The following is a 72,089-nucleotide window of genomic DNA, read 5'->3' as shown; positions in this document are numbered from 1 at the left end:
TGCCGGCTTTTGTTGGCAGCCGGCAGGCGAAACTTCGATTTCTTCGTTATCCTCATCTTTGGGCTGGTGGCGATCGGTTCTTGCCGGCTGCCGCCAGGCTTTTCCTTTGGTTTAGGACTTCGAAAATTTGCATTTTTCAGCTTATTTCGGCTTTGATGGTTTCTGACTTGCTTCTTCTTCTTGCAGCGGCCTTCCCGGAGACGCAGGAGGCGGCTTTGGCAGCCGTTGGCGTCGCGCGCGATTCCAGGAGGCGGGAAACCGGCGAGGGCAGCTCGGAGTACTTCTCCATGGAGGACCATCTGGCGTCCATGGCTACCCGCATCGAGCCCGTCACCAAGCTCGGCTGGGAGCTGCGGAAGGCGGCCGAAGAGCTGGTGCCCATGCTGTGGCCTGGGGAGGCGGCGCCGCAAGACATCTCCGGCCTCATCTCCTCGATGGAGCAGGCGCCGGACCGCTTCCTCGACTGGAAGGAGTCGGCCACGCGCGCCGGTGCCGATATGGCGCTGTCCTTCGTCCTCTCCTGGTACAACGAGGTGGACCTGGGGCAGCTTGAGTTCCGGCGAGCCGGCGTGGAGGACAAGCTCCCAGCCGACTTCAAGGCCGCCCGCCTTGCTCGAGCCAGCACCATCGCCGACTTCGTCGACAAGACGCTCTTCGTCGCGGACCCGAACCCTCCTCCATCCGATGGAGAATACATGGATGATGAGGAGGCGGAAGATGTGCCTGAGGACGACCCGGCCGCCGGCTCCACTGATGCCCCTCCGGCTTAGATTTCCTGCTTTTCAGTTGTTCCTTTGCAAGACAGTTTATTAAATCCCCGGGATGCCGGGTGCAGATGTAAGACAATATTATTGCCTTTTAATTATGCCACACTTTAATGTGTTTGTTAACCAATTATGTGCCGAGTTGCTTTCTTTCGACTCGTTCGCTTTTTCCCATCCGCCCCACTCTTTGGCTGTGCCCTTGCCGGTCGTACGTCCGACTTGCGGTCCGTCGCCGGATCAAGAGCGGGCCGCTGGGTGAGGCCGACAGTATTTCAGTCGAACGAGCTGAATTCGGCAATCCGGCACTTTTGTGAAAAGTTGCAAGTCAACTCGCTTTTACTCTTTCTCTTAGTCGTTTTTCGCGTGCCGGCTCCCTAGGCCTTACTCCCGCCAGCCGGACAGCCGGGTTGCGGTCTCGTAGGCTGGATCGGAAGCCGGCTGTCGGAAACCGGATCACGTTACTGAGCCGGCCGCGTGAGAGGGTTCAAGCCAATTGGCGAAACAAGGTAAAATACGCGAAAAACTTGTCGGGAACGGCGCTCTTGGCGCAAGCTTTTTCATAACTCACAAAAGGGATACAAGGGATACATACATTCCTCCTCTCATGTGTAAAATGGGCGGAGTAACCTGACATTCCAGGGACGTTTAGTCTCCTCGTCAGCCTTGTCCGGCTTGTTTTTCTTAGCCTCTTGGGCATCTATGAGATAGTAGGAATCATTGCCTACTGCCTTGCTCACGATGAAGGGACCCTCCCATGGGGATGACAGTTTATGCTGTCCGGCTGTCCGCTGGATCAGCCGGAGCACTAGGTCTCCTTCTCGGAATGCTAAGGGCTGGACCTTCCGGCTGTGATAGCGTCGGAGGCTTTGCTGGTAGATGGTAGATCTAGACTCGGCCAGCAGCCGGGCCTCTTCGACCAGGTCAACTCCATCTTCGCGAGCTTCTTTGGCTTCGGCTTCTGTGTAGAGCTTGATCCTTGGCGCGTCGTGCTCGATATCGGTCGGCGGGACGGCTTCGGCCCCGTATACGAGGAAAAATGGTGTGAAGCCGACCGAGCGATTTGTCGTTGTGCGCAGGCTCCACACACATTGGGCAATTCTTCAATCCAGCAGCCGGCTGCTCGCTCGAGCGGCTCCACCAGCCGGGGCCGGATGCCGGCTAGGACTAAGCCGTTAGCCTTTTCCACTTGTCCGTTGGACTACGGGTGTGCCACGAAGATAGGGCCATCCGGATCCCCATTTCCCGCAATAGCGAGAGAAGATGCCTTGGGAGAAGTTGGTGCCGTTGTCGGTGATGATGGTGTGGGGGTAGCCGAATCTCACAATGATTTCCTTGAGGAATGTGACTACTGTGGACCCGTCCGGTTTCTTGATTGGCTTGGCTTCGATCCACTTGGTGAATTTATCAATCATCACCAAGAGATGTGTCATGCCACCTCGCGCTGTTCTGAATGGGCCCACCATATCCAAGCCCCATACGGCAAATGGCCATGTGATGGGGATGGTTTTCAAGGCGGAAGCCGGCTGGTGTCTTTGCTTTGCGAAGCGCTGACAGCCGTTGCACTTCTTCACCAAATCTTCTGCGTCTACGAGCGCGATCGGCGAAAAGCCGTGCCGGAAGGCTTTGGCCACTATGGCTCTGGATGAGGCGTGATGTCCGCACGCTCCGTGATGGCTTCCCCGTAGGAGTTCCATCCCGTCAGCCCGCTCGACGCCCCTCTGGAACACCCCACTTAAGCTGCGTTGGTACCGGTGGTGGTGGATGCTGGTATCGGCCTGGGCCCGTCTCTCAATCTGCCTGGCCCGGACTCTATCATCAGCGAAAGCACACCGTCGGTGAGGTAGGAGAGGAATTCTTGTGCCCATGAAGGTACGCATCTTATTTCGAATACGCTGACCAACAGGGCCTCCTGCGTGGGAGCTTCGGATTCGATCGCATGGTCGCCGGGTCCGGCTTGCTAGCCGGCGGGTTCGGCTTGCTAGCCCCCGAGTTTGGCGATGAAGCCCCGGGTTGGACTGAGAAGTCCCCGGGTTCGGCATGCTAGCCGGCGGGTTTGGCTTGTTAGCCCCCGACTTGGGCGATGAAGCCCCCGGGTTGGACTGAGCAGCCCCCGGGTCAGCCGGCACGAATATTGAATCCGAGTCCGGTGACGGTATGATGGACGGCTTCTTGAGAACCGCCAAGGCGACACCCGGCGGAATGGCTTGCCGGGTTGAGCCAATCTTGGATAAGGTATCAGCCGCCGTTGTTTGCTCGTGGCACATGGTGGAATTCGCAGCCGTCGAAGAAGCCGGATAGCTGCTGGACATGGAAGCGGTACGAGGCCATATTGGCGTCCTTCGCGTCCCGCCGCGGATGCTTGCTGTATGACCAAGTCGGAGTCGCCGAAGCAAAGTATGCGACGCACGCCAATCTCCTTGGCCAGCTTCAGCCCATGAATGAGCGCTTCATATTCCGCCACATTGTTGGATGCGGCGAAGTGGATCTGCAGGACGTAGTCCAGCCGGTCTCCCTTGGGAGAGGTGATGACGATGCCGGCTCCCAAGCCGTTGCGCATCTTCGAGCCGTCGAAGTGCATCTTCCAATGTGTGGAATCCGGCACAGGCGGCAGTGCGCATCTCAGCCCGCCGACGAAGAAGTCCGCGAGGATCTGCGACTTGATGGCTGTGCGTGGCTCGTAGAGGATAGTGTGGGCGGCTAGCTCCAGGGCCCACTTGGCAACCCCGCCGTTGGCATCCTTGCTGCCGATGATTTCCGCCAAAGGCGCTGTGGCAACCACCCTGATGGGATGTTCTTGAAAGTAATGCTTGAGCTTCTTGGCCGCCATGTAGACGCCGTAGGTGACCTTCTGGTAGTGGGGGTAGTTTTGCTTCGACTGGGAGAGCACTTCGCTGAGGTAATAGACTGGGCGCTGGACCAGCTTCTCTGTTTTCGGCTTCTTTGCGCTCCACCACCAGGACAACGCTAACCACTCGGTTGGTGGCTGCGATGTACAACAGCATCGGCTCCATTGAAGCCGGCGTTGCAAGGATTGGCGCGGTTGAGAGCACGCGCTTTAAGTCACGGAAGGCTTCGTCCGCCTGCGGTGACCAGACGAACTTGTCCGCCTTCTTCATTAGTTGATACAGGGGCAGTGCCTTCTCTCCCAGCCGGCTGACTAAGCGACTCAAGGAGGCCAGGCAGCCAGCAAACTTCTGGACGTCCTTGAGGCACTGCGGCAGTTCCATCTTCTCCAGGGCACTGATCTTGTCCGGGTTGGCTTCAATCCCTCGCTGAGAGACGAGGTAGCCGAGGAGCTGGCCAGACGGCACGCCGAATGTGCACTTGGCCGGGTTGAGCTTCATCCGGAATTTTCTCAGATTGGTGAAGGTTTCTCTCAGGTCGTCAAGGAGGGTAGGCATCTCCTTGGTTTTTACAACGACATCATCCACATATGCGTGGACATTTCTGCCGATTTGATCCTGCAAACACTATTGCATGCCCCTTTGGGAGGTGGCGCCTGCATTTTTCAAGCCGAATGGCATAGTCGTGTAGCAGTAAGCCCCGTACGGGGTAATGAACGAAGTCTTTATTTGATCAGCCGGATTCAAAGGAATCTGGTGGTAGCCTGAATAGGCATCTAGAAAAGACAACAATTCACAGCCGACAGTCGAGTCTATAACTTGATCTATGCGCGGCAGGGGAAAGGGATCCTTTGGGCACGCCTTGTTCAGGCTGGTGTAGTCGATACACATGCGCCAGGAGCCGTTCTTCTTCAACACCAGGACCGGGTTCGCCAACCAGTCCGGGTGCAGCACTTCCATGATGAAGCCGGCAGCTAGGAGCCGGCGATTTCTTCACCGATGGCCTTCCTTCGTTCTTCGGCGAAGCGCCCGAGAGGCTGCTTCACCGGCTTGGCTTCGTGCCGGACGTGGAGGTGGTGCTCAGCCAACTCCTCGGCACACCCGGCATGTCTCTTGGAGTCCATGCGAAGATGTCCCGATTCTCACGGAGGAAGCTGGTGAGCTCGCTTTCCTATTTCTTGTTCAAGCCGGCACCGATGGTGACGAACTTGTCCGGCTGCGCAGGTCCAGCAGATCTTCTTGGTGTGGTCGGCCGGCTGGAAGTGAGTCGTCCCAGCCGGGTTGCCCGCAGCCGGCATGTCCGTCTCTGCGCGGCTTTGGCGAGGGCAACGGCGTCGTGGATGAGCTGCTTCTCGGTGGCGATGACCAGCGTACGGGCCATCTTGGAGCTCTGCGTGGCGCAGTCCATGGAGCGGCGATAGTCGCCGGCTACGGTGATGACCCCCTTGGGGCCAGGCAGCTTCATCTTCAGGTACCCATAGTGGGGCACCGCCATGAACTTGGTCAGGGCCGGCCTGCCCAGGAGCGCGTGGTAGGGACTCACGAGGTCCACCACCTCGAACTCGATTCTTTCGGTGCGGAAGTGATCCGGCTGCCCGAACATCACCTCCAGCGTGATCCGACCGATCGGCTGGCAGCAATGGCCTCGGCACGATGCCGTGGAAGACGGTGGGGGTGGGGCGCAACTCGGCCTCCTGGATGCCCAGGCTTGCGGGCGGTGTCGCGGTAGAGGATGTTGATGCCGCTGCCGCCGTCGATGAGGACGCGCGAAAAACGCACGCTGCGCCGGGTTGTGCCGATGGTGGGGTCGAGGACCATGGCGTAGCTGCCCGGCTTCGGCAGGACAGCCGGTGTGTCGCGGCGATCAAAAGTGATGGCCTGCTCTGACCAGTTTAGGTACTGGGGGACCGGCGGTATGACCGCGTTGACCTCGAGGGAACGGCGCTCTTGGCTCGTCCTGTCCTCGGGCTCGGAGGTGAAGATGATGTAGGTGGCGTCTTCGGCCAGATATCGGCCGCCATGGTGCACTTGGTTAGCCTCGTGGTGCTCGAGGTTGGCGTTCTCTGCGCCGGCTTGGCCACCCGGCCCGCCGCTGGTGTAGGCGGGGGTGGAGGCGGTAGAGGTTCACCGCTTGTCGGCCGCTTCATGAAGTGGCGATCGCGGGTGGTGTGGTTGGAGGGGTTCTTGCCGCTGTGGTACTTGCACGGCGAGTCGAGCATTTGCTCAAAGGTGTACTTCGGCTTCCTTGCCGGTCTTGCTTCTCGGCGGCGGCTGCCGCCTGCCGCGTTGTTCGCCACGGCGGCTACGTGGGCGGAGCCGCACCGGCGGTCCGGCTGGTCGCCGTGGACGCTTGCCGCGGTAGTTGTCCCGCCGGCTGCCATGCGAGCCGCCCTCGGCCGGCTTGTGCTCAGCCGGCCCGTTGTTGTCCCGCCTTGCCGGAGCCGGTGAAATATCAGCCGGCGCCTTGCCGGCTTCCTCTGCCGAGCGCGTACTTGTCGGCGATGGCCATCAAGGCGGCCATCGACTTGGGGTCAACTGCGGCGCAACTTGTGCCACAGCATGGTGTTGGGCCGACAGCCTCCCATGAAGAAGCTGATGGCCCGGATCTCGTGCACGCCCTCGCAGGAGTTGCGCATCTCGCACCAACGCGTCGGAGTGCACGCGCGATCCGTCTCGTCGGGGCCCCGCTTGCACATCTCGAGCTGTCGGGGCGACCCGGCCGGCGATAGGTGCCGGTGAAGTTGCTGATGAAGGCCGCTTCGAAGTCGAGCCAGCCGTTTATGCTGCCGGCTGGCAGGTTGTTGAGCCATGTGCGGGCGGAGCCGACCAGCATCGTGGGGAGTAGCGCACGGCCCGGCCGCTTGTTGCCTTTGGCGATGCCGACTGCGGTGGAGTAGTCCCGCAGCCAGTCCTCCGGCTTAGCGGTGCCGTCGTACTTGGGGGTGTCGCGGGGAGCGTGAAGCCTTCGATTGTGGGCTCGTTGGCGATGCGGGGCCCGAAGCACTTTGTGCCGGATGGAGCTTCTTCTTCCGCAATGCGGGATTCGACCAGCCGGTCGAGGCGATCTCGGGCGTCGGCGGGCTCGATGCGCGGGCCCAGCCCGGGAGTGTGCCGGCTGGCGCGCGCCGCTTGTTTCTCGGAGCCGGCCGGTGATGACGGCGGGGCCCGGAGTCTTGCTCCTGGTTCCGGCTTGAGGGGGCCGGCTGCGGCCCGCGCCGCTCGTGGTGGCTTGGCCGGCCCGAGCTGTGCGTGGCCCGGGAGTCATGGCGTCGGCTTGGTCCTGGGGAGGCGGACTCGGCCGTGTCCCCGGCGCCTTCCCTCTCGTTGCTCGCAGCTCCACGAGCGTGAGAAGCTCGGGGGGCGTTGACATACCCGGGGTCGGCGATCGCCCGTTGGCTGCGTTAAGCGGCTCGAGTCACCCGCCCGGTCCGGCGGCGTAACTCTTCGCCTTCAAGGCGGTTCAGCTCTTCCGCGGCGGCTTCGCCGCGCGCACGTTCTTGTCGGGCGTGTTGTAGACGGGGAGCTCCATGGACGGAGCCGGCGAAGGAGCGCCGTCGCGGCGATCTCAGCGCCAAGGTCGCGGCCCTCGCGGCGGATATGGCCGGCTCGGCTTGGCTCGTCGCCGCCCGGAGTGAGGCCGTGGGCGCGGTTGTACTCGCGCCGGGTGATCTCCATCCGGCGCTTAGCGGCAGCCGCTTCTTCGGTTTGCTTGAGGAGGAGCTGGCGGTGCGCCTCCAAGTCCGCCTCGACGGCGGTGGGATCTCCGCCAGGCGTGAGCGGGTGCTCAGCTTTTGCCGGACCGCATCCGGCCGGACGGTGGTGGTGGCGCTCGGGCCCGAGCCGGAGGCGTTGGGGTCGATGTTGCGCTCCAGCCGGGGCCGCGGGTGCGCGGGTTCTTCTCGGGAGCTCCTCGCCAGCCATCATGACTTGCACGACGGCGGGGCTGGCGGGAGCGCTGCTGCCGGCTCGCGGAGGAGGGCTAGCGCAGCGCAGCACCCGCCGCGGGTAGCGCGACGGTGCGACGGTGGCGACGTAAACGTCGAAGCCGCCGAAGGAGATGACGCCGCCGCCGGCTGGGAAGGGCCGGTCAGCGAAGCAGCGGCGTTATCGCCGACGCAGCTTGAGGGAGCCAAATCTCCAGATCAAGCCCGAAGCGACTCGCTCGCCGGTGGTGATGGTGAGGCCCGTCCGGATGAAGACACCGGCCGAGGATGCCGAAGGCCCCACGTGGGCGCCAAATGTCGTGGTATCGTCACGGCATATGCCATAGGGTGGCTAATCGAAGTGGTTCCTGAGGGATCTCACGGCGGTATCCGGAAGCGGGTATGGGCACGAGCGACACGGCGACGCACCCAAAGTTCGAGGCCCTCCGATGGAGGTAAAACCTCTACTCCTCGCTATGAGTGTATATGATGATCACACAAGTGCGGTGGTGCTCCTAGAGCTGTGTCCGGCTGGCCCTGAGAGGCTAAGGGAGACGATGGTCTCTCTCACAGGGCAGCTCTGCAGGTAGGTGAAAGCAATAAATGATCGATCCTCCCCGCACTAGAGGGGTAGTGCGGCTTATATAGGCACCGGCACTTTACACATAAGACCCTATAGTCCATCGTCGGCTTGGCCGGCTCGGCTTCCGCTCCTTCCCGAGGTGGTGACGTCGGGAGTGGTTGAGCATCGTGGCCTGTCCCATCCGGCTGCCACGGTCGGCGGTATGGAGGAGGTGTCCACTCGCCGCCGTCACCGTAGCGCACGGATCGTCGTAAGCTCGACGGCCGTCCGGCGCGTGGCACTATTGCTCCACGGTGCCCCGCGCTTTACGGAAGATGGAGTCAGCGTGGACTTTGGGAACCGGATCACCAACCCGGTTCCTTCCAGTGCAAGACTCGCCAGCCTCGAGTCGGTCTGAGGTACAAACCCCAGTCGGATATGGCTTGTAGAAGCCGGCCCAGCTACAGCATTGGTGGCCGCAGCCAGGCTGACTAGGACCTAGAGCCAACCGGCTTCCGGACCAGCCGGCCACGGCGCCAGCCGGCTGCTCCTCAGCCGGCCTGCCGCGAGCCGGCCAGTGGCCAGCCGGCTGCTCCGCGTCCATTGCCCTATCCGGGGTCTTCCCCCCGACAGAGGGCATGACCATGCACATACATGTTATGATGAGTATTGTGAGATTTAATTGGGCATTACGACAAAGTACATAGACTGCTATCCAGCATGCATCTATGTCTAAAAAGTCCACCTTCAGGTTATCATCCGAACCCCTTCCAGTATTAAGTTGCAAACAACAGACAATTGCATTAAGTATGGTGCGTAATGTAATCAAAACTACATCCTTAGACATAGCATCGATGTTTTATCCCTAGTGGCAACAGCACATCCACAACCTTAGAACTTTCTGTCACTGTCCCAGATTTAATGGAGGCATGAACCCACTATCGAGCATAAATACTCCCTCTTGGAGTTACAAGCAAAAACTTGGCCAGAGCCTCTACTAGTAACGGAGAGCATGCAAGATCATAAACAACACATAGATAATAGATTGATAATCAACATAGCATAGTATTCTCTATTCATCGGATCCCAACAAACACAACATATAGCATTACAGATAGATGATCTTGATCATGTTAGGCAGCTCACAAGATCCAACAATGAAGCACAATTAGGAGAAGACGACCATCTAGCTACTGCTATGGACCCATAGTCCAGGGGTGAACTACTCACTCATCACTCCGGAGGCGACCATGGCGGTGAAGAGTCCTCCGGGAGATGATTCCACTCTCCGGCAGGGTGCCGGAGGCGATCTCCTGAATCCCCCGAGATGCGATTGGCGGCGGCAGCGTCTCTGGAAGGTTTTCCGTATCGTGGCTCTCGGTACTGGAGTTATTATCGATGAAGGCTTCTTATAGTCGGAGAGGTAGGTTTAGGGGCGACGCGAGGGGCCCACACACTAGGCCGGCGCGGCCAGGGCCTGGGCTGCGCCGCCCTAGCGTCTGGCCGCCTCGTCGCCCCACTTCGTATCTCCCCCGGTGTTCTGGAAGCTTCGTGGAAAAATAAGATCCTGGGCGTTGATTTCGTCCAATTCCGAGAATATTTCCTTACTAGGATTTCTGAAACCAAAAACAGCAGAAAACAAAGAATCGGCTCTTCGGCATCTTGTTAATAGGTTAGTGCCGGAAAATGCATAAATATGACATAAAGTATGCATAAAACATGTAGGTATCATCAATAAAGTGGCATGGAACATAAGAAATTATCGATACGTTGGAGACGTATCAGCATCCCCAAGCTTAGTTCCTGCTCGTCCCGAGTAGGTAAACGATAAAAAAGATAATTTCTGGAGTGACATGCCATCATAATCTTGATCATACTATTGTAAGCACATGTAATGAATGCAGAGACCCAAGCAATGGTAAATGCAATGAGTAAACAAATGAATCATATAGCAAAGACTTTTCATGAATAGTACTTTCAAGACAAGCATCAATAAGTCTTGCATAAGAGTGAACTCATAAAGCAATAAATTCAAAGTAAAGGCATTGAAGCAACACAAAGGAAGATTAAGTTTCAGCGGTTGCTTTCGACTTGTAACATGTATATCTCATGGATATTGTCAACATAAAGTAATATAATAAGTGCAATATGCAAGTATGTAGGAATCAATGCACAGTTTACACAAGTGTTTGTTTCTTGAGATGGGAGAGAAATAGGTGAACTGACTCAACATAAAAGTAGAAGAAAGGCCCTTCGCAGAGGGAAGCATCGATTGCTATATTTGTGCTAGAGCTTTGGTTTTGAAAACATAAAGAGAGTATAATAGTAAAGTTTTGAGATGTGTTTGTTGTTGTCAACGAATGGTAGTGGGCACTCTAACCCCCTTGCCAGACAAACCTTCAAAGAGCGGCTCCCATTTTTTTTTTGGTGGCACTCCTTCCAACCTTTGCTTTCACAAACCATGGCTAACCGAATTCTCGGGTGCCTGCCAACAATCTCATACCATGAAGGAGTGCCTTTTTATTTTAGTTTTATTTAGATGACACTCCTCCCCACCTTTGCTTTCTCAAGTCATGGCTAACCGAATCCTCGGGTGCCGTCCAACAATCACATACCATGGAGGAGTGTCTATTTTTGTAACATTATGAAGGTTAATTAATTTGGGACTGGGAATCCCATTGCCAGCTCTTTTTGCAAAATTATTGGATAAGCGGATGAAGCCACTAGTCCATTGGTGAAAGTTGCCCAACAAGATTGAAAGATAAACACCACATACTTTCTCATGAGCTATTAAACATTGACACAAATGAGAGGTGATAAATTTTGAATTGTTTAAAGGTAGCACTCAAGCAATTTACTTTGGAATGGCGGAGAAATACCATGTAGTAGGTAGGTATGGTGGACACAAATGGCATAGTGTTTGGCTCAAGGATTTTGGATGCATGAGAAGTATTCCCTCTCGATACAAGGCTTAGGCTAGCAAGGCTATTTGAAACAAACACAAGTATGAAGCGGTACAGCAAAACTTACATAAAAGACATATTGTAAACATTATAAGACTCTATACCATCTTCCTTGTTGTTCGACCCATACTAGAAATTATCTAGACCTTAGAGAGACCAATTATGCAAACCAAATTTTAGCAAGCTCTATGTATTTATTCATTAATAGGTGCAAAGCATATGATGCAAGAGCTTAATCATGAGCACAACAATTGCCAAGTATCAAATTATTCAAGACATTCTACCAATTACTACATGTAGCATTTCCCGTTTCCAACCATATAATAATTTAACGAAGAAGATTCAACCTTCGCCATGAATATTATGAGTAAAGCCTAAGGACATATTTGTCCATATGCAACAGCGGAGCGTGTCTCTCTCCCACACAATGAATGCTAGGATCCATCTTATTCAAACAAAACAAAAACAAACCGACGCTCCAAGCAAAATACATAAGATGTGATGGAATAAAAATATAGTTTCACTAGAGGAACCTGATAATGTTGTCGATGAAGAAGGGGATGCCTTGGGCATCCCCAAGCTTAGACGCTTGAGTCTTCTTGAAATATGCAGGGGTGAACCACCGGGGCATCCCCAAGCTTAGAGCTTTCACTCTTGATACGTCCCCGACGTATCCATAATTTCTGTCGTTCCATGCTTGTTTTATGACAACACTTACATGTTTTGCTTGCACTTTATGATGATTTCATGCATTTTCCGGAACTAACCTATTAACAAGATGCCACAGTGCCAGTTCCTGTTTTCTGCTGTTTTTGGTTCCAGAAAGGCTGTTCGGGCAATATTCTCGGAATTGGACGAAATCAACGCCAAACCTCCTATTTTTCCCGGAAGGCTCCAGAACACCGAAGAAGAGTCGGAGAGGGGCCAGGGGGCCACCACACCACAAGGCGGCGCGGGCCAGACCCTGGCCGCGCCGGCCTAGGGTGAGGCGCCCCCAGGTGCCCCCCTGCGCCGCCTCTTCGCCTATAAAACCCCTTTCGACCTAAAAACACCGTACCAATTGACGAAACTCCAGAAAGACTCCAGGGGCGCCGCCGCCATCGTGAAACTCCAATTCGGGGGACAGAAGTCTCTGTTCCGGCACCCTGCCGGGACGGGGAAGTGCCCCCGGAAGCCATCTCCATCAACGCCACCGCCTCCACCATGCTCCGTGAGTAGTTCCCCCATGGACTACGGGTTCTAGCAGTAGCTATGTCGGTATACTCTCCCCCATGTACTTCAATACAATGGTCTCATGAGCTGCCTTACATGATTGAGATTCATCTGATGTAATCGGTGTTGTGTTTGTTGGGATCCGATGGATGATACATTATGATTAGTCTATCTATAAAGTTTGTGAAGTTATTGTTGCTGCAATCTTGTTATGCTTAATGCTTGTCACTAGGGCCCGAGTGGCATGATCTTAGATTTGAGCTCTATACTTATTGCTTAGATTGTATCTACAAGTTGTATGCACATGTCACTGTCCGGAACCAATGGCCCCGAAGTGACAGAAATCGGGACAACCGGAGGGGATGGTAGTGATGTGAGGATCACATGTTTTCACGGTGTGTTAATGCTTTGCTCCGGTACTCTATTAAAAGGAGTACCTTAATATCCAGTAGTTTCCCTTGAGGCCCGGCTGCCACCGGCTGGTAGGACAAAAGATGTTGTGCAAGTTTCTCATTGCGAGCACGTACGACTATATACAGAAAACATGCCTACATAATTAATAAGCCTAATGTTCTATCTTAATGCTTTGATTCCTATCAATTGCCCAACTGTAATTTGTTCACCCAACACTTATCACTTATTGGAGAGTTACCACTAGTGTAGATCGCTGGGAACCCTGGTCCATCTCTCATCATTATATACTCGTTCTATATGTCATTGGAAGTAGAATCAACTATCTTCTGGTGCCATCGCTCTCATATTGCTATTACTGCTGCTGTGTTACTGTTACTATTGCTCTCATATTACTGCTACTTTCACATCACCCCTGTTGCTAGTGCTTTTCCAGGTGCAGCTGAATTGACAACTCAGTTGTTAAGGCTTATAAGTATTCTTTACCTCCCCTTGTGTCGAATCAATAAATTTGGGTTTTACTTCCCTCGAAGACTATCGCGATCCCCTATACTTGTGGGTCATCAAGACTGTTTTCTGGCGCCGTTGCCGGGGAGGCATAGCTCTACTCATAAGTTCACCTGGGGAGTACACTCTACCTCTCTCTCTGTTTTATTTTATTTTGTTTTGCTTAGTTTACTTTTGTCTAGTTTATTTGTGCTTAGTTTATTTCTGTCTAGTATTATTTTGCTTAGTTTACTTTTGCTTAGTTTCTTTTTGTCTTGTTTTACTTTTCCTATATACCCAAAAATCCATAAAAATTTGAAAAATCAAAAAATTAAAAACTACTGTTATGGGAGAACCAACAACCTACTTGGAGCTTATGGAATGTTATAATTGTTATAGAGAATCAAGAACTGGTAAAATAATGAGTGCTATGATAGAAAAATTAAATACAATTGCTAGAATCTTGCTTAGACGCCATGATATAAACTGTTGCTCTCAACAGGATACTAAACATCTTAAATTTCAATGTGGCTTTAGTGAGGAATATTTTATTAAGAGCTATAATCGGAATTGCTATATTCATTATGGGTTCGAAGAGGTAGAACAATTTGTCTTATTTATGGGAGCCTCCGAGATAGAATCCTTCATGGTTGAGAATTATGAAACTTGTGCTATTTGTAAGGACCTTAAAGATTATGTCTCTACTATCCTTAATTCTTGCATAGAATGCTACAGTAGGAATCCTTATATCCTTGATTATAAAGAGAGACACATTAATGCACAAGAATGCACTCACAATTTGCAGGAACCGGTGGAAGAAGAAATTGATGAACCTGAAAGCGCATTGGATGAAAAAGAGGAGGAAATTGATGAACTTGAAAGCTCATTGGATGAAAAAGAAGAGGAGAGTGATGAACAAAAGGAGGAAGAATGGATTAGCTACCCATGCCAACCTTCTAATGAGAGTAACTCTTTATCTCTTACACTATTTGATTGTCCTCCATGCTTACCGAAAGAGGTTGAATGTTATGTTCTTGTGGATTCTCTTGAAATTTTCCCTATGAGTAAAACTTGTGAGAATAATTACGCTACTGTTATCTATGATAATCCATGCTACTTTGATAAATCTTATGATAATGCTTTGTTTGTGCCTGATGTCGAAATGCATGGTACTAAAGAATTTTGCTTAGCAAATGTTTATGATAAAGCTCTAGATGATGGTCCTATGTTACTTGATAATATTAATTGTACTACTAATGAAAATGGGATTGGAGAGTTCTTGACTTATTCTATGAGTCCCATATCTCTTGAGATTTATCAACTACCTTGTTATATTATTAATAAAAGTAAGTTTGAAAGTTTTAATTCCACTATTCTTGAACTTGATAAAAAATTATGTGTTTGGAAATCATGAAAAGTATGCTGCATGTGATAGTTATATTGTTGAGTTTGTTCATGAAGCTACTGAAAATTATTATGAGAGAGGAAAATATGGTAGTAGAAATTTTCATGGTACTAATACACCTCTCTATATGCTGAAATTGTTGAAGTTACACTTGTTCTATCTTCTTATGCTTGTCACTTTGTTCTTCATGAATTTATTTGTGTACAAGATTCCTTTGCATAGGAAGCATGTTAGGCTTAAATGTGTTTTGGATTTGCCTCTTGATGCTCTCTTTTGCTTCAAATACTATTTCTTGCGAGTGCATCATTAAAACTGCTGAGCCCATCTTAATGGCTATAAAGAAAGCAACTTCTTGGGAGATAACCCATGTGTTATTTTGCTACAGTACTTTATTTTATATTTGTGTCTTGGAAGTTGTTTACTACTGTAGCAACCTCTCCTTATCTTAGTTTTGTGTTTTGTTGTGCCAAGTGAAGCCTCTAATCGAAGGTTGATACTAGATTTGGATTTCTGCGCAGAAACAGATTTCTATCTGTCACGAATCTAGGCTGTTTTCTCTGTAGGAAAATCAGAAAAATATGCCAATTTACATGCGTGTTCCTCAGATATGTACGCAACTTTCATTAGTTTTGAGTTTTCTGATTTGAGCAACGGAAGTATTTTATTAAAATTCGTCTTTACTGGCTGTTCTGTTTTGGCAGATTCTGTCTCCGTTTTTTGCAACGTCTCTTGTGGACTTTAAGCGAGCTTTTCTAGACATAGAGAGCTGTAGCTAATGTTTTATTGAGTTCTTGCAATGTGCCACTACAGGACCAAGGTGGATTCAAAAAAAAAATTTGAGTACTAACCCCTCTAATGAAGTTTATGAGAAGTTTGTTGCGAAGGAAGTTTTCAAGGGTCAAGAGAGGAGGATGATATATGATCAAGAAGAGTGAAAAGTCTAAGCTTGGGGATGCCCCCGTGGTTCATCCCTGCATATTTCAAGAAGACTCAAGCGTCTAAGCTTGGGGATGCCCAAGGCATCCCCTTCTTCATCAACTTATCAGGTTCCTCCCCTGAAACTATATTTTTATTCGGTCACATCATATGTGCTTTACTTGGAGCGTCTGTGTGCTTTTATTTTTGTTTTTGTTTGAGTAAATATGGATCCTAGCAATCCTTGATTGGGAGAGAGACACGCTCCGCTTTTTCATATGAACACTTGTTCTTCGTTTTACTTTTAATGTTCAATGATAAAAGTTGGAAGCTACAATACTTATCTTTATTTGGTTGGAAAAGGAAAATGCCTCATATGTCTTGGATAATTTGACACTTGGCAATTGTTTTGAGCTCTCAAGTAGATCATAAGTTTTTTCATGTGGTTTAAACCTATTAGTGGAGAACTACCGTAAAGCTTGTTGAAATTGGTTTGCATAATTGATCTCTCTTAAGGTCTAGATATTTTCTGGTAAAAGTGTTTGAGCAACAAGGAAGATAGTGTAGAGTATTATAATGCTTGCAATATGTTCTTATGTAAGTTTTGCTGTACCGGTTCATACTTGTGTTTGCTTCAAACAACCTTGCTAGCCAAAGCCTTGTACTGAGAGGGAATACTTCTCGTGCATCCAAAAATCTTGAGCCAAAACCTATGCCATTTGTGTCCACCATACCTACCTACTATGTGGTATTTCCTGCCATTCCAAAGTAAATTGCTTGAGTGCTACCTTTAAATAATTCAAAATGCTTCTCAATTTGTGTTAATGTTTCATAGCTCATGAGGAAGTATGTGGTGTTTAGCTTTCAACCTTGTCATTTACTTTTGACGGACTCTCACATGGACTAGTGGCACATCCGCTTATCCAATAATTTTGCAAAAAGAGCTGGCAATGGGATTCCCAGTCCCAAATTAATTAACTTAAATAGACACTCCTCCATGGTTTGTGATTGATGGACGGCACCCGAAGGATTCGGTTAGCCATGGCTTGTGTAAGCAAAGGTTGGGGGGAGTGTCATCATCATAATAAAACTAAAATAAAAAGGCACTCCTTCATGGTATGAGATTGTTGGCAGGCACCCGAGGATTCGGTTAGCCATGGTTTGTGTAAGAAAGGTTGGAAGGAGTGCCACATAAATATGCAAATAATTCATGGGAGCCGCTCTTGAAAGTCCGGTTGGCGAGGTAGTTGGTGTACCCACTACCATTCGTTGACAACAACAAACACCTCTCAAAATTTTACTTTTTATGCTCTCTTTATGTTTTCAAAACCAAAGGTCTAGCACAAATATAGCAATCAATGCTTCCCTCTGCGAAGGGCCATTCTTTTACTTTATGTTGAGTCAGTTACCTACTTCCTTCCACCTTAGAAGCAAACACTTGTGTCAACTGTGCATTGATTCTTACATACTTGCATATTTGCATTCATCATATTACTCTATGTTGACAATATCCATGAGATATACATGTTGAAAGTTGAAAGCAACCGCTGAAACTTATATCTTCCTTTGTGTTGCTTTGATGCCTTTACTTTGAATTTATTGCTTTATGAGTTAAATCTTGTGCAAGACTTTTGATGCTTGTCTTGAAAGTACTATTCATGAAAAGTTTTGCTATATGTTATCTACTTATTAGCAACTATAGATCATTGCCTTGAGTCACTTCATTCATTTCATATGCTTTGTAATAGTATGATCAAGGTTATGTAAGTAGCATGTCACTACAGAAATTATTCTTTTTATCGTTTACCTGCTCGGGACGAGCAGGAACTAAGCTTGGGGATGCTGATACGTCCCCGACGTATCCATAATTTCTGTCGTTCCATGCTTGTTTTATGACAATACTTACATGTTTTGCTTGCACTTTATGATGATTTCATGCATTTTCCGGAACTAACCTATTAACAAGATGCCACAGGTGCCTTCTGTTTCTGCTGTTTTTGGTTCCAGAAAGGCTGTTCGGGCAATATTCTCGGAATTGGACGAAATCAACGCCAAACCTCCTATTTTTCCCGGAAGGCTCCAGAACACCGAAGAAGAGTCGGAGAGGGGCCAGGGGGCCACCACACCACAAGGCGGCGCGGGCCAGACCCTGGCCGCGCCGGCCTAGGGTGAGGCGCCCTGTGTGCCCCCTGCGCCGCCTCTTCGCCTATAAAACCCTTTCGACCTAAAAACACCGTACCAATTGATGAAACTCCGAAAGACTCTGTGGGCGCCGCCGCCATCGCGAAACTCCAATTCGGGGACGAAGTCTCGCTCCGGCACCTGCCGGGACGGGGAAGTGCCCCCGGAAGCCATCTCCATCAACGCCACCGCCTCCACCATGCTCCGTGAGTAGTTCCCCCATGGACTACGGGTTCTAGCAGTAGCTATGTCGGTATACTCTCCCCCATGTACTTCAATACAATGGTCTCATGAGCTGCCTTACATGATTGAGATTCATCTGATGTAATCGGTGTTGTGTTTGTTGGGATCCGATGGATGATACATTATAATTAGTCTATCTATAAAGTTTGTGAAATTATTGTTGCTGCAATCTTGTTATGCTTAATGCTTGTCACTAGGGCCCGAGTGGCATGATCTTAGATTTGAGCTCTATACTTATTGCTTAGATTGTATCTATAAGTTGTATGCACATGTCACTGTCCGGAACCAATGGCCCCGAAGTGACAGAAATCGGGACAACCGGAGGGGATGGTAGTGATGTGAGGATCACATGTTTTCACGGTGTGTTAATGCTTTGCTCCGGTACTCTATTAAAAGGAGTACCTTAATATCCAGTAGTTTCCCTTGAGGCCCGGCTGCCACCGGCTGGTAGGACAAAAGATGTTGTGCAAGTTTCTCATTGCGAGCACGTACGACTATATACGGAAAACATGCCTACATAATTAATAAGCCTGATGTTCTATCTTAATGCTTTAATTCCTATCAATTGCCCAACTGTAATTTGTTCACCCAACACTTGTCACTTATTGGAGAGTTACCACTAGTGTAGATCGCTGGGAACCCCGGTCCATCTCTCATCATTATATACTCGTTCTATATGTCATTGGAAGTAGAATCAACTATCTTCTGGTGCCATCGCTCTCATATTGCTATTACTGCTGCTGTGTTACTGTTACTATTGCTCTCATATTACTGCTACTTTCACATCACCCCTGTTGCTAGTGCTTTTCCAGGTGCAGCTGAATTGACAACTCAGTTGTTAAGGCTTATAAGTACTCTTTACCTCCCCTTGTGTCGAATCAATAAATTTGGGTTTTACTTCCCTCGAAGACTATCGTGATCCCCTATACTTGTGGGTCATCAACTCTCCTTGATCATATTGTATCATCTCCCTCTCTTGTTCCTTGAAAACTTCCTCCACACCAAACTTAAAACAACTCATTAGAGGGTTAGTGCACAATCAAAATTCACATGTTCAGAGGTGACATAATCATTCTTAACACTTCTGGACATTGCACAAAGCTACTGAAAGTTAATGGAATCGAAAAATCCATCAAGCATAGCAAAACAGGCAATGCGAAATAAAAGGCAGAATCTGTCAAAACAGAACAGTCCGTAAAGATGAATTTCTAAGAGGCACCAGACTTGCTCAAATGAAAATGCTCAAATTTAATGAAAGTTGCGTACATATATGAGGATCACTCACGTAAATTTTCATAATTTTCTGAGTTACCTACAGAGAATTAGGCCCAGATTCGTGACAGCAAGAAATCTGTTTCTGCGCAGTAATCCAAATCTAGTATGAACCTTACTATCAAAGACTTTACTTGGCACAACAATGCAACAAAACTAAGATAAGGAGAGGTTGCTACAGTAGTAACAACTTCCAAGACTCAAATATAAAATAAAAGTGCAGTAGTAAAATCATGGGTTGTCTCCATAAGCGCTTTTCTTTAACGCCTTTCAACTAGGCGCAGAAAGTGTATATCAAGTATTATCAAGAGATGATGCATCTACAGCGGGGTTTGGAGTTTTCTCAACCATGCATTGTATTTTGGATACATAAGTTTCAGAGGCTCCCTTTTCATTAGTCTTAGGCTTGCTACTCTCATCAAACAAATTTTCAGGAACAAGCCAAGCATAATTATCATCTAGAGCTTCATGCATTGCTAGGAGCTTACAAGGTATTGGTGCTTTAATCTCCCCACCATCATTAACATTATTAGTGTACTTAATTCTATCCATATCCATCTTTTCAAGTGTTCTTTTAAAATCGCTGATACATACCAAGCCTCTTATGCTTAATAAAAACTTTTCTAGCTTCTTTGGCTATATCCTCAAATTCTCGCACTAGGACTTTTAAAACAAAATCTCTCTTCTCTCCCCTCTCCATATCAGAAAGTGTAAGAAACATGTGTTGTATCATGGGGTTGAGACTAATAAATATAGCTTCCATCATGCGTACCAAACAAACAGAGGCATCTTCATAAGTAGGGACAACTTTTGCCAGGGGTATATCTTTAAGATCTTCATGCATACTAACATGGGTGAAAAATTCTTCTATATTATCTCTTCCAATTATAGACCCTTGTCCCACCGGTATATATTTTAAAGTAAAATTAGGAGGAAACATGATGAAATAAGTAAAGTAAATGCAAGTAACTAATTTTTTTGTGTTTTTGATATAGCAAACAAGATAGCAAATAAAGTAAAACTAGCAACTAATTTTTTTTGTGTTTTGTTTTAGTGCAGCAAACAAAGTAGTAAATAAAGTAAAGCAAGACAAAAACAAAATAAAGAGATTGGAAGTGGAGACTCCCCTTGCAGCGTGTCTTGATCTCCCCGGCAACGGCGCCAGAAAAAGAGCTGTTGCCGTGGGAGTTGGCAATCTCTGGGGTGTAACTTTTCTTCAGATCCCCGGCAACGGCGCCAGAAAAAGAGCTTGATATGCGTACAACACGCATCCGTTGGGAACCCCAAGAGGAAGGTGTGATGCGTACAACGGCAAGTTTTCCCTCAGTAAGAAACCAAGGTTTATCGAACCAGTAGGAGCCAAGAAGCACGTTGAAGGTTGATGGCGGCGGAGTGTAGTGCGGCGCAACACCAGGGATTCCAGCGCCAACGTGGAACCTGCACAACACAACCAAATTACTTTGCCCCAACGTGACAGTGAGGTTGTCAATCTCACCGGCTTGCTGTAACAAAGGATTAGATGTATAGTGTGGATGATGATTGTTTGCAGAAAACAGTAGAACAAGTATTGCAGTAGATTGTATTCGATTAAAAGAATGGACCGGGGTCCATAGTTCACTAGTGGTGTCTCTCCCATAAGATAATTAGCATGTTGGGTGAACAAATTACAGTTGGGCAATTGACAAATAAAGAGGGCATGACCATGCACATACATGTTATGATGAGTATTGTGAGATTTAATTGGGCATTACGACAAAGTACATAGACCGCTATCCAGCATGCATCTATGCCTAAAAAGTCCACCTTCAGGTTATCATCCGAACCCCTTCCAGTATTAAGTTGCAAACAACAGACAATTGCATTAGGGATCCCATTGCATTAAGTATGGTGCGTAATGTAATCAACAACTACATCCTTAGACATAGCATCGATGTTTTATCCCTAGTGGCAACAGCACATCCACAACCTTAGAACTTTCTCGCTTTGTCCTGCATTTAATGGAGGCATGAACCCACTATCGAGCATAAATACTCCCTCTTGGAGTTACAAGCAAAAACTTGGCCAGAGCCTCTACTAGTAACGGAGAGCATGCAAGATCATAAAACAACACATAGATAATAGATTGATAATCAACATAGCATAGTATTCTCTATTCATCGGATCCCAACAAACACAACATATAGCATTACAGATAGATGATCTTGATCATGTTAGGCAGCTCACAAGATCCAACAATGAAGCACAATTAGGAGAAGACGACCATCTAGCTACTGCTATGGACCCATAGTCCAGGGGTGAACTACTCACACATCACTCCGGAGGTGACCATGGCGGTGAAGAGTCCTCCGGGAGATGATTCCCCTCCCCGGCAGGGTGCCGGAGGCGATCTCCTGAATCCCCCGAGATGGGATTGGCGGCGGCGGCGTCTCTGGAAGGTTTTCCGTATCGTGGCTCTCGGTACTGGAGTTATTATCGACGAAGGCTTCTTATAGTCGGAGAGGTAGGTTTAGGGGCGACGCGAGGGGCCCACACACTAGGCCGGCACGGCCAGGGCCTGGGCCGCGCCGCCCTAGCGTCTGGCCATCTCGTCGCCCCACTTCGTATCTCCCCCGGTGTTCTGGAAGCTTCGTGGAAAAATAAGATCCTGGGCGTTGATTTCGTCCAATTCCGAGAATATTTCCTTACTAGGATTTCTGAAACCAAAAACAACAGAAAACAGCAACTGGCTCTTCGGCATCTTGTTAATAGGTTAGTGCCGGAAAATTCATAAAGTATGACATAAAGTATGCATAAGACATGTAGGTATCATCAATAAAGTGGCATGGAACATAAGAAATTATCGATACGTTGGAGACGTATCATACATGCTCATGGGGCGTTTCGAGTTTGTTTTTTGTCTTTACCTAGGATGCAATGGAAGTAATTTCCTAGGGAAATATTTTTATACAAGTAAAATACCCGATCGTCTTTGATTTTAAAAAAGTTTGATTTTTTTAACCTTTTTATTTTGATTTTTTCCGAGTATGGGGGGTGTGGCACCCGAGAGCCACTCTGCATTTCTCGCCCGTTAGCCCCTAACTCTAGCTACTGACTCTTGAGCATTCTATTGATTAAATTGTGCTATTGAAAGAATCGTAGGCCGCACCTAGAGGGGAGGGTGAATAGGTGCTACCAAATTTTTAGTTTCCTTTTCAATTATGCTTGACACAAAGGTCAATTCACTAGATATGCAATTACGTGAATTTACCTAAATGACAAGCTACACGACTAAGCAAGATATAATAATGTAATAAAGGATATAGGTAACCGAGAGTGGAGCACGTGAAGACACAAGGGATGATTCCCGTATTTTTTTCCTTTTGAGGGGAAGTACATTTACGTTAGAGGGGTGTGGTTGAGGGAGGAGATCTAGTGATTTTTGGTGGCTCGGCCTGGGGAGGTGTTCTTGAGAAAAATGAGCAACCTTCTTCACTGGGTGACGAGGGATCACCTCGTCAATGCCTACATATTGTAGACTTGGGTTTCGGGAGAGAGCGACGATGGAGATTCCGGGAACGAGATTGGGCACACGATATACCCAGCTTCGGGTCCCCTCGGTGGAGGATCCCTACGTGCTGCTAGCAATCCAGTATATGAACATAAGTATGTTTATAAGGTGCCGCCATAGGCGGAGCTATGCTTTCTATTTGTTGTCTATCTGTTAGCCTCCCCTCTATCGGGTGCCCTGGCTAGCTTTATATATGCAACCAGCCTAGGATTTTACAAGAATCCTAGTCGACTGATAACCCACAAGTATAGGGGATCGCGGCAGTCTTCGAGGGAAGTAAAACCCAATTTATTGATTCGACACAAGGGGAGGTAAAGAATACTTATAAGCCTTAACAACTGAGTTGTCAATTCAGCTGCACCTGGAAAAGCACTAGTAACAGGGGTGATGTGAAAGCAGCAGTAATATGAGAGCAATAGTAACAGTAACACAGCAGCAGTAGGAGTAACACAGAGGCAATGGCACCAAAAAATAGTTGATACTACTTCCAATGACATATAGAACGAATGTATGATGATGAAAGATGGACCGGGGTTCCCAGCGATCTACACTAGTGGCAACTCTCCAATAACAAATAACAAGTGTTGGGTGAACAAACTACAGTTGGGCAATTGATAGGATTCAAAGCATTAAGAAAGAACATCAATTCATTAATCATGTAGGCATGTTTTCCATATATAGTCGTACGTGCTCGCAATGAGAAACTTGCACAACATCTTTTGTCCTACCAGCCGGTGGCAGCCGGGCCTCAAGGGAATCTACTGGATATTAAGGTACTCCTTTTAATAGAGTACCGGAGCAAAGCATTAACACTTGGTGAAAACATGTGATCCTCACATCACCGCCATCCCCTCCGGTTGTCCCGATTTCTGTCACTTCGGGGCCTTTGGTTCCGGACAGTGACATGTACATACAACTTGTAGATACAATCTAAGCAATAAGTATAGAGCTCAAATCTAAGATCATGCCACTCGGGCCCTAGTGACAAGCATTAAGCATAACAAGATTGCAGCAACAATAACTTCACAAACTTTATAGATAGACTAATCATAATGTATCATCCATCGGATCCCAACAAACACAACACCGATTACATCAGATGAATCTCAATCATGTAAGGCAGCTCATGAGATCATTGTATTGAAGTACATGGGATAGAGAGTACCAACTAGCTACTGCTAGAACCCGTAGTCCATGGGGGAACTACTCACGGAGCATGATGGAGGCGGTGGCGTTGATGGAGATGGCTTCCGGGGGCACTTCCCCGTCCCGGCAGGGTGCCGGAACAGAGACTTCTGTCCCCCGAATTGGAGTTTCGCGATGGCGGCGGCGCCCCTGGAGTCTTTCTGGAGTTTCGTCAATTGGTATCGCATTTTTAGGTCGAAAGGGCTTATATAGGCGAAGAGGCGGCGCAGGAGGGGCAACAGGGTGCCCTCCCCATAGGCCGGCGCGGCCAGGGGCTGGCCCGCGCGGCCCTATGGTGTGGGGGCCCCAGGCCTCCCCTCTGACTCCCCTTCGGTGTCCTGGTCCGTCTCGGTGAATTATGATGTTTGGTCTTTGTTTCGTCGAATTCCGAGAATATTGCCCGAACAGCCTTTCTGGAACCAAAAACAGCAGAAAACAGGAACTGGCACTGTGGCATCTTGTTAATAGGTTAGTTCCAGAAAACGCATAAAAACATTATAAAGTGCAAGCAAAACATGTAAGTATTGTCATAAAACAAGCATGGAACGTCAGAAATTATGGATATGTTGGAGACGTATCAGCATCCCCAAGCTTAGTTCCTACTCATCCTCGAGTAGGTAAATGATAAAAAGAATAATTTCTGTAGTGACATGCTACTTACATAACCTTGATCATACTATTACAAAGCATATGAAATGAATGAAGTGACTCAAGTCAATGATTTATAGTTGCTAACAAATAGATAACATATAGCAAAACTTTTCATGAATAGTACTTTCAAGACAAGTATCAAAAGTCTTGCATAAGAGTTAACTCATAAAGCAATAAATTCAGAGTAAAGGCATCGAAGCAACACAAAGGAAGATTTAAGTTTCAGCAGTTGCTTTCAACTTTCAACATGCATATCTCATGGATAATTGTCAATGCAAAGTAATATGATGAGTGCAAATATGCAAGTATGTAAGAATCAATGCACAGTTAACATAAGTGTTTGCTTCTAAGATGGAAGGAAGTAGGTAAACTGACTCAACATAAAGTAAAAGATTGGCCCTTCGCAGAGGGAAGCAAGGATTGCTATATTTGTGCTAGAGCTTTGGTTTTGAAAACATAAAGAGAGCATAAAAGTAAAGTTTTGAGAGGTGTTTTTGTTGTCAACGAATGGTAGTGGGCACTCTAACCCCCTTGCCATACAAACCTTCAAAGAGCGGCTCCCATTTTATTTTTATTTTTGTGTGGCACTCCTTCCAACCTTTCTTTCACAAACCATGGCTAACCGAATTCTCGGGTGCCTGCCAACAATCTCATACCATGAAGGAGTGCTCTTTTATTTTAGTTTTATTATGATGACACTCCTCCCCACCTTTGCTTTCTCAAGCCATGGCTAACCGAATCCTTCGGGTGCCGTCCAACAATCACATACCATGGAGGAGTGTCTATTTTTGGTTAATTAATTTGGGACTGGGAACCCCATTGCCAGCTCTTTTTGCAAAATTATTGGATAAGCGGATGAAGCCACTAGTCCATTGGTGAAAGTTGCCCAACAAGATTGAAAGATAAACACCACATACTTCCCCATGAGCTATAAAACATTGACACAAATCAGAGGTAATAAATTTTGAATTGTTTAAAGGTAGCACTCAAGCAATTTACTTTGGAATGGCGGGAAATGCCACATAGTAGGTAGGTATGGTGGACACAAATGGCATAGGTTTTGGCTCAAGGTTTTGGATGCACGAGAAGCATTCCCTCTCAGTACAAGGCTTAGGCTAGCAAGGTTGTTTGAAGCAAACACAAGTATGAACCGGTACAGCAAAACTTACATAAGAACATATTGCAAGCATTATAATACTCTACACTGTCTTCCTTGTTGCTCAAACACTTTTACCAAAAAATATCTAGACCTTAAGAGAGACCAATCATGCAAACCAATTTTAACAAGATCTACGGTAGTTCTCCACTAATAGGTTTAAACTACATGAAAAAACTTAATCATAATCTACTTGAGAGCTCAAAACAATTTCCAAGTGTCAAATTATCCAAGACAATATGAGGCATTTTCTGTTTCCAACCAAATAACCATAAGTATTGTAGCTTCCAACTTTTATCATTGAACATTAAAAGTAAAACGAAGAACAAGTGTTCATATGAAAAAGCGGAGCGTGTCTCTCTCCCAAACAAGGATTGCTAGGATCTGATCTTATTCAAACAAAAACAAAATAAAAGCACACAGACGCTCCAAGTAAAGCACATATGATGTGACCGAATAAAAATATAGTTTCAATAGAAGAAACCTGATAAGTTGGTGAAGAAGGGGATGCCTTGGGCATCCCCAAGCTTAGACGCTTGAGTCTTCTTGAAATATGCAGGGATGAACCACGGGTGAATCCCCAAGCTTAGACTTTTCACTCTTCTTGATCATATATCATCCTCCTCTCTTGACCCTTGAAAACTTCCTTCACACCAAACTTCTTATAAACTTCATTAGAGGGGTTAGTACTCAAAAAAACTTGAATCCACCTTGGTCCTGTAGTGACACATTGCAAGAACTCAATAAAACATTAGCTAAAGATCTCCATGTCTAGAAAGCCTTGCTTAAAGTCCACAAGAGACAATGCAAAAAAACAGAGACAGAATCTGCCAAAACAGAACAGCCAGTAAAGACAAATTTTAAAGAGGTACTTACGTTGCTCAAATCAGAAAACTCAAAACTAATGAAAGTTGCGTACATATCTGAGGAACACGCACGTAAATTGGCATATTTTTCTGAGTTACCTACAGAGAAAATAGCCCAGATTCGTGACAGATAGAAATCTGTTTCTGCGCAGAAATCCAAATCTAGTATCAACCTTCGATTAGAGGCTTCACTTGGCACAACATTGCAATAAAATAAAGATAAGAAGAGGTTGCTACAGTAGTAACAACTTCCAAAACACAACAAAACAGTAGCAAAATGAACACATGGGTTATCTCCCAAGAAGTTCTTTCTTTATAGCCATTAAGATGGGCTCATCAATTTTGATGATGCACTCGCAAGAAATAAGAGTTGAAGCAAAAGAGAGCATCAAAAAGCAAATTCAAAACACATTTAAGTCTAACCCACTTCCTATGCATAGGAATCTTGTACACAAATAAATTCATGAAGAACAAAGTGACAAGCATAAGAAGATAAAACAAGAGTAACTTCAAAATTTTACGCATATAGAGAGGTGTTTTAGTACCATGCAAATTTCTACAACCATATTTTCCTCTCTCATAATAATTTTCAGTAGCTTCATGAACAAACTCAACAATATAACTATCACATGAAGCATGTTTCTCATGATCCATAAACATATAATTTTTATCAAGCTCACAAATAGGTGGATTAAAACTTTCAAACCCACTTTTATCAGTAATATAACAAGGTGATTGATCAATCTCAAAAGATATGGGACTCATAGATAAAGTCAAGAACTCTCCAATCCCATTTTCATTAGTAGTACAATTAATATTATCAAGAAACATAGGACCATCATCTAGAGCTTTATCATAAACATTTGCCAAGCAAAATTCTTTAGTACCATGCATTTCGACATCAGGCACAAACAAAGCATTATCATAAGATTTATCAAAGTAGCATGGATTATCATAAATAACAGTTGCATAATTATTCTCACAAGTTTTACTCATAGGGAATATTTCAAGAGAATCCACAGGAACATAACATTCAACATCTTTCGGTAAGCATGGAGGACAATCAAATAGTGTAAGAGATAAAGAATTACTCTCATTAGAAGGTTGGCATGGGTAGCTAATCCATTCTTCCTCCTTTTGTTCATCACTCTCCTCTTCTTTTTCATCCAATGAGCTTTCAGGTTCATCAATTTCCTCCTCTTTTTCATCCAATGAGCTTTCAGGTTCATCAATTTCTTCTTCCACAGGTTCCTGCAAATTGTGAGTGCATTCTTGTGCATTAATGAGTCTCTCTTTATAATCAATGATATAAGGATTATCACTGTAACTTTATACGCAAAAAATAAGGATAGAAGAGACATAATCTTTAAGGTCCTTACAAACAACACAAGTTTCATAATTTTTAGCTATGAAGGATTCGATCTCAGAAGGTCCCATAAACAAAACAAATTGTTCTACCTCTTCGAACCCAAGATGAATATAGTTATTCCAATTATAGTTCTTAATTAAAACTTCTTCACTAAAGCCACATTGAAATTTAAGATGTTTAGTATCCTGTTGAGAGCAACAGTTTATATCATGGCGTTTAAGCAAGATTTTAGCAATTATATTCAATTTTTCTATCACAGGACTCATTACTTTACCCGTTCTTGATTCTCTATAATTATTATAAAATTCTATAAGCTCCAACATAGTTATGCGTTCTTCCATAACAACAGTTTTTAATTTTTCGATTTTTCAATTTTTTATGGATTTTTGGGTATATGAGAAAAATAAAACTAGACAAAAAGAAACTAGACAAAAGTAAACTAAGCAAAATAATACTAGACAGAAATAAACTAAGCACAACAAAACTATACAAAATTAAACTAAGCAAAACTAAATAAAACAAAATAAAAACAGAGAGAGAGGTAGAGTGTACTCCCCAGGTGAACTTATGAGTAGAGCTATGCCTCCCCGGCAACGGCGCCAGAAAACAGTCTTGATAACCCACAAGTATAGGGGATCGCGGCAGTCTTCGAGGGAAGTAAAACCCAATTTATTGATTCGACACAAGGGGAGGTAATGAATACTTATAAGCCTTAACAACTGGGTTGTCAATTCAGCTGCACCTGGAAAAGCACTAGTAACAGGGGTGATGTGAAAGCAGCCGTAATATGAGAGCAATAGTAACAAAGAATACAGAAATAAAGAGGAGTAACACAGAGGCAATGGCACCAGAAAATAGTTGATACTACTTCCAATGACATATAGAACGAATGTATGATGATGAAAGATGGACCGGGGTTCCCAGCGATCTACACTAGTGGCAACTCTCCAATAACAAGTAACAAGTGTTGGGTGAACAAATTACAGTTGGGCAATTGATAGGATTCAAAGAATGAAGAAAGAACATCAATTCATTAATCATGTAGGCATGTTTTCCATATATAGTCGTACGTGCTCGCAATGAGAAACTTGCACAACATCTTTTGTCCTACCAGCCGGTGGCAGCCGGGCCTCAAGGGAATCTACTGGATATTAAGGTACTCCTTTTAATAGAGTACCGGAGCAAAGCATTAACACTTGGTGAAAACATGTGATCCTCACATCACCGCCATCCCCTCCGGTTGTCCCGATTTCTGTCACTTCGGGGCCTTTGGTTCCGGACAGTGACATGTACATACAACTTGTAGATACAATCTAAGCAATAAGTATAGAGCTCAAATCTAAGATCATGCCACTCGGGCCCTAGTGACAAGCATTAAGCATAACAAGATTGCAGCAACAATAACTTCACAAACTTTATAGATAGACTAATCATAATGTATCATCCATCGGATCCCAACAAACACAACACCGATTACATCAGATGAATCTCAATCATGTAAGGCAGCTCATGAGATCATTGTATTGAAGTACATGGGATAGAGAGTACCAACTAGCTACTGCTAGAACCCGTAGTCCATGGGGGAACTACTCACGGAGCATGATGGAGGCGGTGGCGTTGATGGAGATGGCTTCCGGGGGCACTTCCCCGTCCCGGCAGGGTGCCGGAATAGAGACTTCTATCCCCCGAATTGGAGTTTTGCGATGGCGGCGGCGCCCCTGGAGTCTTTCTGGAGTTTCGTCAATTGGTATCGCGTTTTTAGGTCGAAAGGGCTTATATAGGCGAAGAGGTGGCGCAGGAGGGGCAACAGGGTGCCCTCCCCATAGGCCGGCGCGGCCAGGGGCTGGCCCGCGCGGCCCTATGGTGTGGGGGCCCCAGGCCTCCCCTCTGACTCCCCTTCGGTGTCATGGTCCGTCTCGGTGAATTATGATGTTTGGTCTTCGTTTCGTTGAATTCCGAGAATATTGCCCGAACAGCCTTTCTGGAACCAAAAACAGCAGAAAACAGGAACTGGCACTGTGGCATCTTGTTAATAGGTTAGTTCCGGAAAACGCATAAAAACATTATAAAGTGCAAGCAAAACATGTAAGTATTGTCATAAAACAAGCATGGAACGTCAGAAATTATGGATACGTTGGAGACGTATCATCGACTACTTCTTCGGGTTGCCTTGTTGGGCCTTCTCCATATTGGGCCGAGCTAGGTATACTAATAATGGGTACCCGAAGGGTATGCCCATGTCAGTAGCCCCCCGAGTGTCTAGGGAAGTCGAAGACTTGCGTAGAGACTCCAAGCACAATCATCTCTGAAGTCGAAGAAATACAAAGCGAGGCCATTGATCTGAAAAATACATCAGGTCAATGTCGTAGATCATGTGTAGCGTAGATAATGTCGACGATTCTCGAAATTATTTGTCTATCGGGTGCGCGGCAGCGCTCCCGATGGGAGTAGCCCCCGAGTCTATGGGTAAGTGCTTGCACTTAGGCATAGACTCAAGTTGTAGTACTCGATTAAGAACTTGACTATATTTCTGGGCGCATCCCCTTTTTTATCGACTCCTGTTAGAGGACTTAATAAAATCCAGCGCTCCCGATGGTAGTAGTCTGCACTCGAGTCGCAGAGTCGAGTTGAGTCTACAAACCTTTATATATTTACCTGCAAGACAAAAACACGAAAACTCAGGTCGAGTAAACTATTTTGCTATCTTTTCTTATTTTGATATACATTTTTCTTCATGAAGCCGAAGCTTTGGGTAAACAACTTTACTTGGGTAAACAACTTTACTATATTTATTTGAGTCGCAAAATAAGATGAAATCGGATGAAATCTCCAGACTTCATTTCTTTGTTTTTCATATATTTCGAGTGCACGGAAACACTATATTTTTCCCGACTTCTATATTGCACAGGGATATTGGTAAATAGGGTTGGTTCATCCGAAAGCTCGGGTACCAGTTAATGCACTTGTGGCAATCCGTATAAACCTACTTCAAACTCACGTCCCGGGATACGAATTCGGGATACTGGCGTAATTCAGACCGTGCCGCTTTAGGACTTATCGAAACTGAATTCCAGCAAAATTATCGGATCCACAGCACATCCGCTGGGTTTATTTCTTCACATCTGTTGATGTGGATAGAGTGATAGAGCGCATTATGTGTGCGATGCCACGCCACGCAGGACGGATCCTGGGGTCTTACCTTCGTGACATTTTTACGAGTCACGACATTCGGAGTTTTTACCGCGGCGGACGCGCTCCGAGAATATATTGTCGAGTACCTTTTGTTCGGCTGATGGAATGCTCCATTCCTTCGGGTTGCTATCTTTTGTCGAATAGGATCTTGATGCTCCTCCTATATTGACTTGCTATATTGGATTTTATTTCTTCGGGTGCGCGACCAGCGCTCCCGATGGGAGTAGCCCCCGAGGCTACAGCCGAGTGTTTGCACTTGGGTATAGGCTCATGTTTATTTATCGACTTCCTTGAAATATGTTTTTTAGTTCCTCCTTGAAGAAAAATTTCTTCGGGTCCTCCTTGAAGAAGATTTCGTCGGGTCCTTGATACGTCTCCGACGTATCGATAATTTCTTATGTTCCATGCCACATTATTGATGATATCTACATGTTTTAGGCATACTTTATGTCATATTTATGCATTTTCCGGCACTAACCTATTAAAGAGATGCCGAAGAGCCAGTTGCTGTTTTCTGCTATTTTTGGTTTCAGAAATCCTAGTAAGGAAATATTCTCGGAATTGGACGAAATCAACGCCCAGGGGCCTATTTTGCCAGGAAGCTTCCAAAGACCGAAGAGAAGACGAAGTGGGGCCACGAGGCGGCGCCACACTAGGGCGGCGCGGCCCAGGTGCTGGCCGCGCGGCCCTAGCGTGTGGGCCCCTCGTGACTCTCCCGACTCTGCCCTTCCGCCTACAAATAGCCTTCGTCGCGAAACCCCCAGTACCGAGAGCCACGATACGGAAAACCTTCCAGAGACGCCGCCGCCGCCAATCCCATCTCGGGGGATTCAGGAGATCGCCTCCGGCACCCTGCCGGAGAGGGGATTCATCTCCCGGAGGACTCTACACCGCCATGGTCGCCTCCGGAGTGATGAGTGAGTAGTTCACCCCTGGACTATGGGTCCATAGCAGTAGCTAGATGGTTGTCTTCTCCTCATTATGCTTCATTGTCGGATCTTGTGAGCTGCCTAACATGATCAAGATCATCTATCTGTAATGCTATATGTTGTGTTTGTTGGGATCCGATGGATAGAGAATACTATGTTATGTTGATTATCAATCTATGTGTTGTTTATGATCTTGCATGCTCTCCGTTACTAGTAGATGCTTTGGCCAAGTTGATGCTTGTAACTCCAAGAGGGAGTATTTATGCTCGATAGTGGGTTCATGTCTCCGTGAATCTGGGGGAGTGACAGAAGCCCCTAAGGTTATGGATGTGCTGTTGCCACTAGGGATAAAACATTGATGCTATGTCTGAGGATGTAGTTATTGATTACATTACGCACCATACTTAATGCAATTGTCTGTTGTTTGCAACTTAATACTGGAAGGGGTTCGGATGATAACCTGAAGGTGGACTTTTTAGGCATAGATGCATGCTGGATAGCGGTCTATGTACTTTGTCATAATGCCCAATTAAATCTCATAATACTCATCATATCATGTATGTGCATGGTCATGCCCTCTCTATTTGTCAATTGCCCAACTGTAATTTGTTCACCCAACATGCTATTTATCTTATGGGAGAGACACCTCTAGTGAACTGTGGACCCCGGTCCATTCTTTACATCGAATACAATCTACTGCAATACTTGTTCTACTGTTCTCTGCAAACAATCATCATCCACACTATACATCTAATCCTTTGTTATAGCAAGCCGGTGAGATTGACAACCTCACTGTTTCGTTGGGGCAAAGTACTTTGGTTGTGTTGTGCAGGTTCCACGTTGGCGCCGGAATCCCTGGTGTTGCGCCGCACTACATCTCGCCGCCATCAACCTTCAACGTGCTTCTTGGCTCCTACTGGTTCGATAAACCTTGGTTTCTTACCGAGGGAAAACTTGCCGCTGTACGCATCACACCTTCCTCTTGGGGTTCCCAACGGACACGTGTTGTACGCGTATCAAGCTCTTTTTCTGGCGCCGTTGCCGGGGAGATCAAGACACGCTGCAAGGGGAGTCTCCACATCCCAATCTCTTTACTTTGTTTTTGTCTTGCATTATTTTATTTACTACTTTGTTTGCTGCACTAAATCAAAATACAAAAAAATTAGTTGCTAGTTTTGAAGGAGATATGCCCTAGAGGCAATAATAAAGTGGTTATTATTTATATCTCGATGTTTATGATAAATGTTTATATGTCATGCTATAATTGTATTAACCGAAACATTAGTACATGTGTGATATATAGACAAACAAAGAGTCCCTAGTATGCCTCTTAACTAGCTTGTCGATTAATGGATGATTAGTTTCATAATCATGAACATTGGATGTTATTAATAACAAGGTTATATCATTGTATGAATGATGTAATGGACACACCCAATTAAGCATAGCATAAGATCTCGTCATTAAGTTATTTGCTATAAGCTTTCGATACATAGTTACCTAGTCCTTATGACCATGAGATCATGTAAATCACTTATACCGGAAAGGTACTTGATTACATCAAACGCCACTGCGTAAATGGGTGGTTATAAAGGTGGGATTAAGTATCCGGAAAGTATGAGTTGAGGCATATGGATCAACAGTGGGATTTGTCCATCCCGATGACGGATAGATATACTCTGGGCCCTCTCGGTGGAATGTCGTCTAATGTCTTGCAAGCATATGAATAAGTTCATAAGAGACCACATACCACGGTACGAGTAAAGGGTACTTGTCAGGAGACGAGGTTGAACAAGGTATAGAGTGATACCGAAGATCAAACCTCGGACAAGTAAAATATCGCGTGACAAAGGGAATTGGTATCGTATGTGAATGGTTCATTCGATCACTAAAGTCATCGTTGAATATGTGGGAGCCATTATGGATCTCCAGATCCCGCTATTGGTTATTGGTCGGAGTGAGTACTCAACCATGTCCGCATAGTTCACGAACCGTAGGGTGACACACTTAAAGTTGGATGTTGAAATGGTAGAACTTGAATATGGAATGGAGTTCGAATATTTGTTCGGAGTCCCGGATGAGATCCCGGACATCACGAGGAGTTCCGGAATGGTCTGGAGAATAAGATTCATATATAGGATGTCATTTTATGTGAATTAAAATGATGCGGAAGGTTCTATGGAAGGTTCTAGAAGGTTCTAGAAAAGTCTGGAAGAAACCACCAAGGAAGGTGGAGTCCCGGAGGGACTCCACCTCCATGGCCGGCCAACCCTAGTGGGGGAGGAGTCCCAAGTGGACTCCCCCAAGGGGGGCCGGCCACCCCCTCCATGGAAGGTGGAACTCCCACCTCTAGTGGGAGTCCTAGCTTGGGTAGGTTTCCCTATCATACGGAAGGTTTTGGGTTCGGGTCTTATTCGGAGACTTGTAGTCCAACCCTTCCACCTATATAATGAGGGACAAGGGGAGGGGGGCGGCCACCTCAAGACCACAGCCTGGCCGCCCCCCTTAAGTGGCCGGCCACCCCCTCCCAAACCCTAGCCGCCCCTCTCCTCCATAAGCTCCCGCACGCTTAGCGAAGCTCCGCCGGAGTTCTCCACCACCACCGACACCACGCCGTCGTGCTGTCGGATTCAAGAGGAGCTACTACTTCCGCTGCCCGCTGGAACGGGAGGTGGACGTCGTCTTCATCAACAACCGAACGTGTGACCGAGTACGGAGGTGCTGCCCGTTCGTGGCGCCGGAGGGATCGTGATCAAGATCTTCTACGCGCTTTTGCAAGCGGCAAGTGAACGTCTACCGCAGCAACAAGAGCCTCATCTTGTAGGCTTTGGAATCTCTTCAAGGGTGAGACTCGATAATCCTCTCGTTGCTCCCATCTTCTAGATTGCATCTTGGCTTGGATTGCGTTCTCGCGGTAGAATTTTTTTTTGTTTTCTATGCAACGAATCCCTACAGTGGTATCAGAGCCGTGTCTATGCATAGATGGTTGCACGAGTAGAACACAATGGTTTTGTGGGCGTTGATGCTCTTGTTATCTTTAGTTTGAGTACTTTGCATCTTTGTGGCATAGTGGGATGAAGCGGCTCGGACTAACTTTACATGACCGCGTTCATGAGCATTGTTCCTCGTTCGACATGCAACTTGTATTGCATAAGAGGCTTTGTGGGTGTCTGTCTCTCCTACTATAGTGAAGATTCAATTTACTCTTCTATTGACAACACTAGTATCACCGTTGTGGTTCATGTTCGTAGCTAGATTAGATCTTACTCAAAAACCCTAAACCACGTAAAATATGCAAACCAAATTAGAGACGTCTAACTTGTTTTTGCAGGGTTTGGTGATGTGATATGGCCATAATGTGATGATGAATATGTATGAGATGATCATTATTGTATTGTGGCAACCGGCAGGAGCCTTATGGTTGTCTTTAAATTTCATGTTGAGTAGTATTTCAAAGTAGTTGTAATAGTTGCTACATGAGGTGAATAACCATGAAGACGGCGCCATGAACCTTGACGCTACGCCGACGATGATGGAGATCATGCCCGTTGATGATGGAGATCATGTCCATGCTTTGGAGATGAAGATCAAAGGCGCAAAGACAAAAGGGCCATATCATATCACATATGAACTGCATGTGATGTTAATCCTTTATGCATCTTATTTTGCTTAGATTGCGACGGTAGCATTATAAGATGATCCCTCACGTTAATATCAAGATAATAAAGTGTTCTCCCCTCGTATGCACCGTTGCATTGTTCGTCGTTTTGAAGCATCTCGTGATGATCGGGTGTGATAAACTCAACATACAATGGGTATAAGCCATGTTGCACACGCGGAATACTTGGGTTTGCTTGACGAGCCTAGCATGTACAGACATGGCCTCGGGACAATGGAAACCGAAAGGTTGAACATGAGTCATATGGATGATATGATCAACATGTTGATGTTCACCATTGAAGCTACATCATCTCATGTGATGATCGGTTTTGGTGTAGTGAATTTGGATCGTGTACCACTTAAAAACTATGAGGGATGTTGTATTAAGTGGGAGTTCATTAGTAATTAGATTAAAACATGAACTAATTATCATAAACATAGTCTGAGTAGTATTTTGAATTAATTTTGTAGTATTGGCATCCGTTTTTCTACCATGCGCTAGTCTTGTTATTGAGATGGAAATACTGTTAAAATCTGACAAGAAACTTTACGGATTGGTACCGTATTGTTAAAGAATCAAGAATTGATTAAGTCCTATTGCAAACTTTTAGTAAATCTCACATTGTTGATTCAAAGAGCTATGGTTTCAATTAGTACCTAAAGTTATCTTGTCTCCGTGAAACTTGAAGTTCAAATCTGTTTGAAAAGTAAGGAGCTGAAAATTTAGTTTTCAGAAATAATCAAGGTATGAGATATATGTGATATCTAAGACCTTATTGCAAGATGATAGAATATAATTTGGTGAGACTACATAAACTCATAAGATTTATGGGAATGTACGAAGGTTGAAGACGCAAGGCGTCCCAATCCTCCAACTATTGGGGCACTAACGATATTCGCATATCCATGAAGTGATCGTCCTTAGTATGCACCGTTGCTATGACTCGTCGTTTCGAAGCATCACGTGATGATCGGATGTTATAGATTCTACGTGTGCATACAACGGGTGCAAGCCGGATTTGCACATGCGAATACCAAGGTTAAAACTTTATGAGCCTAGCATGTACAGACATGGTCTCAGAAAGTCATCATGATACAATGGATAAAATTATGAGTGAAATTGTTCATCATATTACAAGGTTACTAATAGTGAAATCCGGAACACTTGTCATATGATGATCAACTTCAAAGTAAGAACCTCAAGGTTATTGGTATTTGACCAACAAACCGAGAAGTTATTGAAGTTGATGTGCTTTTCTGAATAATGAGGAAAGCTAAAAGAGAAACTACAAAAGATTATTGGCAGAAAGAAAGAAAAGACTAGAATGTCTAGCTCAGGTGTATATAAATGATATACATGTTATGGTTAAATTCCTAGTTAGGTCACAATATAAAATTCTTGGGTATTAGTACTATATTGGTTGGTATGAAGTATCATACAAAACAACGCAATACAAGAATACAATGGCCTAAGTGACTGACAAGGAATATGATAGGAATGCACGTCTGGAACAAAAATAAAGTGTTATTATGTTCGTCGTTGGCATTCTATCTAGCCCTTAGAATTTATAATAAAGAACTTAATAATTGTTATTTTGCTCTGGTCAAATGAAAACAATGAGTTGTTCAAATTATGACATTACTCCATGTACTATGGATAAGTTATTATAAATCTTAATGGTGAAACACACATACATAACACTAACGCTAAAATGCCATAAGGCAAATGATTTGAATTCCACTTATTTGTGGAACCGCCATTTAGGTCATGTTAGAAAGGAACGCATGAAGGAACTCCATGCAAATGGATTTTTGGAGTCATTTGATTTTTGAATCATTTGGCGCTTGCAAATCTTTTCTAAAGAGAATGATTAAAATACCGTTCATAGGCCAAGAGTTGAACGGGCAACTAACTTAGTAGAAATATACATGATGATGTATGTGGTTCACTGAACATAGTTGTGTGCGGGAGATTCTTCTACTTCATGAAAACTTTCAACAATGAATTGAGTATATGTGGATATATTCGATAAAGAAGAAGTTTAAAACATTTGAATGGATTCAAATAAATTTCAGCATAAAGTGGAAATCATCGTAATAGAAAAGTCAAATATCTATGATTGGATCATGGTGGAAATATTTGAATTACGAGTTTTAGCGAACATCTAAGAGAGTTATGAAATTGTTCTACAACTCACGTTTCTTGGAGTATCATAGTGATGATGAAGTATCCAAGAGATGTATCCAAACTTTGTTGGATTAATGATGAGATAAAATAAAATAAAGCCATTATATTTTTGTGGATTATGCTTTAGAGACTACCGCTTTTACACTGAATTGAGCATCATCATGATCCGTAGAAATGACACCATACGAGTTATGGCATGGGTATGAACCCTAATAGTTCTTTCTTAAATTTTGGTATGCATAGCATAAGTAAATAAGTTTACAACCAAAATCGGATGAATGTCTTTGTTGGTTATCCCAGAGAATTGATTGGGAATTCTTCCCACTATGTAGACAAAGACAAAAGTGTTTGTCAATGTTTCTTATTTCCAAGAAATTGTTTCTAGCGAAGTTTTTGAGTGGGAGGACAATAGAACTTGATAAAGTTTATGAACCTGAGCATAATGATCAGAGTAGCGCAGCATCGGAATTGGTTTCGGAAGCGGCCACGATGATCATGGCTCCCATGACTACAAAGTGTGTTAGCCATGGAGATCGAAGTACATATTGAACCTTGTAGGTATGGTTTACTTTGTGATCAAATAAATGATTTGTGGACAAAGGATTGATTTTGAACAATGATAAACCAACTACAAACAAAGAAGTTATGATGGGCCCTGACTCCGTTAAAATGGCTATATGCCATGAAATCCAATATAGATGAATACTTTTTGAAAGTAAATGGATCTATGAAATTGATTGACTTGGATGAAATATCCTTGAAAACGCTTGACTTGTCGAAAAATTGTTTACGACAAAGTTCAAAGAGTTGACTACGATAAGATTAGATCTTCCGTAGCAATGCTTATAGTCTATGTGGATTATTCTAGTAATCACTACATATTTCTTTTATGAGATATGTTAGTAGGATGGCAAAATACATTACTTATTAGAAGTGTGTATTAAAGGTGTATACAAGATACAACCATGAGTTTTGCTGGTCCGTGGAATACTAGATAGGTATACGAACTTCAATTGGATGAAGTAAGTATCGCGGAGTTGGAATCTTCACCAGATGAAATAGTCAAAGAGTTTTTGATTTCATCAGAGACGATGAAAAGACTTGCATTTGCAAGAAATTAAGTGGGAGCGCTGAGACATATTTATAATACTTTATGTAGATGACATATAGTTGGTTATAAATAATGTAATTATATACTTGATTAAAAAGGTTTCATTGAGAAATTAACTTCAATGAAAGGATATGGACTGAAACAAATTTAGTGACAAGATCTATGAAGATAGATTTAAACACATAATAAGTTTAAGTCAAAGTACATAGAATGGATATTGAAATAGTTCAATATAGAAATATTAAGAAAATGTTCTTGTCATGTGAAGTTTTAACAAGACTTGAGTGTATCTGACACTCAATGAGTAAAAACACATGAGTGATTTTAGATCACGAAGAATATGTACAAAATCAGATGTCCTGTGCTCTAAAGAGTTAGGAGCACATACCAGAATGATTCATGTGATGATCATTGGACAAACAGTAAGAATATCCTTGTGTGCTTTAGAAGAACCAAGGATATATATATAGTTTTATATGGGGTAATAACAAACAAATCGCTGTAAGGTGTTGCACCGATATTTGTTTAATCATATTCAAATCTCAATTAGGCTAAGAGTTGTTTAAAAGGTAGCACAATGCTAGATTTAGAAAAGTTCTAAATATTGTGACGGATTCTACAAATGAAGGCAGAATATGTCATTGTTTTGACAATGACTGAGGATGTTAAGTCAAGAGGTTCTTTGAGAACTTGGTGTAGTTCCGATAGTGTCAGAACTTTGAAGCTATATTGTGTGTGACAATATTAGTGACATATTTCAGACCGCGGAATTAAGGTTCCACCAGAAGACCAAACATATTTAATGCCGACTCATTTGGAAATGAGTGATGCGTTGAGACGCAAATGAATTACAAAATACATACGATTCTGAGCATATCAGATCCGTTGACTAAAACCTCTCCCGTAAGCAAAACATGATAAAGCACCAGAAGGCCAAGGTGTTATATCTTTACAAATGTAAACTAGATTATTGACTCTAGTGCAAGTGGGAGACTGAAGGAGATATGCCCTAGAGGCAATAATAAAGTGGTTATTATTTATATCTCTATGTTTATGATAAATGTTTATATGTCATGCTATAATTGTATTAACGGAAACATTAGTACATGTGTGATATATAGACAAACAAAGAGTCCCTAGTATGCCTCTTAACTAGCTTGTTGATTAATGGATGATTAGTTTCATAATCATGAACATTGGATGTTATTAATAACAAGGTTATATCATTGTATGAATGATGTAATGGACACACCCAATTAAGCATAGCATAAGATCTCGTCATTAAGTTATTTGCTATAAGCTTTCGATACATAGTTACCTAGTCCTTATGACCATGAGATCATGTAAATCACTTATACCGGAAAGGTACTTTGATTACATCAAACGCCACTGCGTAAATGGGTGGTTATAAAGGTGGGATTAAGTATCCGGAAAGTATGAGTTGAGGCATATGGATCAACAGTGGGATTTGTCCATCCCGATGACGGATAGATATACTCTGGGCCCTCTCGGTGGAATGTCGTCTAATGTCTTGCAAGCATATGAATAAGTTCATAAGAGACCACATACCACGGTACGAGTAAAGAGTACTTGTCAGGAGACGAGGTTGAACAAGGTATAGAGTGATACCGAAGATCAAACCTCGGACAAGTAAAATATCGCGTGACAAAGGGAATTGGTATCGTATGTGAATGGTTCATTCGATCACTAAAGTCATCGTTGAATATGTGGGAGCCATTATGGATCTCCAGATCCCGCTGTTGGTTATTGGTCGGAGTGAGTACTCAACCATGTCCGCATAGTTGACGAACCGTAGGGTGACACACTTAAAGTTGGATGTTGAAATGGTAGAACTTGAATATGGAATGGAGTTCGAATATTTGTTCGGAGTCCCGGATGAGATCCCGGACATCACGAGGAGTTCCGGAATGGTCCGGAGAATAAGATTCATATATAGGATGTCATTTTATGTGAATTAAAATGATGCGGAAGGTTCTATGGAAGGTTCTAGAAGGTTCAAGAAAAGTCCGGAAGAAACCACCAAGGAAGGTGGAGTCCCGGAGGGACTCCACCTCCATGGCCGGCCAACCCTAGTGGGGGAGGAGTCCCAAGTGGACTCCCCCAAGGGGGGCCGACCACCCACTCCATGGAAGGTGGAACTCCCACCTCTAGTGGGAGTCCTAGCTTGGGTAGGTTTCCCTATCATATGGAAGGTTTTGGGTTCGGGTCTTATTCGGAGACTTGTAGTTCAACCCTTGGGGCTTCCACCTATATAATGAGGGACAAGGGGAGGGGGCCGGCCACCTCAAGACCACAGCCTGGCCGCCCCCCTCAAGTGGCCGGCCACCCCCTCCCAAACCCTAGCCGCCCCCTCTCCTCCATAAGCTCCCGCACGCTTAGCGAAGCTCTGCCGGAGTTCTCCACCACCACCGACACCACGCCGTCGTGCTGTCGGATTCAAGAGGAGCTACTACTTCCGCTGCCCGCTGGAACGGGAGGTGGACGTCGTCTTCATCAACAACCGAACGTGTGACCGAGTACGGAGGTGCTGCCCGTTCGTGGCGCCGGAGGGATCGTGATCAAGATCTTCTACGCGCTTTTGCAAGCGGCAAGTGAACGTCTACCGCAGCAACAAGAGCCTCATCTTGTAGGCTTTGGAATCTCTTCAAGGGTGAGACTCGATAATCCTCTCGTTGCTCCCATCTTCTAGATTGCATCTTGGCTTGGATTGCGTTCTCGCGGTAGGAAATTTTTTGTTTTCTATGCAACGAATCCCTACAAGTTTTACTTTATTTGCTATCTTGTTTGCCATATCAAAAACACAAAAAAATTAGTTACTTGCATTTACTTTATCTAGTTTGCTTTATTTAATATTGCTAAAATGGGTACTCCTGAAAATACTAAGTTGTGTGACTTCACAACCACAAATAATAATGATTTGTTATGCACACCTATTGCTCCACCTGCTACTACAGCAGAATTCTTTGAAATTAAACCTGCTTTACTAAATCTTGTTATGCGAGAGCAATTTTCTGGTGTTAGTTCTGATGTGCTGCTGCCCATCTCAATAATTTTGTTGAACTATGTGAAATGCAAAAGTATAAAGATGTAGATGGTGACATAATAAAATTAAAATTGTTCCCTTTCTCATTAAGAGGAAGAGCTAAAGATTGGTTGCTATCTCTGCCTAAGAATAGTATTGATTCATGGACTAAATGCAAGGATGCTTTTATTGGTAGATATTACCCCCCTGCTAAAATTATATCTTTGAGGAGTAGCATAATGAATTTTAAATAATTGGATACTGAGCATGTTGCACAAGCATGGGAAAGAATGAAATCTTTGGTTAAAAATTGCCCAACCCATGGACTGACTACTTGGATGATCATCCAAACCTTTTATGCAGGACTGAATTTTCTTCACGGAACCTATTGGATTCAGCTGCTGGAGGTACCTTTATGTCCATCACTCTTGGTGAAGCAACAAAGCTTCTTGATAACATGATGATTAATTACTCTGAATGGCACACGGAAAGAGCTCCACAAGGTAAGAAGGTAAATTCTATCGAGGAAACCTCTTCCTTGAGTGATAAGATTGATGCTATTATGTCTATGCTTGTGAATGATAGGACAAATATTGATCCTAATAATGTTCCGTTAGCTTCATTGGTTGCTCAAGAAGAACATGTTGATGTAAACTACATTAAAAATAATAATTTCAACAACAATGCTTACCGGAACAATTCTAGTAACAACTATAGGCCATATCCTTATATTAATGGCAACGGCTATGGTAATTCTTATGGGAATTCTTACAACAATAATAGGAACACACCCCCTGGACTTGAAGCTATGCTTAAAGAATTTATTAGTACACAAACTGCTTTTAACAAATCTGTTGAAGAAAAGCTTGGGAAAATTGATATACTTGCTTCTAAAGTCGATAGTCTTGCTGCTGATGTTGATCTTTTGAAATCGAAAGTTATGTCTCATGAAAATCATAATAATAAAATTGTTACTACAGCAAATGCCATCCAAGTTAGAATTAATGAGAATATAAGATTGATGGCCGAATTGCGTGCTAGGTGGGAAAGAGAAGAAAATGAAAAAGAAGATAATATAGCTAAAGTTTGGACTATTACCACCACTAGTAATGCTAATGCTCCACATGTTGCTGCACCTCCTACTAATAATGGTAAAAGAATTGGAGTTGGCAATGTTTCCACTTCTAATGCAAAGCGTGAAAAACTGACTGAAACTGCTAAAACTGCTGAAACTGCTTGTGATAAAACTGCTGAAATTTTTTCCAACATTGGGGATGATGATCCCATTGCTTTAGATTATAATGGTTTGGATTTTGATGATTGCCACATCTCTGAAGTTATAAAGTTCTTACAAAAACTTGCTAAGAGTCCTAATGCTAGTGCTATAAATTTGGCTTTCATAAAACATATTACAAATGCTCTCATAAAAGCTAGAGAAGAGAAACTAGAACGCGAAACTTCTATTCCTAGGAAGTTAGAGGATGGTTGGGAGCCCATCATTAAGATGAAGGTCAATGACTTTGATTGTAATGCTTTATGTGATCTTGGTGCAAGTATTTCCGTTATGCCTAAGAAAATCTATAATATGCTTGACTTGCCACCATTGAAAAATTGTTATTTGGATGTTAATCTTGCTGATAACTCTACAAAGAAACCGTTGGGGAGAGTTGATAATGTTCGCATTACCGTTAACAATAACCTTGTCCCCGTTGATTTTGTTGTCTTGGATATTGAATGCAATGCATCTTGTCCCATTATATTGGGAAGACCTTTTCTTCGAACTGTTGGTGCTATCATTGATATGAAGGAAGGTAATATTAAATATCATTTTACTCTCAAGAAAGGTATGGAACACTTCCCTAGAAAGAGAATGAAGTTACCTTTTGATTCTATTATTAGAACAAATTATGATGTTGACACTTCGTCTCTTGATAATACTTGATACACACTTTCTGCGCCTAGCTGAAAGGCGTTAAAGAAAAGCGCTTATGGGAGACAACCCATGTTTTTACTACAGTACCTTTATTTTATATTTGAGTCTTGGAAGTTGTTACTACTGTAGCAACCTCTCCTTATCTTAGTTTTGTGCATTGTTGTGCCAAGTAAAGTCGTTGATAGTAAGGTTCATACTAGATTTGGATTACTGCGCAGAAACAGATTTCTTTGCTATCACGAATCTGGGCCTAATTCTCTGTAGGTAACTCAGAAAATTATGCCAATTTACGTGAGTGATCCTCGGATATGTACGAAACTTTCATTCAATTTGAGCATTTTCATTTGAGCAAGTCTGGTGCCTCAATAAAATTCGTCTTTACGAACTGTTCTGTTTTGACAGATTCTGCCTTTTATTTCGCATTGCCTGTTTTGCTATGCTTGATGGATTTTTCGATTCCATTGACTTTCAGTAGCTTTGTGCAATGTCCAGAAGTGTTAAGAATGATCATGTCACCTCTCAACATGTAAGTTTTGATTGTGCACTAACCCTCTAATGAGTTGTTTTGAGTTTGGTGTGGAGGAAGTTTTCAAGGATCAAGAGAGGGAGATGATACAATATGATCAAGGAGAGTGAAAGCTCTAAGCTTGGGGATGCCCCGGTGGTTCACCCCTGCATATATCAAGAAGACTCAAGCGTCTAAGCTTGGGGATGCCCAAGGCATCCCCTTCTTCATCGACAACATTATCAGGTTCCTCTAGTGAAACTATATTTTTATTCCATCACATCTTATGTACTTTGCTTGGAGCGTCTGTTTGTTTTTGTTTTTGTTTTTGTTTGAATAAAATAGATCCTAGCATTCTTTGTGTGGGAGAGAGACACGCTCTGCTGTTGCATATGGACAAATATGTCCTTAGGCTTTACTCATAGTAGTCATGGCGAAAGTTCCTTCTTCGTTAAATTGTTATATGGTTGGAATTGGAAAATGATACATGTAGTAATTGCTATAATGTCTTGGATAATGTGATACTTGGCAATTGTTGTGCTCATGTTTAAGCTCTTGCATCATATACTTTGCACCTATTAATGAAGAAATACATAGAGCTTGCTAAAATTTGGTTTGCATAATTGGTCTCTCTAAGGTCTAGATAATTTCTAGTATTGAATTTGAACAACAAGGAAGACGGTGTAGAGTCTTATAATGTTTACAATATGTCTTTTATGTGAGTTTTGCTGCACCGCTTCATCCTTGTGTTTGTTTCAAATAGCCTTGCTAGCCTAAACCTTGTATCGAGAGGGAATACTTCTCATGCATCCAAAATCCTTGAGCCAACCACTATGCCATTTGTGTCCACCATACCTACCTACTACATGGTATTTCTCCGCCATTCCAAAGTAAATTTCTTGAGTGCTACATTTAAAATTTCCATTCTTCACCTTTGCAATATATAGCTCATGGGACAAATAGCCTAAAAACTATTGTGGTATTGAATATGTACTTATGCACTTTATCTCTTATTAAGTTGCTTGTTGTGCGATAACCATGTTCCTGGGGACGCCATCAACTACTCTTTGTTGAATATCATGTGAGTTGCTATGCATGTCCGTCTTGTCTGAAGTAAGGGAGATTTACCACTAAAATGGTTAGAGCATGCATAATGTTAGAGAAGAACATTGAGCCGCTAACTAAAGCCATGATCCATGGTGGAAGTTTCAGTTTTGGACAAATATCCTCAATCTCATATGAGAAAATTAATTGTTGTTGAATGCTTAAGCATTAAAGAGGAGTCCATTATATGTTGTCTATGTTGTCCCGGTATGGATGTCTAAGTTGAGAATAATCAATAGCGAGAAATCCGATGCGAGCTTTCTCCTTAGAACTTTGTACAGGCGGCATAGAGGTACCCCTTTGTGACACTTGGTTAAAACATGTGCATTGCAATGATAATCCAGGTAATCCGAGCTAATTAGGACAAGGTGCGGGCACTATTAGTATACTATGCATGAGGCTTGCAACTTGTAAGATATAATTTACATAACACATATGCTTTATTACTACCGTTGACAAAATTGTTTCTTGTTTTCAAAATCAAAGCTCTAGCACAAATATAGCAATCGATGCTTTCCTCTTTGAAGGACCTTTCTTTTACTTTTATTGTTGAGTCAGTTCACCTATTTCTCTCCATCTCAAGAAGCAAACACTTGTGTGAACAGTGCATTGATTCCTACATACTTGCATATTGCACTTGTTATATTACTTTACATTGACAACTATCCATGAGATACACATGTTATAAGTTGAAAGCAACCGCTGAAACTTAATCTTCCTTTGTGTTGCTTCAATGCCTCTACTATGAATTATTGCTTTATGAGTTAACTCTTATGCAAGACTTATTGATGCTTGTCTTGAAGTACTATTCATGAAAAGTCTTTGCTATATGATTCATTTGTTTACTCATGTCATTTACATTGTTTGGATCGCTGCATTCATTACATATGCTTACAATAGTATGATCAAGGTTATGATGGCATGTCACTCCAGAAATTATCTTTGTTATCGTTTACCTGCTCGGGACGAGCAGAAACTAAGCTTGGGGATGCTGATACGTCTCCGACGTATCGATAATTTCTTATGTTCCATGCCACATTATTGATGATATCTACATGTTTTATGCATACTTTATGTCATATTTATGCATTTTCCGGCACTAACCTATTAACGAGATGCCGAAGAGCCGGTTGCTGTTTTCTGCTGTTTTTGGTTTCAGAAATCCTAGTAAGGAAATATTCTCGGAATTGGACGAAATCAACGCCCAGGGGCCTATTTTGCCACGAAGCTTCCAGAAGACCGAAGAGAAGACGAAGTGGGGCCACGAGGCGACGCCACACTAGGGCGGCGCGGCCCAGGTGCTGGCCGCGCGGCCCTAGCGTGTGGGCCCCTCGTGACTCTCCCGACTCTGCCCTTTCGCCTAGAAATAGCCTTCGTCGCGAAACCCCCGCATCGAGAGCCACGATACGGAAAACCTTCCAGAGACGCCGCCGCCGCCAATCCCATCTCGGGGGATTCAGGAGATCGCCTCCGGCACCCTGCCGGAGAGGGGATTCATCTCCCGGAGGACTCTACACCGCCATGATCGCCTCGGGAGTGATGAGTGAGTAGTTCACCCCTGGACTATGGGTCCATAGCAGTAGCTAGATGGTTGTCTTCTCCTCATTATGCTTCATTGTCAGATCTTGTGAGCTGCCTAACATCATCAAGATCATCTATCTGTAATGCTATATGTTGTGTTTGTTGGGATCCAATGGATAGAGAATACTATGTTATGTTGATTATCAATCTATGTGTTGTTTATGATCTTGCATGCTCTCCGTTACTAGTAGATGCTTTGGCCAAGTTGATGCTTGTAACTCCAAGAGGGAGTATTTATGCTCGATAGTGGGTTCATGTCTCCGTGAACTGGGGAGTGACAAGCCCCTAAGGTTATGGATGTGCTGTTGCCACTAGGGATAAAACATTGATGCTATGTCCGAGGATGTAGTTATTGATTACATTACGCACCATACTTAATGCAATTGTCTGTTGTTTGCAACTTAATACTGGAAGGGGTTCGGATGATAACCTGAAGGTGGACTTTTTAGGCATAGATGCATGCTGGATAGCGGTCTATGTACTTTGTCGTAATGCCCAATTAAATCTCATAATACTCATCATATCATGTATGTGCATGGTCATGCCCTCTCTATTTGTCAATTGCCCAACTGTAATTTGTTCACCCAACATGCTATTTATCTTGTGGGAGAGACACCTCTAGTGAACTGTGGACCCCGGTCCATTCTTTACATCGAATACAATCTACTGCAATACTTGTTCTACTGTTCTCTGCAAACAATCATCATCCACACTATACATCTAATCCTTTGTTACAGCAAGCCGGTGAGATTGACAACCTCACTGTTTCGTTGGGGCAAAGTACTTTGGTTGTGTTGTGCAGGTTCCACGTTGGCGCCGGAATCTCTGGTGTTGCGCCGCACTACATCTCGCCGCCATCAACCTTCAACGTGCTTCTTGGCTCCTACTGGTTCGATAAACCTTGGTTTCTTACTGAGGGAAAACTTGCCGCTGTACGCATCACACCTTCCTCTTGGGGTTCCCAACGGACGCGTGCTGTACGCGTATCAGTCCTCCCTGAAATAGATTTCTTCGGGTTCTCTCTTGAAGACAATTTCATCAGGTCCTCCCTGAAGAAGATTTCTTCGAGTTCTCTCTTGAAGACAATTTCGTCGGGTCCTCCCTGAAGAAGATTTCTTCGGGTTCTCTCTTGAAGAAATTTTTGTAGGCACAGGTCTTCTTTTGTCAACCTGAGATGTATAGTGAAGAAGTATGGCGCAGCCCCCGAGTGTCGGGTACGGCGAAAGTAAATGATAATCAACTTTATGTAAAACAAAGGAACACTTAGCTTATTGGGCACGACGGAGTTGATGCGATGAAGTCTTCGAGTGACAAGAAGAAGTCGAGCCGAAGTAGACGAAAGTAGATGCCGCCATATTATTGATGAAGAAATAGCCAAGCCCCCGAGCACTGCTGGGGTGATGTCATGATTGTTGCTTAGACGCTGTGTCACAGTTGTTACTCGGGGCGAAGTCGTTGTCGAGCCCTCGAGTGTTATACATGACGCCGAAAGAAGTTGATGGAATCGTGGCGTCATATAAGGTGAAGCCATTTAAGATGAAACCATTGACAATAATATAATATGGATTCACATAGAGGATGAGGATAAGGTTCTCATAGCAGCATGGGAAAATACAAGTATGGATATTGTCGGGACAGATCAAAACCGAGAAACTTATTGGGCTAGAATTTCAGAGTACTACAACGCACACAAGGAATCATCATGGCCTGAGCGTAATGCCAATGCAATAAATTGCCGTTACACATTGATTAACAGAGAGACAGCTAAATTTTGTGGTTGCCTTCAGCAGATTTTAAATTTGGAGGAAAGCGGAAGGACTATACAAGAAAAGGTATTCTTCTATCTTGTACTTCTACATGTGTCGTGCAATACTTTATATGTGATGTGCATAATAATACATTTGTATGTGCAGAGAAACGATGCACACCTTTTGTTCAAGGAAATGGATATTAAAAGAAAAAAGTCTTTCACATTGATGCATAGAGTTTTCGAAGTATCCAAAGTGGCAGACAAGAGAACTTGAAACTTCTGTTAAGAAACAAAAGAAGACCATTGATGCAAGTCCGGGCACATCCACCAATGATCCGGCCGATGCATCCTCGGTACGCATTGATGCTACCTCGGCAAGCACTGATGCTCTTGAACATGAGAAAAGACCTGATGGTGTGAAGAAGGAGAAATTGCGGAGAGGTAAAGCTGATGACAGTGCTTGCAAGTTGTCATTAGAAACTGTGTGGGCACAAAAGCAAGAGAAGGATGAGCTCAAAGAGGCGGTAAGAAATGTTCGATATACACAACAATTTGAATTGAGAAAAGAGGAGATTGCACTGAAAAAGAAGGAGGATGCTAGAAATAGAGGGATGATGAACGCAAACAGTTTGAATTAGATGATAGGATCATGCTCATGGACACAAGTGGTACGACTGATGTGCAAAAGCAGTTTTACCAAGCTAAGCAGAATGAGATCCTTGCTTGCCGCCTAGAGTAGTGAGCTAGTTGTTGTAAGAACTATTTGATGATTTCTCCTAGTTGTTGTAAGAACTATTTGATGATTTCTCCTAGTTGTTGTGAGAACTATTTGATGCTTTCTCCTAGTTATTGTAAGAACTATGTGAAGTAAAAATACTTTATTGATAGCATTACATAGAAATGGATTACATCATTCATTGCACAAAGTTATAAAGCTAGTACATCACTCGTTTCCAAACTTTTGCCACACATGTTCAATTAGATCAAGCTTAAGCTGAGTATGTTCAGCTTTATTTCTAATCTGGTGAGTCATATGAATAAAAGATCTCAGTTGTTCTGCATGAGTACGAGATACTATGACTCTTTCTCCCATTGCCTCATAAGAGTAGTTTTGTCGACCAGTTTCTCGGTCCTCTTCAACTATCATATTGTGCATTATGACACAAGCTTTCATGACATCACCGATTTCTTTACGTTTCCATCCTTTAGCAGGTCCACGAACAATGGCAAAACGGGATTGCAGAACTCCAAATGCTCGTTCCACATCTTTCCTGCATGCCTCTTGCTTCTTCGCAAAAGTTTTATGCTTTCTTGTATCTGGAGCTGGTATGCTCTTCACAAATGTTGCCCACCGTGGATAGATACCATCTGCAAGGTAATACCCAATTGTGTACTGATGGCCATTGATGCTATAATTCACTGCAGGAACGTTGAAGAACATTTATATCATTGAGAGATCATGGTAAACCAAAATAAGCATGCCAAATCCAAAGATCTTGTGATGCAACTGCTTCCAAGATCATAGTTGGCTCGTTCACATGGCCTTTAAACATGCCATGCCATTTTTTGGGCCAATTTTTCCAACCCCAGTGCATGCAATCTATGCTCCCTAACATATCAGGAAATCCTCTTTCCTCCCCTATTACAAGTAACCTAGCAATGTCTTGTTCATTTGGAGATCTCAGGTACCTTTCCCCAAATACTTCACAAACTTTGATCACAAATTTCTTGCAAGACTCTAAATTAGTAGCCTCAGCGGACCGGATGTACTCATCAGCACCATCAGCTGCTATTCCATATGTTAGCATCCGCATTGCGGCGGTCATCTTTTGCAGATGATGTAACCCAAGAGCTCCAGAAGCACTTCTTTTTTGCGTAAAATAACCTTCATAGTCATGCTCAAGTATACCATCAGCTATGCGGTTGAACAAATCACGGGACATCCTAAATTTGTGTATAAAAAGTAATTGAGACGGGGAAATGAAAAACGGGCGAACGCAGAGAAGTGTACTAGTTACAAACCTTCGTCGAAACAAATGTTCGGGATAGCGAGGAACTTCTTTGAAGTAGTCGTCCCACAGAAGAACAAATCCAGCATCTCTTCCTCGATCGATTGCTCGACGTCCATGCTTTGAACCGCCGTGGCGTCGAGCGTTCATCCTCTCTTCCTCCTCGCGCTCGGCAAATGCTGCAAGTATGAGTTCATCGTCGCCAGATGAAGATGATGAAGAACTCATGTTCCAAGAGGATGTGTTCATTGTGTTGCGTGAGAGACGATAGAGAAATCTAAGAGTGAGAAGATAAGTTACATGTAGAGATGCTCGAAGAGAGGTGGTCGGGGTGGTTTATATAGACCAGAAATATGGCCGTTGAAAATATAGCCGTTGAAAATATAGCCGTTGTAATATAACCGTTGGAATATACACGTCCTGATTTACACGTCTTGATACACGTTTCACTGAAAAACTAGGAGGTGTTAAATTTAACAATGTGTATATAGACATGTATATAGAGATATACACGTCCAAATTTGCACCTTCCATTGAAGATGCTCTTATCCGGTACTTCCACTGGAGATGCTCTTATCCGGTACTGAAATCCTATCCGTCGTATCCGGTACCCGAGCCCCTTGTCCCACCTAATCCCCGAACCCACCATGGCCGACGACCCTGCCTCCGCCGCCTCCCGCTCCCGCTCGTGCTCCGCCGACGAAGACGAGGAGGGCACCGACAGCGACGCCTCAAATAACTCCAACCCAGCCGCCGCCCAGGACCCGCCACCACTCGTCCCCGACAGCTCCGCCCCTCCTCCGGTCCCCGCGGCCGCCCCCGAACCGCCGCCGCTGCCGCCTTCTCAGGCGCAGGAGGAGAGTGCGGCGGCGGAGGAATCGAGGCGGCTGTTCCAGCGGCTGTGGACGGACGAGGAGGAGCTGCTCATCCTGCGCGGCTTCCTGGAGTTCACGTCCCGCCGGGGCACCGCCTTTGCGTCGCACCAGTACGACACGGGGCCCTTCTACGACGAGATCCGCCGGGACCTCTCCTTCGACTTCTCCAAGAACCAGCTCATCGAGAAGCTGCGCCGCCTCAAGAAGAAGTACCGCGTCTGCGCCAAACGCATGGTCGCCCGGGGCGGCACCTTCGCATTCAGGAGCGCGCACGAGGGAGCCATCTACGACGTCGCGCGCCACATCTGGCGCCCGGCCTTCAAGCCCGACGGCTCCGACGAGGACGACATCAATCCCGCAGAAGCAGCAGCAGCCGCAGCCGACGAAGGTGGTGGTGGAAACACGTCTGCGCACACGCCGAGGGGCAGGGGCTCGGGGCGTGGAAGGAGGACGACGGCGCAAGAGATGGAGACACCCTCAATGCCTGCAACTCCTGCTGCTCCCATTTTAGTAACCCATAGTAGTATTGCTCAAGAACCGGCTGTTGTTGCTTTGGAGAGCTCGGTGCCGCCGATCGCACCGCCAGCTCCAGTGACAGCCAATGGTCCAACCGCAGATGATTTCCGGAGTATCCTGTCACCGCTACTCAAGGAACTCATCAGCTCCGTCACTGCCGCTGGGCAGACCGAGCTGGGATCCGGTTTGGGTATGGGCTTTGGGCGTGTCAGCGGAACCGACATTCTTGGCCTTCGTTTTGGTGTGGCCGGACTGAACCCCGTGGCGCCCAGTGGCGACAAGTGGAAGCAGCAGCAGATCATGGAGCTGGAGGTCTATCTGAAGAGGATTGAGCTTGTCCGGGAGCAGGTCACCAGGGTGCTACAAGAGCTCAGGTCGTCAGAAGGCTGATTCATGTGCTCTAATCTCCGATTCTGAGGTTACCTTTTCAAGTTGTGAAGTTATATAGAGTTGATTTGTAAGCTTCTAATTGTAGACTTGGTCATTTTGGTCTAGCTTAGTTGCCTGTAGTTGTCATAAGGGTAGACATGAACTTTGATCTGTAGATGCAATGATGATCAAAGTTTGTCATTGTTTGTAGGCTTGTAGTTCACTTTTTTTTATCAGATGTAATCAATATTAAGTTCATAATAAATGCAGTGAAGAGTTTTGAGCCTAGAGATTTATGACCCACACTCTTCATTAGTAAGTAGTAAGTTATAATTCAGCATTTGTTTATAACAGAAACCTGATGAGATTTATGTGCTGCCTCGGACGCATTCTTCAAACTTCTGTGATTTCCTGTTATCAGTGCAGCCATCTTCCTTGGTGATTTCCTTTATTCAGTTGAGTCACTCTAGCCGTATGTAGCACTTCCATATAGAGCCCGGGGTACTTCCCCATTTCAAAAAAAAAAAAGTGAGTCACTCTATTTGGATTCAGCAGTTGACAGAATGTGCACTGCATTGTGTCTGCCCAATTTAGAGAAGCTCCTTTTGATTGACTTGTAAACTTTAAGCCATCAACATATTCATAACTAACTTCTGTACATTTCGCCTAAAGAACAACCAGAGGCAGGGTACCTAGGTTATTTTTTTCTTACGAAACAACCATCAATGAGTTATGTGTTGTAATTTTTTTTTTTGGTAAAACCAACCATGGAAGAAATGATCCATTTTTTTAAGCAACTGGCAGGAGCACTGCCTATTCATAAAGAAGAGGGAAAACCCAATCACTGTACATGGGAGGGTTTGTTTAGATTATGGTGAGAATATGCCAAAACCACCCTATGAAAATGATCCGTTTATAGAAAAACTGGACCAAAGAGAATTCAAGGCCCGGTCAATTTGAGGAAAACCTGGCAAAATCCCTCACAACAGGCATTGTGTCATTCGAGAGTAGGTGCATTACGTCATTGGAAAACAGGGTACATACGTAGGCTCCATTGTCGTGCTATTTGATTGGTTCTGCTACAATATTTCTGGTCCATACGAGACTAGGTGCCGCATATAGATTAAGCTTGACTCCTCGTATCTTCAGTTGGCTGCAAGTAACAGTAACACATGTATCGAAAAAGAAATGTGGCCCGACATGCTTATTTACAATAGATAGACTGAAACATCAAACTCCAAGTAAACATGCTGAAGATGCTGAAGCCATCGTTGTTACAGAGGGAAGGGAAACATCACTGTACGAAAACCAAACTCCAACGACGGCGGAAGCAGAGGATGGACTAAACACACAGGGCTGCAGCTGCAGGCAGACCGCCATACATGCCGATGCAGAGACTTGCAGGATGAGATGAATCCATGGCTACTGAATGACACATTCTTGTCCGCCTCCGTGTGAGATCTCCTCATAGCACACATATCCCATCGGCGGCAGTGGTCGCATGCCGTAGCCGTGGCCGTAGTACTGGCTGCTGGGTTGGGCATAAGGGCTGGAGTAGCAGCCTGGCGTGTAGCCGTAACGGTACCATGGCCCCTCATTGTAGCTGCAGGCCTTCTCGCAGGCTTCTTGGCAGGGATCCTTCTTCTTCTCCGGCTCCTTTGGCTTGTCGTCCTCGACGCTGATAACATCCGCGGCAAAGCGTGCCTTCCTGAGCTTCTGCACGATGCGCACCGGGTCGACAGTGCCTACCACCGTCAACGTGCATTTATCCTGGTCCATGTCAATGGACTTGATCTCTGGAATGACATACATTTGGTAAACACGAGTACAGAGAGAAGGCGAGATAGATATAGGCTAGAAGGAGGATAAGTACGTACCCTCGAGCTTGGCAACAGTTGACAGGATCTTGGCCATGCACTTCTTGCTGATGAGGTCAGCTCGGATCACAATCTTCTGCAGAGAGCGAAAACGAAAGCATTCAGTGCAAATGTACACTTCAAATTTGTTCGACATTGCCCCGCAAAGAAACGGAAGAAAATCCAAGAATATGATCGCCAATTACCTTGGACATTTTGAGCTAGCTGTGAGCGTATGACGAAGACTCTTGCGTGAGCAGAGCAAGCGACGTTTTCTGAAGTTCTGCAGAGGCTGTCCACTTCCAATCCGTTTATATAAGGTGGCAGTCAACTCACCAACTGCAGTATTTACCGGGACTTGGTCTTCATACCTAGGAGCATAATCTTGCAACTTGCGATTAAGCTAATCATTGTACTCTACTGAACTCGTTTCTTAATAATACGTACAAGATTCTGCGATTTTCTGTTAAAAACCCGCGGTTCCCAGAACCGGTCAGAGTCATCAATTTGTTAAGTCTGAACACGCTTGCGTCTCCATCATAAGAGAGATGAACAGAAATCCAGTGTATGTAGCCGGAGAAATCAATAGACGCTGCTGCAAGTTGTCGGCAGTGGCAACACAAGCTTCAAATCAGGTCATATACCAACATACCATTGGCTAAGACTTGCTCACGCACTCTGATGAGGACATCCCTACCACACTATCCCTACCACACTAATACCTCCGTCATTACCAAATGAAGATGAAGCTGTTGTGAAGCTCAAGTTTAATGAAGTTTGGATTGGACCTATTATAAGGGCTCGTGCGAAGCTACTTAAACAACATGAGAACTTGTTCCTAAACGATACTTTGATTGATGAGAACTTTATACTGCCTAAGTCCTATTACTTATGTATAATCAGGTATGAAGAGGAAACAAGCATCGCACGAGGAGGAGAGGAGCAGCTGGACGTGAAGCTGGACATGGAGCTGGACATGAAGATATCTCATGGACGCACGAGGGAGGAGCGGGAGGCATGCGCGAGAGGAGAAGCCAAAGTCCAGGCCGTCCAGCACCCGGTCAGACCGGCCGCCACGCCAGCGCACCCGGTCCGACCGGGCGGCCCGCCGGATCCGACCCGGCGCCAACCGGGCGTCACGCTGATGCCAACCGGGAGCGTTACTGCACGACACCGCCAGCACCCGGTCACCACCCGGTCCCTGGCCCGGTTTGAAGCGGAGCACCCGGTCCCAGGCCCGGTCGACCGGCCCCCAGACCGGCCGAGTCCGAGTCTGTCTCGACCAGATCTATTCTGGGTCGGTTATTTTCGTACTTTTTCGACATGAGGTCGTCCCGGACGCCTATATAAGTGCCCAGGACGCCCCAAAAGTTGTTTTAGACCACGTTTAAGATAAACCCTAGTTCTTAGTTGTTTGCTCTGCAAAACTATTGAATTCCCTACACCATATTGCTTGATTTGGTGTAGATCTGAAAGTCTTGTGTGATCTGATGTTTCATTGGGAATTAGACGGTTGCAACTTATAGCTTCGTGGTCGGCGGCTACGTGCGCAAGTGTGTGGAGTTGCGAATATCTTGCAGGGTTGAGAGCTGTTGCATTGGCGACATGGACCAATCGAGAGATCTCGTTGCGTCATACAAGTTATCATCCACTTCATCAAGTTATCTCCGCTGTGTTCACCCCGTGATCATCATCACCACCGTTGCTTACTGAGAAGATCGGGCCACCCCTTATCATCTTGGTATCAGATTTCAGCGTTTCCTCAGTAAGCCATCCACAATCCACCCCATAGTTGAGTTGTGAGTGTTTCCTATCCAGAAAAAGCCATAAAAAGTTAGGGTTAGGGTTTGCCATACCCTTAGATTGCACTAATTTCGAGTTTTAGTTGCTTTTTGTAGTTGTTTTTGCGTACCTTTTTTTCTTCGATCTAGTATTGTTAGGGTTTGTGTTTCCGCTTTCATCTAGAGTCAGTTTTGTTGCTCCGAGTCCACATAGCATACAGTGTGTTTCTCCAAACCATAGCCACAACCTTTCGATATAAAGTGACTAGGAACTTCCCCAGAAGAGACTAGTTTTACCGCTCGACAGGCTGCTCATTAGGGTTTTGGTGCTTTGCATTATCTGTTGGCCGTGTTATCAAGGAGTTGAGTCATAAAAAAAATTGAAAAGAAGCAAAACGAGCTACATAGCTGCGTGTTATACAAAAAGAAAATCCAAAAGGAACAAAAGAGAAGTGCTAGTAGAATCAAGTGAAGGCCAAAGTTTTCTTTACTGCACCTGTATTTGAGAAATCTTGTGCCTGTCTCGTTGAGCTTTGCTAGCGTCTCTCTAGTTCATTGCAACCTTTCCTACATATAGTTGCATTGCCACATTTATCGCCTTGTGTGAGTATCATTGGTTGTCTACGGTCAGCGCTAGAGCTTGTTATTGGTGCAAATAGGTAGCCTACCTACAGCCCCACATATATCCTGCTTTACCGTGTGATTTGTTCTTCTACCCTTGATATTCGCTTCGCTACATCCGTGCACTAGTTGTCACTACAAGTGGTAAGAAATACTAATTCACTTTGGAGCGGTAAGATTTTCTTTTCTTATCAGTTTTGAGTGAGTTGTGAGAGTACCACCATATATTTTTGATTTAGTGCACTAACCTACTAACCATGTCTGCTAGTGATGAGAAATTTTTTAACCAGGAGAACAAGAACTCTGCGGATTTGATGACATGGAGGGAGTATGAGGCTCTTCGTAATGAGATGCGACGTGAATTTCGCACTTAGGGTGATGAGCTTAGGGGGACTGTTCAGGGAATCTCCCAGAAGCTGGATACTACATGTGAGACTGTCACTACAATGAAAGATCGGATGATGGATATCCAGCGCAGTCTTCAAGATTTGCGACTAGCTGTTGAGAATTTGACCCGACAACAACAACAAGAAGACGACGAAGATCCTGAGCTTCAAGACGACGCACCTAATGCTAATCGTGGTGCTGCACGTGGTAATCGTCCTCATGGGTTTGCTGAACTCCGACGTCCAGGTCGTGGGTTTGAGGAAGAAGATGGATTGGGTAAGCCCAAGTTCTCCATACCCAAGTTTGAAGGAGGTGTTGATGTTGAAGAATACCTCACTTGGGAGCTGAAGATTGAGAAGTTATGGCGCTTACATAATTACACTGAAGATAGGAAGATCAAGCTTGCTTCTTCCGAATTTGATGGCTATGCATTGCGTTGGTGGGATAGTTTTGTTAGTGCTCGCGAAGAAGATGGTGAGCCGCCTATTATCACATGGCGTGCAATGAAGGCGGCAATGAATGATCGTTTTGTGCCCACTAATTATTTGCGCAATATATTTGATAAGTTGACCCTATGGAGACAAGGTGTGAAGACTGTTGATGAATATTACATGGAGATGGAGATGCTAATGCAGCATGGCCGTGTCCGTGAGATGACAATGACTCGTTTTCTCAATGGTTTGAAGTATGATATCAAAGGCATTGTTCATCATTACAGTTACACCACTATGAATGAGTTGCTACATCATGCAAGAGAAGCTGAATCACAATTGGTTGATGAAGCTAAGGTTAAAGGCCGTACTACGGGAGCTGGGCGCTTCACGCCTCGGGCACCCCCATCAACGGCGCCGGCACCATCTACGCGCTCCGCACCTTATTCTACTCCGCCTAGAAAACCGGTCTCCAATGTGTCTAACACAAAGAAGTCCGAATCTGCTGCAAGTACGAGTGGTTCTAGCATGTCTACTGCGCGCAATCGCGATATGAATTGCCATACATGTGGTGGCAAGGGTCACTTTAGGAGGGATTGTCCTAACCGCAAGGTCATGATTGTTAATGAGGACAATGAGTATGAGACTAGAGATGATGTTGATCCAAATGCTCCAGAAGATGATGATTATGACAGTGATGGTGTAGATGCTTATCCGTCTGCAGCTCGCACTATAGTTGTGTCTCAGCGTGCTCTTAATGTGTTTCCTAGTGCATCTACTCAGCGCTGCAATTTGTTCCAAACGAAGGCTTTAGTTGGTCCTGATAAGGCTTGCAAGGTCATTATTGATGGCGGGAGTTGCCGCAATTTAGCAAGCAAGGAGTTGTGTACCAAGATAAAGTTGAAGTATCTACCGCACCCACATCCATACTATATTTAGTGGTTGAGTGACAATGGTGAGATGAAGATCAACCACATGGTGCGTGTTGAGTTTGCGATTAGACCGTATAAGGATTCCATTGATTTTGATGTGGTTCCTATGACAGTGTGTCACCTACTATTGGGTCGGCCTTGGCTCTATGACCGTTTTGTGCAACACAATGGCCGTGCCAATACATATCACTTGGAGTTCAAGGGCAAGAAAATCAACCTACAGCCTATGTCACCACAGCAAATTGTCAATGAATCTCGTCAGAAAGATGAAGTACACTTGGAGGATGCTCCTTTAGATAGGCGAGAGAATTGTAATATCGTGAGTGATATAAAAAAAAGTGGGAGAGTGAATTCCTTAGTCTCATTAGCCACCAAAGATGACATGAGAGAATTTAGTGAGGATCCTACAGCCATGCCTCTTGTGCATTTGTACAGGGGTACGGTTTTGGTTTCTAACGACATGACCCCTCTTCCTCTTGGTGTTTCTAATGTTTTGCAGGAATTCGGCGACGTGTTTCCGGAGGAGGTACCCGCAGGACTACCACCATTGCGAGGTATTGAGCATCAAATCGACTTGATCCCCGGAGCTTCACTGCCCAATAGGGCACCATATAGAACGAACCCCGAAGAAACGAAGGAGATACAGAAGCAAGTACAAGCGCTACTCGACAAAGGTTATATCCGCATAAGCCTTAGTCCTTGTGCTATTCCTGTTATTCTAGTTCCTAAGAAATATGGTACATGGCGTATGTGCGTAGATTGTAGAGCAATAAACAACATTACTATTCGATATCGTCATCCTATTCCCCGTTTAGAGGATATGCTAGATGAATTGAGTGGTGCTACTGTTTTCTCTAAAATTGATTTGTGTAGTGGTTATCATCAAATTAGGATGAAAGAAGGGGATGAATGGAAAACAGCCTTTAAAACAAAATTTGGTTTATATGAGTGGTTAGTAATGCCTTTTGGTTTGACTAATGCACCTAGCACTTTCATGAGACTGATGAACCATGTTTTGCGTGATTTTATTGGCAAGTTTGTGGTTGTGTACTTTGATGACATATTAATCTACAACCGCAATGAATCTGATCATACTATACATATTCGACATGGTTTGCAAGTGTTGCGTGATAATAAACTCTATGGTAATCTTGAGAAGTGCACATTTTGCAAAGATAAGGTCATATTTCTGGGTTATGTTATCTCTAAGCATGGAGTAGAAGTAGATGTGTCTAAAATTGAAGCTATTCAAAATTGGCCTACTCCCATGAATGTGAGTTAAGTACGGAGTTTTCATGGTCTAGCTGGGTTTTATAGAAGATTTGTGCCCAACTTTAGTACTATTGCTGCACCTTTGAATTATTTGACTAAAAAGGGTGTTATATTTGAGTGGGGCGCAGCCCAAAATCATGCTTTTGATGAACTTAAGAGATTCTTAACTTCTGCACCGTTGCTTGCACTTCCTGATTTCAATAAGCAATTTGAGATTGAATGTGATGCTAGTGGTATTGGAATTGGTGGTGTGTTGATGCAAGAGGGTCGCCCAATTGCATATTTTTCTGAAAAACTTTCTGGTGTTAAGTTGAACTATCCTATATATGATAAATAATTGTATGCTTTAATTAGAGTTCTTGAGGTTTGGCAACATTACTTATGGCCAAAAGAATTTATCATACATTCTGATCATGAAGCTTTAAAATACCTGAAAGCTCAGTCTACTTTGCATAAGCGTCTTGCTAAGTGGGTTGAGTTCATTGAGTCTTTTCCATACATTATTAAGCATAAGAAGGGAAGAGATAATATTGTTGTTGATGCTCTATCTAGGAAGAATATGCTATTAACTCAACTTGATGTTAAAATTCCTGGATTAGAAGTGCTATGTGATTTGTATGCTACTGATCATGATTTTGCTGAACCATATCGCTTGTGTGCTATTGGTAAAGCATGGGAAAAATATCACATACATGATGGGTTCTTGTTTAGAGCTAACAAACTATGTGTTCTAGAATCGTATGTGCGTTTGCTCTTATTGCAGGAATCACATGTTGGAGGTTTGATGGGTCACTTTGGGCGTGAGAAGACGCTACTCATGCTCGCTGATCACTTTTATTGGCCAAAGATGAGGCGGGATGTGGACAGGTATGTGAAGAGATGCATTACTTGCAACAAGTCCAAGTCCAAGCTGAAGCCTCACAGTTTGTATACTCCTTTACCGGCACCTACTACACCTTGGGAGGATATTAGTATGGATTTTGTGTTGGGTTTGCCGCGTACTAAGAGAGGCCATGATTCTATATTTGTGGTAGTGGATAGATTTTCCAAGATGTCACATTTTATTGCCTGCCACAAGAGCGACGATGCGTCGCATATTGCTAACCTGTTTTTCAGGGAGATTGTACGACTACATGGAGTACCGAAGACTATTGTTTCTGATCGTGATGTGAAGTTCATGAGCTACTTCTGGAAGACACTTTTGGGAAAGCTGGGGACAAAGTTACTTTTTAGTACGACTTGTCATCCCCAAACTGATGGTCAAACTGAGGTGGTGAATCGAACCTTGTCACAACTGTTGAGATCAATGATCAAGAAGAACCTGAAGGGGTGGGAAGAGTGTTTGCCGCATGTGGAGTTTGCTTACAACAGGGCGGTACATTCTACCACGGAGTTGTGTCCCTTTGAGGTGGTGTGTGGTTTCAAACCCATTACTCCACTTGACTTGTTGCCTTTACCCATACATGAGAGAGTTAATATGGAGGCATCCAAGAGGGCAGATTTTGTACGGAAGATACATGTGAAGACTAAAGAGTTGATACAAAAGAAAGGCAAGAGCAATGCTGCATGGATGAACAAGAAGCACAAGTAGATGTTGTTCAAGCCTGGTGATATGGTCTGGGTACATTTTCGCAAGGATAGGTTCCCAAAGCTGCGGAAGTCCAAGTTGCTTCCTCGTCGTGCTGGTCCTTACAAAGTGCTTGCCAAGATCAACGATAATGCATACTCGATAGATCTTCCGCTTGATGAGTTTGGTGTCAGTAATTCTTTCAATGTTCCTGATTTGACACCATATGATGGAGAAGACCTTGGAGCGTCGAGGTCGACGCCTTTTGAAGTGGGGGATATGATGAGGACATCCCTACCACACTACTACCTCCGTCATTACCAAATGAAGATGAAGCTGCTGTGAAGCTCAAGTCCAATGAAGTTCAGATTGGACCTATTACAAGGGCTCGTGCGAAGCTACTTAAATAATAGGTGAACTTGTTCCTAAACGATACTTTGATTGATGAGAACTTTATACTGCCTAAGTCCTGTTACTTATGTATAATCAGGTATGAAGAGGAGACAAGCATCACACGAGGAGGAGAGGAGCAGCTGGACGTGAAGATGGACGTGAAGATATCCAATGGACGCGCGAGGGAGGAGCGGGAGGCATGCACGAGAGGAGAAGCCAAAGTCCAGGACGGTCCAGCACCCGGTCAGACCGGCCGCCACGCCGGCGCGCCCGGTCCCAGGCCCGGTTCGACCGGGCGGCCCGCCGGATCCGACCCGACGCCAACCGGGCATCACGCTGATGCCAACCGGGAGCGTTACTGCGCGACACCGCCAGCACCCGGTCACCACCCGGTCCCTGGCCCGGTTTGAAGCGGAGCACCCGGTCCCTGGCCCGGTCGACCGGCCCCCAGACCGGCCGAGTCCGAGTCTGTCTCGACCAGATCTATTCTGGGTCGGTTATTTTCGTACTTTTTCGACCTGAGGTCGTCCCGGATGCCTATATAAGTGCCCAGGACGCCCCCAAAAATGCTTTAGACCACGTTTAAGATAAACCCTAGTTCTTAGTTGTTTGCTCTACAAAACTATTGAATTCTCTACACCATATTGCTTGATTTGGTGTAGATCTGAAACTCTTGTGTGATCTGCTATTCCATTGGGAATTAGACGGTTGCAACTTACTGCTTCGTGGTCGGCGGCTACGTGCGCAAGTGTGTGGAGTTGCGAATATCTTGCAGGGTTGAGAGCTGTTGCATTGACGACAGGGACCAATCGAGAGATCTCGTTGCGTCATACAAGTTATCATCCACTTCATCAAGTTATCTCCACTGTGTTCACCCCGTGATCATCATCACCACCGTTGCTTACTGAGAAGATCGGGCCACCCCTTATCACACTCTTCGCTACTTTCAGTGTTGATCATATGCGATACGAAGAACAGAGAGACTAGAGAAGCCGTACGGAAAAAAAATTATGTATACTTCAGTTAACCCCTCTAACAGGGAACTTTGAAACATCAAATTATTTTATCTTAGATGCAATGGTAAGGAAATCGGTAATCGTTAACTGCTCGGTCGGCTTGGGAGTAGCGATTAATCAGAATTCGGATGATTAACTGATTTAATCGGTTGACTATTAATCGGTGCAACCTACACAAATTAGAACTTAAAACAGTTTATATAAGAAAAATAATAGTATATGAGCCTCTATATGTATGTCCCTACTTCTCTAGAGCCTAAAATCCCAGAAAAACATGTACGCTTCTCCTCTGTGACCTAATCTTCAAGGTCACGAGCGAATCATGATCCACTGGCCAAAGCCGCGTTCCTTCCTTCCACTTCTTCTCATCTCATATCTGAAGTTTATATTCTCCCACCACCTACCTAGGGTACGACCTCTCCTACACCTCAACCACCTAATGTATTGAAGGCGTCCCCAAGCTCCTCGATGAGCTCTTTAAGGTGGTCGAGCTCCTGTATCAGAGGTTTGGGCGACTGCAAGTAACTGGTATGGGAGGGCAAGGAACTAGTTAGCGACAGTGGAAATCAAGCTACTAGAGCCTGCAATGAAGCGGGAGCTTCGCAAAACCTACTTTATTAGAAAGGGGTAGCACCTGTACTAGCAATATGCATTGAAAATTTTGTAATTTTTTTGAACAAGTGTAGTAGTTAATCGGAAAAATACCTAGTAATCGGACTTTGAGACTAAGTAATCGGCCTAAAGGATTAACACAAGGGATTAATGGTAATCGACAAGGTCAGGCCCCTAGTAGCGATTAATCGGCCTAGTAATCGCTGAATCGGCCTAGTTTTTGAACAATGCTTAGATGAGACTTGCCTTGTTTTCGAAATCTGAGATAGCATTTTAAACTAATCACACTCACATACAGAAAAGTAAGATGCAACACTGATGAACCATCAAAGAGAGGCGGCCTAGTAGCAGCGACAATGCCACTTGAATTCATTTGCCTATAATCGGGTTTTTAGACTGTTGTAAATATAAGCAAATTATCATATTAATTAATCCGAACTAACAGTTGATAAATCATGACTACATAAACAGTAGATGAACTAATCATGCAGATCAACAGAGTAGATGAACATATAGCATCTAAACAAGATAAACCTATCGCATCTACTCCAAACAGCAGTACTAGAAACTCTAGTAAGATCTGAAACGAGGATGACAAAAATGTGTACCGTCCAGTGTTGGCAGCAGTAGCAGCAGCGGCGATGATGTTGGTGGCAGCAGCATCCTGGATGTCGCCCATGTTGAGGTTGCCGAAGAGGTTGTCGATGTCCGGCAAGAAGTCGTCGTTCGGGAAGTCGCCGTTCGACGATGTCGTGTCTCCAGTAGTCGCGCGTAAGCGCTCCCCAAAAACCCGATTGCCCCTCACCCGTACATGTCTACGAGAGGCAGGGTTCCGGAGGCCTACTGTTCTGCCACTCGGTGCACGCCGAAGGACGGGATGAGGTAGACGAAGGCGGCAGCGTATTGAACTGGAAAGAGGCGGTCGCATATGGTGTCTCGTAGAGGGTAGGGTTTACGTCCGCGATTATAAAGTGCGGTTCGGGAAGGTCGTGGGGCGCAACCCACGTACGAGTTCATGATCCTTAAATACCGGAACGAAACGGCTGCGTTAACGCGTCCGTTAATGACTCGTAATTGATTACACAATTAATTTTCCCGAACAGCAAAAACATTAGCTCGGCTCGGCGAGATTCCCGCAACCCGCGGCGCGGCGTGTCGTGACGTGTCGTGACGCGTCGTGACATGGCGAGGCGAGCGGCGGCGGAGGAGGAGTGCGCGAGGACTCTCTCTCTTCTCACTCACTTACTAGAACTAGAACATCCCACCTTATATACCACTCCAACTCTCTCCCAACTAGCAATGTGGGCCCAAGGCCATATTCCATCAATCCCCCCCCCCCACAAAGTCTCATTGGCACATCTAATACCATTATTCCAGAACCATTGTTTTATATACCAGTGCACGGTGGAGACTGTTAAGTTGAACTTCCACTAATAACTTCATATTGCACTAGTTTGCAACTTGGATAGTGGCTTACGCCTTGAACTACAAGTTTTTTGCGAACTAGCGTCACACAAAGCCTAGACCGATACAGGGCTACCGCGAGGCTTCCTCGCGGTGTGGAGTTTATACGTCGTACTCCAAGGCTTTTCATGAGTTTATTAGAGAGCACCCAACTCTCATAGATTGCGTCGTTTAACAATCAGACTCACATAGGTGTGTTCTTCATAAGATGTTCTGCATGACAACATCTTTGCTTGAATAAGCCACTTAGAACATATTAAAATAAATATCAACCTGCCATGCAGATCATGAGAGTATTGCATCTTCACGGAGAGGGTAAATTCAGTATAGGGATATACTCTCCTCCCAGCTGACTAACAGCTTGTCTCCCAGCTCTATTTCACGGGATCTCCGATCACATAGAGTGGGTTACCACTGTAGGCAACTCATAGTGTGGGTCTCAAGCCCATCTCCCTCGATGCATTCTCTATCACATTTCGTGATAGACCCTTTGTGAAAGGATCTGCCAAGTTTCTGGACGTGTGGATATAATCCAATGCAATAACTCTGGAGTTTCTCATTTTCCTGACAGATTTCAATCTCCTCTTCACATGCCTTGATGACTTCATATTATCCTTAGAACTGTTTACTTTGATGGTCACAGTTCATAGGAATAGTGGGTATTGGTTTCTCAACCACAGGTAACTCCATCAAGAGCTCACGAAGCCACTCTGCTTCAACATTGGCAGTGTCTAGTGCTGTGACTTCTTCTTCCATTGTTGACCTCGTTAAGATGGTCTGCTTGCAAGACTTCCAGGAAACAGTGCCACCACCAAGTGTAAACAAATAACCACTCGTGGCTTTAGTCTCATCAGTATCAGAAATCCAATTGGAATCACTATAACCCTCAAGTACACTCGGATACCCAGTATAGTGAATACCATAGCTCGCAGTGCCTTTCAAATAGCGCAACACTCTCTCAAGTGCATGCTAATGAACATCTCCAGGTCTTGATACAAATCGAGCCAGTTTGCTTATAGCAAAGGAGATGTCAGGCCTCGTGGCGCTGGTTAGATACATAAGTGAGACAATTATTTGAGAATATCTCAATTGATCTCTAGCAGCTCTTTTGTTCTTTCGAATAGCACACTAGACACTAGGATCATAAGACGTTGGAGAAGACTTGCAGTCGCTATACCCGAAGCGACTCAATATCTTTTCCACATAGTGGGATTGAATCAATGTAATTCCGCCATCGTCATCCTTGAGAAGCTTGATGTTTAAGATTACATCAGCTACTCCTAAGTCCTTCATCTCAAAGCAACGAGATAAGAACTCTTTGACCTCCTTAAAGATAATAAGGCTGGTCCCAAATATAAATATGTCATCAACATAGAGACAAAGGATAACTCCATCGCACCCACCATGGCGATAGTATACACACTTATCAGCTTTGTTTACAACAAAGCCTTCAGCGGTTAAGGTTCTTTCGAACTTCTCATGCCACTTGTTAGGTGCTTGCTTAAGACCATACAAAGACATCAGCAACTTACACACCTTTCCTTCTTGACCATCTACTACAAATCCATCAGGTTGCTCCATATAAATTTCCTCATTGAGCTCTCCATTTAGGAAAGTTGTCTTAACATCCATTTGATGAACGAGAAGACCATGTGAGGTAGCCAAGGAAAGTAGTACTCGAATAGTGGTCAGTCGAGCTACAGGTGAGTATGTATCAAAGAAGTCTTCGCCTTCTTTCTGAGTATAACCCTTGGCCACAAGTCGTGCCTTGTACATTTCAATAGTACCATCGGGTCTAAGCTTTTTCTTGAACACCCACTTGCATCCTACAGGTTTGCACCCATAAGGACGATCAGTTACCTCCCAAGTTCCATTATCTAAGATGGAATCCATATCGCTTCGGACAACTTCCTTCCAGTAGTCAGCATCCTGAGATGCATATGCTTCTGAAATAGAAGTGGGAGTATCATCCACGAGGTACACAATGAAATCATGAAGGACTTTGTAGTCCTCCGTCTCTTGCTCCTTTTGGGAGCTTCATTGTTATCCTCCACATGATTATCATAGTGTTCTATTGCAATGGTAGGTTCTGGAATTTTAACTAACTTCTGACTTGAAAAGCTAGCCATCTCCTGATTTGATGAGCTGGACTTGTCTTTCATGGGAAAGATGTCCTCAAAGAAAGTCGCATCATTCGACTTCATAATTGTACCAACATGCATGTCGGATACCTCAGATTTCACTATCATAAATCTATAGCCAATGCTATGAAATGCATATCCCAAAAAAACATAATCCACGGTTTTTGGTCCAAGCTTGCGCTTCTTGGCTATTGGCACATTCACTTTCGCCAAGCAACCCCAAGTACGTAAGTAAGAGAGTTTCAACCTTTTCCTTTCTTCCTCAAATGGAGTAATGGTTTTGTTCTTTGTGGGAACACGTTTAGGACATGACACTCAATCATTATCGCCTCCCCCACCATACCTTGGATAGACCCGATGTATCTAACATGGCGTTAACTAAATCAATTAGAGTACGGTTCTTTCTTTCGGCCACCCCATTTGACTGAGGCGAGTAGGGAGGCGTCCTCTCATGGATAATATCATGCTCCGCACAAAAAGAATCAAACTCATTGGAAAAGTACTCTCTACCACGATCAGACCTAAGTCGTTTAATCTTTCGATCAAGTTGGTTTTCTGCTTTAGCTTTATAGATTTTGAAGTGATTAAAAGCTTCATCTTTAGATTTCAGAAGGTACACATAACAATACCGAGTGGAGTCATCAATTAACGTCATGAAGTATCTTTTTCCACCTTTCGTCAACTCGTCATTCATCTCACAAAGATCTGAATGTATGAGTTCCAGCGGTGACAAATCTCTTACCTCGGCAGTCTTGTGAGACTTGTGAGGTTGCTTAGCTTGCACACAAACTTGACACTTGGAACTCTTGACAGTAGTAAATTTTGGAATTAAATTCATATTGGCTAGCCCGTCATGCATGCACCCAAAATTAATATGACAAAGTCGTGAATGCCAAATATTGGACTCACTATCATTGCTAACATGATTAATAATTTGAGTACATAAGTATGATAAAGATAAGCGGAACAAGCCTCCGCACTCATAACCTTTTCCAACAAATTGTCCATACTTAGAAATTACAACTTTATTGGACTCAAAAACCAACTTAAAACCATCTTGACATAAAAGCGATCCCCTGACGAGATTCTTATTGATGGAGGGGACGTGCTGCACATTCTTCAGCTGGATGGTCTTTCCCGAAGTAAACTTCAGATTTACCGTACCAACATCATGAACAGAAGCACGTGAGCCGTTTCCCATCAGCACGGAGCAACTCCTTGCGACCTGATAAGAAGAAAACATGGAAACATCAGAACATACATGTGTATTGGCACCCGTATCAATCCACCAATCAGGAGAGTTACATACTGAAAGGACAGTAGGGGAAATACCGTACCCAGCGCCCTTCATCTCAGTATCGCCAGCAATAACAACATTAGCGGTCTTGCCGCTGTTCTCACGCTTATCATAGCGATTAGGGCAATTAGGAGCCCAATGGTCAGGCTCACCACAGACGTGGCAAGCCCCTTTCTTCTTATCAGTCTTCTTCTTGAAGTTGGTTGAGTGTGAGGACTTGTTCTTGCCATCAAAATTGCCTTTGCCTTCAGATTTGTTCTTATTCTTGAACTTGTGGGATTGCAAGTTTTTCTTCTATATCAAATTGCCACTAGAACGTGTATCCTTTGCTCTCGCCTTTTCTTCCACATGAAGAGACCCAATGAGATCCGAAACGGAAAACTCTTGTCTCTTATGTTTCAGAGAAGTAGCAAAGTTCCTCCATGAAGGGGGAAGCTTGACAATAATGCCATCGGCCACAAACTTGTTCGCTAAGGTACACTTGATCTGCTCAAGTTCTTTGGCAAGTGACTGTATCTCATGAGCTTGCTCAACAACGGAGCGCTCACCAGTCATGTTGTAGTCATAGTATTGCTCCATGGCATACAACTCAGTGCCAGCATCCGAGACCCCAAATTTGGCCTCGAGTGCATCCCACGCATCCTTACCATTCTCAAAAGTCATGTACGGGTCAACAATGTTGTCCTACTGAAGAGAGCCGCCTTAAACATGACATCGACTTTCTTGTAACCTTCCTCCTGAGCAGGAGAAAGATCACCCTCATGTTTGCCAAGAAGGGCGCTATCGCAGTTCAGGTTTTCAAACCAGAGAATTGCCCTCGTGCGCCACCTCTTATAGTGCGAACCATCAAAGAGAGACGGCCTAGTAGCAGCGGCAATGTCACTTGAATTCATTTGCCTATAATCAGGTTTTTGGATTTGTTGTAAATATAAGAAAATTATCATATGAATTAATCCGAACTAACAGTTGATAAATCATGACTACATAAACAGCAGATGAACTAATCATGCAGATAAACAGAGTAGATGAACATATAGCATCGAGACAAGATAAACATATCGCATCTACTCCAAACAGCAGTACTAGAAACTCTAGTAAGATCTGAAACGAGGATGACAGAAACGTGTACCGTCCAGCGTTGGCAGCAGTAGCAGCAGCGGCGATGATGTTGGCGGCAGCAACATCCAGGATGTCGCCCATGTTGAGGTTGCCGAAGAGGTTGTCGATGTCCGGCAAGAAGTCGTCGTTCGGGAAGTCGGCGTTCGACGACGTCGTGTTTCCAGTAGTCGCGCGTAAGCGCTCCCCAAAAACCCGATTGCCCCTCACCCGTACAGGTCTACGAGAGGCAGGGTTCCGGAGGCCTACTATCCCGCCACTCGGTGCACGACGAAGGACGGGATGAGGAAGACGAAGCCGGCGGTGCAATGAACTGGAAAGAGGCGGTCGTATATGGTGTCTCGTACAGGGTAGGGTTTACGTCCGCGCTTATATAGTGCAGTTCGGGAAGGTCGTGGGGCGCAGCCCACGTACGAGTTCACGATCCAGAAATACCGGAACGAAACGGCTGCGTTAACGCGTCCGTTAATGACTCGTAATTGATTACACAATTAATTTTCCCGAACAGCAAAAAGATAAGCTCGGCTCGGCGAGATTCCCGCAACCCGCGGCGTGGCGCGTCGTGACGTGTTGTGTTGTGTTGTGACATGGCGAGGCGGGCGGCGGAGGAGGAGGAGTGCGCGAGGACTCTCTCTCTTCTCACTCACTTACTAGGACTAGAACAGCCCACCTTATATACCACTCCAACTCTCTCCCAACTAGCAATGTGGGACTAAACTTTAGTCCCACCCCTTGCCATTCCCACATGGGCCAAGAGAATTTCGGAATTTATATTGGGACATGGGCTAAGGTCCAAGGCCAAATTCCAGCAATCCCCCACAAAGTCTCATTGGCACATCTAATACCATTATTCCAGAACCATTGTTTTATATACCGATGCACGGTGGAGACTGTTAAGTTGAACTTCCACTAAGAATTTTATATTACACTAGTTTGCAACTTGGATAGTGGACTACGTCTTGAACTACAAGTTTTCTGCGAGATTCCTGCAACCCTCGACGCGTCGTGGCGAGGTGGGCGGCAGGAGAGGAGGAGTGCACGAGGGCACTCTCTCTTCTCACTCACTTATTAGGACTAGAACATCCCATTTTATATACCACTCCAACTCTCTCCTAACTAACAATGTGGGATTAAACTTTAATCCCACCCCTTAACATTCCCACATAGATCAAGAGAATTTCAGAATTTGCATGAGAAGGCTCTCAAGGAGCTCAAGGCCAAAGCTGCAAAAACTGATCCTCCGCAACAACTTATCTCTGTACTAGTTAGAAGCTTCTGGACAATTTGCCCGGAGAGCCACAAAGTGTGGAGCGGGGTTGCCAGCTCTTTCCAGTTCCAGGCCGTTACGCACCCTGCCTTCGGTGCCCAGGATCTTCCTTGAACGGTCTCGATCCTTGCCTCGAAGGACAAACATGCCGCTTCCCTCATCGCCTAGGTCCCCTGGAGCTGTGGCGTGAGCGCAACCGGTGGATTTTCACAAGCTAAGAAGCTGACGTTTTAAGGGCATCTCCAACGCGGGTACGTAAAACGTCTGCGTGCATTCTTTTGGGCAAAAACGTGTTCCAACGCGCAGATCCAAATGCAAAACGGACGACCTGTGAGGTCCGGCACGACACAAAGCCAGCTCAAATTTGTGTGATTTTTTGGGCGAGTCAGACAACCGTGGGCGTTCTTTTCCATCCGCACATGTCCGTTCGTGGCTCATTTGGCAGTAACAAAAAAGGTCCCATATCTTCTCTCTCCTCTACCCCTTCTCTGTTTGCTTTTTGCCATTGATATCTCCATCACTCCTCGCCGGATTGAAGCTTGCCTGGCCAAGCTTCGTCGCCGCCCTCGCTCAGAGGCTCTCGTCGCCGCTGCCTCCTTTTTTTCATGCCTGGTGGAAGTCGTCGGAGCCGAAATGGCCGTGGTGACGTCGGACTCGACGCCGACGAGCCCGCCATGGCCGAGACACGACCTCGCCGCGTTCCTGGCCGCGCCTCCGGCCACGGGCACGCCCCGCGCCGCCCGCCACGGTGGAGCCTAGGCCGAGCCATGCGCCCACGCGCCGCGCCACCGTGCCGCACCTCCACGGCCGTGCCCCGCGCGCGCGTCGCACACTCCGGCCACGGGCACGCCCGCCACGGCCCCGCCCGCGCCTCCTCGCTCCGGCCACGGGCGCGTCCGCCCTCGCCGCCACGGTGGAGCCCAGGACGAGCCCCGCGCCGCGCAGCGTCGTCCTGGCCGCGCCGCATCTCTGTCCGCGCCTGCCGCGCCTGCGGCCTCGCCGCACGGGGGCGTCGGCAGCAGGGGTGGAGCGGGCCGGAGCGGGCGGGGCAAGCCGGGCGTGCGCGTCTCCGGCGCGGGGGCGGCGTCGGCAGCAGGGGTGGAGTCGGCCGGAGCTGTCCGTGCGCGCCTCGACTCCGGCTGGGTCGGCCACGCACGGGCGTGCACGCCGCCGGCCGCGTCGGCCACTCGCGGCACGGGCGAGCAGACCCGGCCAGG

At 45.1% G+C, this 72,089-nt stretch overlaps 2 protein-coding genes and 2 pseudogenes across 2 annotated transcripts; 2 read left to right on the top strand and 2 right to left on the bottom strand.

The window, feature by feature from the left end:
• Nucleotides 1-48,819: 48,819 nt before the first annotated feature.
• Nucleotides 48,820-49,689, top strand: LOC127312061 (uncharacterized; annotated as a pseudogene).
• A 204-nt stretch (nt 49,690-49,893) lies between these two features.
• Nucleotides 49,894-51,249, bottom strand: LOC139833861 (uncharacterized; annotated as a pseudogene).
• Nucleotides 51,250-51,532: 283 nt separating this feature from the next.
• Nucleotides 51,533-53,013, top strand: LOC127313790 (probable transcription factor At3g04930). The gene has a single exon (XM_051344256.2). It carries the CDS (start codon nt 51,607-51,609, stop codon nt 52,738-52,740), a length of 1,134 nt encoding a protein of 377 aa, XP_051200216.1. The 5' UTR covers nt 51,533-51,606; the 3' UTR covers nt 52,741-53,013.
• Nucleotides 53,014-53,898: 885 nt separating this feature from the next.
• On the bottom strand, nt 53,899-54,861 carry LOC127312060 (heavy metal-associated isoprenylated plant protein 2). Its single transcript, XM_051342536.1, has 3 exons — nt 54,782-54,861; nt 54,597-54,672; nt 53,899-54,515 (listed from the first exon to the last, which is right to left on the bottom strand). Exons 1-3 carry the CDS (start codon nt 54,788-54,790, stop codon nt 54,142-54,144), a joined length of 459 nt encoding a protein of 152 aa, XP_051198496.1. The 5' UTR covers nt 54,791-54,861; the 3' UTR covers nt 53,899-54,141.
• Nucleotides 54,862-72,089: the final 17,228 nt, after the last annotated feature.

Source organism: Lolium perenne, chromosome 7 (assembly GCF_019359855.2).
Source record: "Lolium perenne isolate Kyuss_39 chromosome 7, Kyuss_2.0, whole genome shotgun sequence".
In the NCBI taxonomy this organism is placed as follows: Eukaryota; Viridiplantae; Streptophyta; class Magnoliopsida; order Poales; family Poaceae; genus Lolium; species Lolium perenne.
Note: the sequence above shows the minus strand (reverse complement) of the source record. Positions and strands in the feature narration are given on the sequence as shown.

Coding starts and splice junctions, on each gene's coding strand:
- LOC127313790 (XM_051344256.2), top strand. CDS start 51,607: ATGGCCGACGACCCTGCCTCCGCCGCCTCCCGCTCCCGCTCGTGCTCC.
- LOC127312060 (XM_051342536.1), bottom strand. Junction 54,516..54,596: donor AACTGTTGCCAAGCTCGAGG/GTACGTACTTAT, acceptor ATGTCATTCCAG/AGATCAAGTCCATTGACATG.